General features: G+C 32.6%; 3 protein-coding genes across 3 annotated transcripts; 2 read left to right on the top strand and 1 right to left on the bottom strand.

Moving 5' to 3' along the window:
- Nucleotides 1-14,933: 14,933 nt before the first annotated feature.
- LOC134695673 (uncharacterized) lies at nt 14,934-18,765 on the top strand. Its single transcript, XM_063557019.1, has 2 exons — nt 14,934-15,122; nt 17,803-18,765. Exons 1-2 carry the CDS (start codon nt 15,006-15,008, stop codon nt 18,034-18,036), a joined length of 351 nt encoding a protein of 116 aa, XP_063413089.1. The 5' UTR covers nt 14,934-15,005; the 3' UTR covers nt 18,037-18,765.
- Nucleotides 18,766-26,468: 7,703 nt separating this feature from the next.
- LOC134696139 (heat shock 70 kDa protein 12A-like) lies at nt 26,469-35,391 on the bottom strand. The gene is made up of 5 exons (XM_063557775.1): nt 35,345-35,391; nt 33,058-33,437; nt 31,591-31,818; nt 30,187-30,346; nt 26,469-27,844 (listed from the first exon to the last, which is right to left on the bottom strand). Exons 2-5 carry the CDS (start codon nt 33,382-33,384, stop codon nt 26,784-26,786), a joined length of 1,776 nt encoding a protein of 591 aa, XP_063413845.1. The 5' UTR covers nt 33,385-33,437; nt 35,345-35,391; the 3' UTR covers nt 26,469-26,783.
- A 2,459-nt stretch (nt 35,392-37,850) lies between these two features.
- Nucleotides 37,851-70,985, top strand: LOC134695956 (uncharacterized). Its single transcript, XM_063557458.1, has 14 exons — nt 37,851-37,921; nt 40,340-40,413; nt 46,098-46,160; nt 50,703-50,981; nt 51,381-51,698; nt 52,277-52,639; nt 55,037-55,336; nt 57,101-57,400; nt 59,546-59,623; nt 61,103-61,255; nt 62,100-62,386; nt 66,234-66,452; nt 67,039-67,189; nt 68,566-70,985. Exons 2-14 carry the CDS (start codon nt 40,356-40,358, stop codon nt 69,606-69,608), a joined length of 3,612 nt encoding a protein of 1,203 aa, XP_063413528.1. The 5' UTR covers nt 37,851-37,921; nt 40,340-40,355; the 3' UTR covers nt 69,609-70,985.
- The last annotated feature ends 1,104 nt before the right edge of the window (nt 70,986-72,089 follow it).

Genomic DNA, 72,089 nt, shown 5'->3' with positions numbered 1-72,089 from the left:
TTTTTTGCTACATGTACTTATGTACAATCTGTTATGTTCTGCAGTAACTTGTTGTGTGTTTTATATTGCTTACATACACTCTCTAAGTATAGTTATGTTCTGAAGAAAACTGTAGTTGTGTGTTTTATTCTGCTTATGTACAATCTGTTGTTATGAAGTAATTTGTGGTTGTGTGTTTTATACTGCTTACTGCTTATGTAAAATCTGTTCTGTTCTAAAGCAACTTGTAGATGTGTGTTTTATACTGCTAATGTACAATCTGTTATGTTCTAAAGTAACTTGCAGTTTTGCGTTTTTAACTTCTTATGCACAATCTGTTATGTTCTAAAGTGTAGTTGTGTGTTTTTAGAAACTTATGTACAATTTGTTTTGTTTTAAGTAACTTGTAGCTGTGTGTTTTAAACTGCTTACATACAATTTGTTATGTTCTGAAGTAACTTGTAGTTGTGTGTTTTATACTGCTTATGGACAATCTGACATGTTGTGCAGTATCTTGTAGGTGTGTGTTTTATACGGCTTATGTACAATCTGTTATGTTCTGAAGTAACTTTTTTTTGTATGTTTTATACTACTGGTGTACAATCTGGTATTATTGCTATGTTCTATTAAAAGTAAATTGTTGTCGTGTGTTTATATACAATATCCTGTATTATAAAGTAACTTACCGTTGTGTGTTTTATACTTTTATGTACAATATTCAGTATTTTGAAGTAACCTGGAGTTAAACACTGTTTTACTGTGCTTTAGTTTAAGTAACATGTAGTTTTGTGTTTTTTATTGTACATGTACCATAAGACGACGGATCTTAAAATGATTTTGCTCTAATGTATTAAATTAAGGTAGTGTTTGACTATTTTACTTGCATCATGAAAATCAATGTCCGCATCATTCTGTAGGCATAATTTTAAGGCTTCTATATCTCCATCCTCAGAAGCTGTATGAAGTTTCTGTACGTAAAACATAGAAAGTACATTTAATAGATTGTATGTAATGAATTTAATCACTGTTAAATTAAGTAGTAATTATGTATTCTTCTGTATAGCAATGACTCCATATTTCAGTAGTATCCTTCCTTCATTAAACATTCACAACAGAGAGAATTTTTTTTAAATAGCATGTAATTGCTGGAATTTATGCATTTTATATTATCAAGATAAACACAATTTGTTAACCTTCGAAAAAACATTTTTTTTTATAGAATCATGGACTAGATTTGGTATATCCTTGATTTTTCTTTCTTGTAGTGTTTTCTGGACTGTGATATTTAGTCCTCTTAAAGATATGTAATACACTAAGTCCTTTAGTTGCTCCTATTTTTGTCCCTATTAAGACATGTAGTTGTGTTTTTCATTCTCTAAGTCCTTTAATTGTCCCTAAATCCTTTTTTTTAATATCAGATAGAAGAAATTTCTCTTTACTTACTAAAAGAGAAAAATATATAAATGTTTGTAGACTGAATAAATGTAGATATGGGTTATAATAATGTAATGAGACTGTAACCTAACAAGAAAAAAAAACTGTTGGATTACAATGGTGTGTTGTATCAGTTGGCTCTCTATGCCATAAAATGAGTGGTCGTATTTAACTCACACGAACTAAACAATGGCAAGGGGAGAGAACTCCAGTGTTGAATTTTATTTAGAAAAAAATGTCCAATAGTTTTTCAAATAACTCTATAGACCTAAGGGTTACATATTTGAGATTTTAAACAAGGATTCTGAAGGTATTACATAAATAATACAGTGTCAACTAATTTTTACAGAGTATACACTCATACTTGAATAAATGGGAAGTGTGTCTATGGGACATATATGATGCCCCCGCTTGCACATAACGCTATAAAGAGCCATAACTGAAGCACTGTAAAAAGTACAAACACAGAAATACTGAACTCCGAGGAAAATTCAAAAAAGGAAAGTTCCAAATCAAATAGAAAAATCAATAGTTCAAACACATCAAACGCATTGATAACAACTGTCATATTCCGGACTAGGAACAGGCTTTTCTTATGTAGAAAATGGTGGATTGAACCTTGTTTTAAACCTAGCTAAACCTCTCACTTGTATGACAGTCACATCAAATTCCATTACATTGTCAACGATGTGTGAACAAAACGAATAGACACAATAAGTAAAAATGTCAAAAATAGAGGTACAACAGTCAACATTGTGTTATCATCTTAATCACTATAAAAACAACAAATGTAAAAGGGACACTACCCAAATTTGAACTTGACCTGAGTTTTGAGGTAATAAGCATTGTTTATAATTTTCATAACATTTATGTGACGTAAACTTAAATTAGAGAACAGATATGAAATATTCAGCAATTTTTCTATTTTCAAAGGAGCATAACTCTAGAACAGTTGACGTGATGCCACTAAAATTCATTATTTATCTGTGTATGGTAGTAATAAGAATTGTTCATAAGTTTCATAACATTTGGTTGAGGCAAACTAAAGTTATAGAACAATAACTAATATTTCAACAATTTTTTCATTTGTAAAGGGGCATAACATTAGGACTGTTAAAGAGACACCACCAAAATTCAAACTTGATTTATATTTGTAGTAACGAAAATTGTGGATAAGTTTCATAACATTTGGCTGAGGCAAACTCAAGTCAGAGAACGGAAACAAAAATATCAGCATTTTTTCTATTTGTAAAGAGGCATAACTCTAGAACGGTAAACGTGCTGCAACCAAAATTCAAACTTGATTTGTGTTTTGTAGTAATTTACATTTTGGATAAGTTTCATAACATTTGGTTGAGGCAAACTAAAATTAGAGAACGGAAACAAAAAAAAAGCATTTTTCCCATTTGAAAAGGGCATAACTTTCAAACAGTGAAAGTGATGCCACAAAAATTTTAACTCGATCTGTGTTTTGTGTTAATAACATCGTGGTTAGGTTTCATAACATTTGGTTGAGGCAAACTCAAGTTAGAGATCGGAAACAAAAAAATCAACAATGCATTCATTTGTAAAGGGGCATAACTCTCGAACAGTGAAAGTGATTTCACCAAAATTTAAACTCGATCTGTGTTTTGTGTAAATAAGCATCGTGGACAAGTTTCATAACATTTGGTTGAGGCAAACTCAAGTTAGAGATCAGAAACAAAAAAAATCAGCACTGCATTCATTTGTAAAGGGGCATAACTCTAGGAAGATAAAAGTGATGCAACCAAAATTCAAACTCGATCTGTGTTTTGTGGTAATAAGCATTGTGATTTGGTTTCATAGCATTTGGTTGGACAAACTAAAGTTAGAGAACAAAAACTAATATTTCAACAATTTTTCCATTTGTAAAGGGACATAACTTTAGGACTGTAAAATTGACACCACCATAAATGTTTTGTGGTAATAAAAATTGTGGATAAGTTTCATAACATTTGGTTGAGGCAAACTCAAGTTAGAGAACGGAAACAAAAAATCAGCATTTTTTTCTATTTGTAAAGAGGCATAACTCTAGAACGGTAAAAGTGACGCCACCAAAATTCAAACTTGATCTGTGTTTTGTAATAATAAACATTTTGAATAAGTTTCATAACATTTGATTGAGGCAAACTAAAGTTAGAGAACGGAAACAAAAAAAAGCAATTTTTCCATTTGTAAAGGGGCGTAACTCTCGAACAGTGAAAGTGATGCCACCAAAATTTTAACTCGATCTGTGTTTTGTGTAAATAAGCATCGTGGTTAAGTTCATAACATTTGGTTGAGGCAACTTCAAGAAGAGATTGGAAACAAAAATATCCGCAATGCATTTATTTGTAAAGGGGCATAACTCTTGAACAATGAAAGTGATGCCACCAAAATTTAAACTTGATCTGTGTTTTGTGTAAATAAGCATCTTGGTTAAGTTCATAACATTTGGATGAGGCAAACTCAAGTTAGAGATCGGAAACAAAAAAATCAGCAACGCATTCATTTGTAAAGGGGCATAACTCTAGAACGGAAAAAGTAATGCCACCAAAATTCAAACTCGATCTGTGTTTTGTTGTAATAAGCATTGTGATGAAGCTTCAAACCATTTGGTTGAAGCAAACTAAAGTAAGAGATCGGAAACCAAAAAATTAGCATTTTTTTCATTTGTAAAAGGGTCAAACTCTCGAACAGTAAAAGTAATATCACCAAAAAAATTCGAACTCGATCTGGTTTTTGTGGTAATAAGCATTGTGGTTGGGTTTCATAACATTTGGTTGAGGCAAACTCAAGTTAGAGAACGGAAACAAAAAATCAGCATTTTTTCCATTTGTAAAGAGGCAATACTCTAGAACGGTTAAGGTGACGCCATAAAAATTCAAACTTGATCTGTGTTTTGTAGTAATAAACATTTTGGATAAGTTTCATAACATTTGGTTGAGGAAAACTAAAGTTAGAAAACAAAAACTATTATTTCAACAATTTTTCCATTTGAAAAGAGGCATAACTTTAGGACAGTGGAAAGAGACACCACAAAAATTCAAACTTGATTTATGTTTTGTGGTAATGAGCATTGTGGATAAGATTCATAACATTTGATTTGGTTGAGTTAAACTCAAGTTAGAGAACTGAAACAAAAAAATCAGCATGTTTTCATTTGTAAAGATGCATAACTCTAAAACGGTAAAAGTCACGCCACCAAAATTCAAACTTGGTCTGTGTTTTGTAGTAATAAACATTTTGGATAAGTTTTATAACATTTGGTTGAGGCAAACTAAAATAAGAGAACGGAAACAAAAAAAAAGCATTTTTTTCATTTGTAAAGGGGCGTAACTCTCGAACAATGAAAGTGATGCCACCAAAATTCAATTGAGCTGTGTTTTGTGTTTCTAAGCATCGTGGTTAAGTTTCATATTATTTGGTTGAGGCAAACTCAAGTTAGAGATCGGAAACAAAAAAATCAGCAATGCATTCATTTGTAAAGGGGCATGACTATAGTACGGAAAAAGTAATGCCACCAAAAGTCAAACTTAATCTGTATTTTGTCTTAATAAGCATTGTGCTTAAGTGTCATAACATTTGGTTGAGGCAAACTAAAGTAAGAGACCGAAAACAAAAGAAAAAAATATCATTTGGAAAGGGACTCTCGAACATTAAAAGTGATGCCACTTAAATTCAAACTCGATCTGTGCTTTGTGGTAATAAGCGTTATGATTAAGTTTCATAACATTTGGTTGAGGCAAACTCAAGTTAGAGAACGGAAACCATTTTTGGAACGTACGGACGGATAAGGTACGGGCGTACAAGAGTTAATCTTAATGCCCTCTCCTCTACGGCGTTGGAATAAACATATTCGATAAATTGCTTAAACAGCATTTTTGTTTGTTATCAGTTACTGAATACTGGTTCAAATGCTGTATGTGTCACCCATGTAATGAAAAGAAGTGTCAAATGATTAGAGTGCACCTTGCTTTGTCCCAGTTTTGTATTTTTTGTTTGTTTGATCTGTGATCTTGGAATAAGTAGTTTTGTAGTTGGGGAACAAACCAACACGTGACAATTAAGTAAAGCTTACCTCATTCCAATTTTCCATTTTAGCCTAAAGAGAAAAGAAAAGCTATATTCAATATATACTGTCGAGTTTTAATTGAGGTACCAGTATTATTGTGATTGCCTAAATAGCAATTCATTTATAGGGTCTACATCCGATCGTCGGTTGTAGATATATTCTGTTTTCTAAAATAACGCTACCAGAGACGGATTTAGGGGGGCAGGGGGCCCGCCCCCCACCTTTTCTGGGAAAAAAATTGGTAGCTTATATAGGGAATCACTGAAGCGTGACTGGAGCGGACTCCCTCTTAGGTCAGTCAGTGGGCCCCCACTTATGAAAATTTCTGGATCCGCCACTGGGGCCCGCCACTCTCTTTTGAAAAATCATGTGTACCAAATCTGAGTCTTTTATTTTGACTGCTACAAAGTCCTATACGGTAAACAACAAGGCTGCCTAGAAACAATTTTTCTTTAGCAGTTGCATAAATCAATAACACTTTTTATTCAGTATAACACGTGGTCCCACAATAAAATGCACAGGTGAATTTTATTAAATAGAAAATTATAAAATTCGTGTTTTCATGTTCATAGCTAAAAAAATGTAATTATAAGTATTGAATGCTTCTTTTAGTAACTTCATAGGGTTGTAAAAGCGTTGACCGTGCGCACATTTAAAAAAATGTACTTCGGTCAACGCTTTTACACCCCAATGAAGTTACAAAAAGAAGCATTCAATTCTTAAATTAACACGAAGTAGATCAAAGCTAAATATGCGTAAAAGTGGCATTAGAAACCAAATATATATGAAAAATCTAAACTTTACCGTGTAAATAATTATAAGGTTTTTTTTGTGGATTATGCATTGCCGCCAAAATGTTACAAATCAAAGGAAAGTATGCAAATCAAAGAAACTCAAGCTGGGGTATCGGGTAGGGTGGATCTGGTTCAGATCTACCACTGGTAGAAGAAATGAGCTTGGATGTAAGATAATTTGTGTCTAGGCCATCTGGTTGAATCTTTAAAATGGTAATTCAAAAGGTATTCAGTGATACTTGTGCGTGTTAAAAGAGGGATGAAAGATACCAGAAGGACAGTCAAACTCATAAATTGAAAATAAACTGACAACGCCATGGCTAAAAACGAAAAGGACAAACAGACAGAATAATACACATGACACAAAATAGAAAACTAAAGAATAAACAACATGAACCTCATAAAAACTAGAGGTGATCTCGGGTGCTCCGGAAGGGTAAGCAGATCCTGCTCCACATGTGGCACCCGTTGTGTTGCTTATGAGATAACAAATTCGGAAAATAGTATAATTCTGTAGGTCACATTTATGAAAGGGAAGGGGATTGTAGTTACGACGTAAGTAACATATCCAATATCATTTGTGAAACGTTTATTCCATAACGGTCAACCAACTCGTGATGGCGTCCGTAAAATTTACGAAGAGATGATTTCAACTTCAACATTTGGAACTCTTGATGTAATAGCTTCCTTGTGAGCAACAACCCTCTATCAAGGAAATCATGATAGGAAATGCAAGCATGGGAATATCGTATCAATTGGCAGTTTGGAGATATATACGCCGTATGCATGTGCTGCTGGAATGCTCCTTCTTAGAAATGGAAAGTTCGCAATTTGAAAGCTGAATTCATAACTTTGTCGTAAAGTTTTGTTTTCAATCGACCCTCATTGTCAATTTCTAGATGTAAGTTAAGATATGAGGCCGACTTAACTGTATCTGTTGTATCCTTTATCTCTAGTTCAATGGGATAGATGTGTTCGACATAGTCACCGAAATTCGTTCCCATTTGAATGCCGATAGTCTGTTGAAAAACACGTCTTCCGAACGTAACAATTATGTTGTCAATCAAGAAATCAAGCATCTTGATGATGTCTGTTTCAGAGAAATTTTTCGTTTGAAAAAGAGTGATCCTTTACAAAGTAGGATTTATCCCTTCCTAAGACAAAATAAAATAGATGTTAATAATTTAGAAAGGGGTTTCGTCGAGCACTTGGAAGACCCAGCAATATACCGTTGTTTGTAAGGACACTTATGCAGTTTAGGTATCCAATACAGTAATGGAAGATCCAGTTCATCATCTTTGGTTGAAATTCCAAAGGAACATAGAACAAACCTATGAATATCCAGGATTTCCTCTTTGGTAAGTGTCGTGAGGGTATATGTTGGTTTTCCAAGTGAATTGTCAATACCTAATTCGTATACCAAACAGTTAATGTAATGAGTTTTACACACAAAAACGTTGTTGTTTGCGGCTTTATCTGCGGGTACAAGTGTTTTGTAACATAAGGGTCTTTAAAGATTGAAGTAGGAATGGCATTGATAGACCCATTTAGTTTCTTAATTTTGATTTGTATCAACGACCCATTTAGTACTGCAACCAGAGTTCATTTTTTAAAACTTTAATGGTCCGGAAGAACACACACCTAAATTATATATCGATGGAAAGAGGAAAAAGTGTACAATAAGAAAAGTTGGGTCGTAAAATTTCAGAGTGGTCACATTTTTGTGAAATTGAGGTCAAAGGTCAGACCTAAAAATATCAATATTTCAACCACAAGGACAAAAAGAAGAAATATTCTGATATTTATTCAATAGAATGCTACAAAAACGATTCAATTATAAGCATATGCTTTAAACGATGTCAAAACGACAAATTTGACTTCTTATATGAAGAGATGCCATTACAAAATAGCGTTGATTTTAAACCTTCTGATTGTTTTCCATTTAAGACATAGCAAAAGAAGAAGCGGCCTTGACCTTTTCACATTCATAAACTTTCATATTGTGTATAGTGTTTCACTATAGTATATTACAGAATTATTTTCTAAACTTTAAAACACCAGTTTATCAAACTATTTCAATATTTTTTCTATCTTTGAAAAAAAATAAAAAAAATTCAAGCGCTGAAACAGTGTTTTTAATTTTGCATCGTAAAGGTTGTGTATTTTGTGAAAATTAGTACCTAGTTATAGACAAATCAGTTATAACACAAAATATACTATAGTCACTCGAGGTGAAGTCGAGGTTTAAAAAAATGAGTGTAAAACAAAGTCACTTTAGTGCATGAACATTTTTTTAGGGAAGGATGAAATATTATACAATGCAATGCCAATTTTCTAATGTTGTAATTCAAAATCAGTCATGATCCTTATAAAACTTTTAAAAGCGACACACAATAGCTCAAGTACTCATTAAATAGGGACATGAATCAATCTCTGAGTCATCATATGCGGATTCAGTACGCGTATTAGCATTACAAGACACTTCCCTTTTTCTATAAGAACAAGTTTGGCGCAGGACAGAGTTTGTTCAAAGCAAACGCAGTTTTTGAGTACAAATGCTATCTTGAGCGTAAATACCGTCATGATTCGGTCACACTCGTCATATGTAGTCGTATCTTTGCATAGGAAACACAAAAGCAATGTGAGTACAAAGTTTCGATCAATGTACGTGACACATATTCCCATATGCATATGCATGATATATCTGCACTGCCAATCCCAAATGTAATGGGGCGAATGTTGCTACAGAAACGATTGATTTTGTAATAGCCATACATTTACGAATTTTTGTTATCTTTGAGGACAGTTTACGGTTCAAAAGCGCATTTGTGTTATTTTTTCATAAATTAACAAAAAAATGAACTTTTGAGCCTAGGCTCCGTGTTGAAGACCGGACCGTGATCTATAATGGTTTATTTCTATAAATTGTGACTTGAATGGTGTGTTGTATCATTGGCACTCATACCACATCTTCCTATATCTATTAAGAAGCTATGCGGGCATCATTTCCATAGAAATGCCAAAACGAGGACATAGCTCATAAGAACACTGGTGGTAGGGTGAAGTAATTGTTCTTCTTTTAATGTATCCTTGATTTTTTCAGACACACCTTGATGTAATTCTGAAAGTCTTAACATAGACTTCAATTTTCCTGCACCAGATATGGCATCCCCTATATTGAATTTAGAGCTAAACTCTATATTTCATATCCCTAGCCCCCCCCCCCCTTGTGTCTGATTTGTAAGGTGTCACAACATCAAGTTAGTTCTGGAGTTTGGCAGTTTGGTAAGCATCAGAGACAATCTTGGGTAAAAGTTGTCGGTATATGTAGAGTATGTGCTACATGAGAAAGGCTTTTTCTTATGGAAGAACAAATCACATCACTAACAATCGTTATAAATGAACTGACAGCAAGTTCAAATTATATTTTTCAGTAACTATTTTACTTAATTGCACAGGTGTTGACTTCAATAAGTATTTGGTTTAATATGCATGGATAAATGATTACTCACATTAATAAGCACAACTTAAAAGACTGTCAACACGTTTAGAGGACTCAGTTTTGTGTAGTTTTCTGTTTTTTGTAAAGGTTTTTCTTTTACACAAAAAAACTGTTTTCATATCAAAACTACAAGGAAGAAACTGAGAGCGAGATCGTATAAAAGTGTCAGGTTGTGAGGATACATGTCGATCAGTTTGATCACTTATATGGATTTCTGTTGTTTCTAATTTAAAGTTCCCTATGGGTGACTGCGGAAACGAAATATGGTCACTTGGTATTTTCCCGACCGGCAGTAAAACAGAGTGGGGCGTCCGTTTTGCTGTACGGGATGTATCAAGTTCGCAGTCACGTCCGGTCAGAATGGGGACGTCAAATCCGATGCCTCGTGTAAAGGGAGTGCCACGTTCTTTGCACGTTAAAAACCCTTGCAACAAATCTTTGAGGGGTCCGTAGGTGGTCTGTTGTAATGGAAAATTTCTGTCCAAATCCTATATGCCATTATTTTCCAGTAGCAGTCTACATTTTCCCGACAATCTGACATCCCGAATGGCCTCTATTATGACAAAACCTACCTATTGTTTTTATTGTTAATTTGTTCTCGTCCTGAACATGCATGACATATTTGCCACTGGACGTTAATCAGCCAACAATCAATCAATCAATCTAATTTAAAGACGCACCAATTGTGCCTTCTGGTGCAAGTCTCTTACATCACTGATGATTCGCCAAACGAAAGCAGAATATCAAGAGAAGTTGGTTTTAGCATCACCTTGTCACACACCAAATCTCTGCGAAAATTATAGTACTTTTCCCCCACCCACTTGCACGCATATTAATTGCTCTGAGGTTAAACATCAACATACAATGTATTTTCACACAATATCAACTATTCATTATCCGGAAAAACCTCTTATCCGAAGGATTTGGTTATCTTAAAATGAAAAGTCAAAATTTTATTAACAAAAATATAACTTATTACAGAAAATACACGAAAGAACTACTTACTATATATTCAAATCACTCAAAAATAAATTAACTTCTCCTACAAAATCTACATAATCACAACGAAACTATCAAATTGATTGTGAAGGAAAAAATAAATGCTGAAGTTGATTGACGGATATGAAATTTTCGTAATTTAAAAAGGTACAAATGATGTTTTTATTTTTGAGTTTTTGACCAAATTGTTTGGAATTTGCCCAACAAAAGTTGCATGCAGTATCGCAATAATATGTTTTGTTCTCTCAAATGTCAAATACTGTTTTTGAATCATAAATTTTCTCGTTTACAAAGAAAAACGCGTTAAATTTCTATCTAAAAAACAGCCAACTTTAATTTTAAAAGTTTACTTGGAGATGGTATTATATTTATGTCTTCATCATTCCGATGATCCTTGATGATACGTGCATAGAAAATATTTACGAAAATAGAGGGAAATTTAACCAAAAAAATATATTTTTTAATTTTAAGGTAACTGCTCAAAACCGTAAATTGAGGGGTACCCCCATTAAAGAGATAAAATACAAAAATGTGACCATTGAAACTTTTTACGACCCGACGGAAATTAAAATATAGATATTATTCTATCATTTAAAACAATTTGCAGCCGTGTGTTATTCCGGACCATTAAACTCGTTAACTAAGCGTCTTTTTCGATGTCAGTTGCAGTACTAATTCGGAAAGTGTGTCTACGTCTTACTTCTCACGCTTAGCCCATTGCCTGGCATAATACTCGACTAAATCCATTAAAATTCTAAAGTTGTATGTCCAATTGATGGCTCACGATATTTTGGACCTTTCGATAACACATTTCGTAGGGAAGTGTTATCGACAATGCTGAGGTCACCAGTAATAACGTAATTAACCAGCCGGATTATATCACAAGTGCAATCAGGAGGTTTAGATTTAAATGATAAGGTAGATATATTTAGTTTGACATGTTTGATAGACCTTTTAAACGAATTAACATTTGTTAGCTAACCATTGAATAAGTACTGATAGCTATTACAAATCATTTACGGGGCGATAATTAAGAGCGATTTAAAAACCTGTAAGAATTCGTAGAATTGTTTATAAGTTAGTTCTAAATTCATAAATGTGTGAATCTTACAAGGTCTAGCAGTTTGTATTATGAAGTCAGGTTTTTCTATTTCTTTTTCAATGAATTGAATCAAATAACTTGGTAAAATAGTTATTTGAACATTTGTCTTCTTATATTTCAGAAAAAAAACATTCCACGTGTAACATGTTATCTTTCACTAGCGGCAGAGCCAAAACTTTCATTAGGAAGAAGGAACGGAGGAGTAGATTAAAAAAGCAGAAGGTCAAAAATCAGTTTTTACAAAAACGAACTAATAAAAGTAAATACACATTTGTTTTACATAAAAAGTTAGATGTATCTCTCATATCAGTGGCGAATCCAGCCATTTGAAAAAAGGAGGGGTTCCCAATCCAGGACAAAAAAGGGGGGTTCCAACTGTATATCCCCATTCAAATGCATTGATCGTCCCCAAAAGGGGGGGGGGGGAGTGTTCCAACCCCTGGAACACTCCCCCTGAATCCGCCACTACATATGCTCATTTTCATAAAAATCTACTATATTATTCTCTTCTCACAAAGGTCAATTAATGTAACAAACAAATGCATATTTTACGATATAGTTTACGATACTTATACTATCTGAATAATGAAAAACTGTTAATTAACAACAATACCGAACTTTAAGTAAATGCCCTTTTCAAATGGCAAAATCAAAAGCTCAAACACATATAAAACAAATACAAAACAGCTGTCATATGACATTAAATATATAAAAATATACAATTTTAACAGACCTAAGTAGAATTACCTTTGAAAAAATCCTCTTCGTTAAAAGTCATTTCTACGTATACATATGTATGTAATACAATACACTTTATTATGCAATGCAATATATGTTAATTGAAATAAATAATGTTAATTGAACCGAAAAAAATAAAAAATAATACAGTTTTGTACTAAAACATATTATAGTAACAATAATAACTGTAATGATTTTATGGTTCTGATCCTGCCTTAAATTAAATGTATTTGATTTTTATAGAATGAAGATAATAACATCTGCCTGAACTTTAAATAAAAATGTTTTTCTGTTACAAATTATGATGTATTGTTTTATGTGTGCATGTTAATATGCTGCCCATCAAGAGCACTTGATTGGAAAAATAAATATTCTTATTCTTATTAGCGTCACGAACCCTGGGCGGATCCAGCCATTTTAAAAAGAGGGGGGTGTCCAATTACATGTCCCCATTAAAATGCATTGATCGTCCAAAAAAAGGGGGGTTCGTACCCCCGGAACCCCCATCTGAATCCGCGCATGTGAACAATTGTTTTAATTAATTTTATTCTATGTTAGCATTTAGCCTACTTATAACACTAACCTTAAAGTTTGCAAAATAACGCAAAAAGTTTGAAAGTCATCTTATTCCTTATCTACATTTCAAGGGAATGATCTAACCAGCTTTCTGTATATCATTTTTGAGTTATCAAATACACTTATAATATAATATCAGAGACATTTATATTTGTATTACATGTCTCTGATAATATATTATTTAATAATTAGTGTTTAAAAGTCACCAATATGTGATAGTATTAATATTTCAAGTGTCGTTCGGTCATTCAAATTGTCATTTGGATAATAAAAAAAAAAGATGTAGTATGATTGCCAATGAGACAACTATCCACAAAAGACCAAAATGACGCAAACATTAACAATTATAGGTCACCGTACGGCCTCCAACATTGAGCAAAGCCCATACCGCATATAGTCAGCTATAAAAGTCCCCGATAAGACAATGTAAAACAATTCAAACGAGAAAACTAACGGCCTAATTTATGTAAAAAAATTAACGAAAAACAAATATGTAACACATTAACAAACGACAACCACTGAATTACAGGCTCCTGACTTGGGACAGGCACATACATAAATAATGTGGCGGGGTTAAACATGTTAGCGGGATCCAAACCCTCCTCCTAACCCGTGACAGTGGTATAACAGTACTACATAAGAACGAACTATAAAAATGATGGTTTCGTTCGTTCATTCGAGGTGCCGTTTACATGGCACTGTACCGTAAGTTGATTGAAATAGATATAGGAAGATGTGGTGTGAGTGCCAATGAGACAACTCTCCATTCAAGTAACAATTTAAAAAGTAAACCATTCATGATAGGTTAGCGTCATGAACCCCGACATTGAAGTTACAATGAACTACACGATACATAATTAAACAAATGAGGCAGTAAATATGGTTCAATATAGTGACAGTTCAATACGTTTGTTGATTGAAGCCATTATCTGGCTGAAGTTTGAATATCTTTTAAATTGTAAGTGGGCTCTTTTTTTCAACATTCAGCAGCATGTTCAGAGGAGAATATACAATGCTGCAATTCGTCTTATTTTACTAATATTTAACCTGCATTATTGCAGTTATGCCGTATACAATGGTGTGATAGTTATTTAATGTAAATTTAAATCAAGTTATAACCATTTGTTGAACATGTGCCTATATATATAGTTTTATACATTAACTGCAAAAGCATACCTTGTAAATATTGTACTAATATTTCTAATAATTTGAACTGAACGAGATTAATTTCTTCATTAATACTGAGACTACTATTATACTGGTCTGAAACTAATCATATTGCTGTCATAGTGGGTCTCATTGGGGTGTAAGCGTGACGCTGGATTGCCGATTTTTCGGAAGCGTGACGCGTGAAATTCAAATTATTGTGTCGTGAAAAAGGGAAATGATCGAGGTCTAGCGGGACCCGGGAAATGGCAAACATATGTTGCTTACCTGCATAGTGTAAGCGGGATACCATGATACGGGAATATGACAAAACAGTAAGCGGGATCCGGGATCAGAACCCCCAATGAGACTCCCGTCATAATTTTTTTTTTTTCCAACTTGACAGACTTTCCTGAATTTTTCCAAAAATAAATACAAATGCACCCGAGACATGTTATAAAAAAATATTATTCAATATATAGTATACTATAATATAAAATACAAATGATATAAAAAATGTCCAATTAAAGCCATTAAATACATTAAAATATCCACACGTAACGTCCTTGAACCCAATTTTCCCGCCATTTCCACAATCACGTGATGTAAACAGCATCAGTTCTCCTGAAATCACCACTGACACTGTCGCATGTGCTCAAAATGTCCACAGACAACAATAATAATTTGCAAAGTTTTAAACTGGAGGCAAAAGGGAGAGGGAGCATTCTGCAAGAAGCGAGAAGATTTATAAGCATGAGATCTCCGGAAAAAGAGATGGTAAACTTGATAAATGATTAATCCCACGCATGCTTGTAGTTGTACGGTTTGTTTATAAAATTTGACCTGAACTCTAAATTAAAATAATAAACAAAATATGTTTTCTGTGTCATTCATAAAAGAAAATAAAAGACATGGGTTTCTAAATAAATGAAAACTATCACCATGATCAGACCACTCTCCAAAAAAAAAGAAGTAGAAATGGTCATAGTTTGTTTAATTTGATCCATTTTGTGGATTTTGAGTAAAGATATTTTTTTATTTGGCCACCTCAGAATCCCTAACCAAGCCCAATTTCCTTTTACAGGGATAGAAATACCTCTAAACATGCTTAAGTAAAGACCTTTGATACTGTTGAGCATCAAACACTTAAAAGTCATTTTCTACTGTTCGGCATCAAACACAGTCATTTTCTACTGTCTGTCTTCAAACAGTCATTTTCTACATATCCTAATCTTGATGTGTCAGAGGTCTCAAATAATTAACCTTATCGCTATTTGTCCGGCATAACTGAATATCTCCACAGGTTCCCATAAAATTTTGATTTCATATAACAAAATATATGACGGCACAATGGAAAAGTGATTGTTGTATGCGTCAAAAGTTTGTGAAAGCGGCTGGGTCAGTCAGAATTAGCGATAAGGTGTATAATTGTAACCATGACTCTTTTACACCTATTATAAAGGATCAGTTATGTATAAATAAATATATTATATCATGTATATATGTGAAACAAAAACTGTGTTTTAAAATCATAATTTAAAGGTTTTATATAACAGTAAAACAAATTTGTGGTTATATATTGATAAATGTATAATGTATCATGTTGTTGGTAGTGTCCGAGGGCCGTGGTGTAGTGGTTAGTGCATCGGACTACTAAACACAAAGGTTCCTGGTTCGATTCCCATTTGGGATGAACATTTCAGGAACTTTATTTTCTGCTCTCCCTTGACACCATTTGCGAGTATGGTCTTAAGGAAACGATAAAAGTCCGTCGGAATGGCTGACCAGTGTTAAAAGAGAGCCATAACTCTTGCACGTTAAAGACAACCTTTTAGATTTCGAAAAAGAGAGTGCTAATGCCGCTACAAGGCAGCACTCGCACCCGCAAAGGGGAAAGGGATTAATATGGGGAAGAAGTCCCCTATTACAGTAGAAAATTCAATAAAAAAAAAATAAAAAAAAAAAAATCGGGAGAATTTCACATTGTACTAAATGAACTCAAAATCGTTCATTTTTTTGTTGCATTTTTGAATTTCCAGATTGGCACAGAAATTAACTTCCGTTTCCAGTCTTGTTTACATGAGACTTTGAATAAAAATGTATATTTATCAGTCTAAGAAAGGAACTAATACTAATTCATTTAAAAAACAGACCGCGTTTCTTTGTTTACATTGAATATGACGTCATAACTTAAATAACATCACAACTAAACTCCCTAACAACAGAACCAAAATCGTAAAAGTTACGGTATTTCCGTTTCTCTTTATAACATTATTGATTTAAAAAAAAACCATTGACTTCGTCCCCATTCACAGGTAATTCCTGCCTTATACTATAAGTTGCAAAACTTGATTCCCAATCCACTACAAATAAATATGTTTAAACTAAACTAGTGTCCAAAATCAGTTGGTTTACAGACAATAACTTTAGTATATGAAAATAAAAATCCATGAAATTGAAACACAAGGTTTATAACCTCAAAAGGAAGGTGGGGAGGTTATGACCCCAACAGTGTAGGAATTAGGGGCCTAAAAAGGGACCTAATTGGCTAATTAAGCATGTAAGTAGTTTCCAGACAATATCTTGTTCCTCATTGTTGAAGGCTGTATGGTGACCTATAGTTGTTATTGTTTGTGTCATTTGGTCTCTTGTGGAAAGTTGTCTCATTAGCAATCATACCCCATCTTCTTGTTTTATATTTATGCTCAAAAATCTTTTATTTTCAATTTATACCTGTTTTTCTGGCATGTAAACATGTGTGATACTTTATAAAACATGCCGATGTAGATAAAAACCCAATTTGAAAAAGAAAAGATAATAATAGCTCAAACCATTTAGGAATTGGGGGCAAACAAGGGTTTCTGGTAAAGGACAATGAAGACAATTTTAAGGCAGTGCAAGGGAAGTAATAATCAAATTATGTTTAAAGAGCAATGTGTTAAATGGGCAATTATGGTTAAAAATTTGAATTGAGATAATGACCATATCTTCAGGGAAAGAATTTTTGTAAAGGGGGGGGGGGGGGGGGGGGGGGGGGGGGGGGGGTTATATAAGAAATTGACTACAGTTATTCTGTGTCAATATTAAATTACAATCCATAAGAAATTGACTACAGTTATTCTGTGTCAATATTAAATTACAATCCAAATTCAAAACTGTATCAAGTTCTAATATTGTGTTTATTTTTGCCCCAACTGTTCAGGGTTGGACCTCTGCAGTCGTAACCAGCTGTTCCCAGCAAGCAATTTATTTTTGATAAATCAGTGTTTATCTTATTTACCTGTTGGTTGTAAAAAATATTATGTTGGCACAAATGAAATATGTTTTATTGCGCAAATAGAGATTTTTTTTTAAGGCAAATGAAATGCCAATTGGCACTAAAGCAAAGTGTAAATAAAAAACAACATGTACAAAAAAATGTATAAATTTTTATAATTTTTTTCTTCTGTTTTAACAGAAAATACAAGCAGCCAATGAATGTATCTGCAAGAGGAAACTAATGGGAATACTATGTCGGTCTTGTGGAGGTGTGTTTAGAGGGAGAGTCAGACAAATCTGTGTGTATCATCCTACCAGTAGATACTTAATGGACTATGAGGTCTGTCCATCCTGTAAAGCAACACAACTGACAGAATTTGAAGAGACGATTCCCAGTTCTGACATGGAGTGTGAAAAGGAGAGAAACGCTTAAATTCCATTTTAATGTTTTAAAATTGTGATAAAAAACACCCAGTGCCAAAGATATTGGAAGTGATTGCATACATTGTGTGCTGCTATATGCTGAAGAGATGTTTATGCTTTGACCAGGGGATGTCAACTGAGATATCAATTATTCCATGTATATATTTGTGGTTTTTTTTTTATGTTTTCTTAAAACTTGATCTTAAAATGCCACTTTTAACCCTTTTATGTTATAAGTAGCTTTCTCAAGTTATAAGCATTGTGAATATTCATGTACATGATAAATTGTTAAAGTTTTAAAAAAAAGTATTTTTAGAGGCATACAATACAGTTACAGGGGACGTTAAAGTCATAAGAAACAAGTGACCGGTGAAAAATAATGTTCTTATAATTCTTGAACTAATGCATACAAACAAAATAAACTTAGTCTTCTGTGCACGAATTTATTATTTTTTTCGTGTAAATTTCGTATAATCGTCAATTTTTTTTTCAATCGGTCAGTGTTGTTGTGAAAATATGGCAGGTAATTAAAGTTCGTGTTTTGAAGCCGGAGTTTAACGATGGTCACCTGTTTGTCAACAATCGACAAAAAATAAACAAAAAAGCATGGAAGAGAGCACGTGTTAAACATGTAAATTCAGATAATAATTTATTTTAAGGACATCCATGCATATTGTGACCACCGGATTTTTACGAGATGGGTCACACTGAGGTCACTTTGCATACGGAAAATATGTCGGGGGGGGGGGGGGGAAAGCTTGCTGGAAGGAAGCAATTTAAATAAAGTAAACTTCTAAATATGAATAAATTAAAGAATTTTCTTCAGAAAAAAATATCTGTACATAAGTTTTATAATGAAAACTATCCATTAAGTTATAAAAAACATATATGCATTATTTTTTTTTATTTGAGGTTTCTTATGACTAAGTTCGACATTTACTAGATTTCTGTTCAAAGGGAAATAACTCACTTTTCAAAAAGATTTTAAAAAGACATTGTATTTATAAATGAAAATGGTATTTTGGAATTGTTTCCCTTTCTTTGGTAAATTGTTTGAAGAATTAGTTAATTTATCTGTATAAACTAAATTTTCTGAATAACATATATTTAAATTTTTGTTGTATGAAGTGTTCAAACTCTTTTATATATAGATAATAATTTATTTTTGATAAAGCCATTAAAGGATATATTTCATTTAAGAAATAATTCATGGAAGCAATAGATTTGTTGGAAATACATGGCCTGGGCCTGAATGCTAGCAAGGGAAAAAAATTACTAACATCATGGTCCAGGTCATGTGTAAATTCACTGAAATAATCAGTTTCCACACTTTTTTTTGTCATTCTTGAAGACATTACCAGAGTTAAGTTTAAATTTTGGTGGTGTCACTTGTACTATTCTAGAGTTATGCCCTTTTGTAAATTAAAAAATTGCTGAAAAGAATTTTCGTTTTTGTTCTCTGACTTATGTTTGTCGCAACCAAATGATACGAAACTTATACAAAATGTTCATTACCACAAAACACAGATAGAGATTGAATTTTGGTAGCACCACTTTAACCATATAGACATTTACTTAAAATTTTGGTTTCTTGCACATTTAATTTCTATCCTTTGGACAGACATACTGAACTTTTTTGTTTCAAAAGTAAAAACATGCAGAATTTTGTCAATTGATTTGTAATTTTTGCTTTACAAATGTATGATCTTAATTTGTGTAACCATTCTTTGAAAATAATTCAGATGTTGTTGTGTCCTGTTAAATTGTTATACGATGATGACTGATGTTCCCATATTTTGACTATTTTATTGATTGTGACTGTTTATTTAACGCATCATGTAAATGTAACGGAATTTGATGAGACTGTTATTAAAGTGAGAGGGTTAGCGCTATAGAACCAGGTTTAATCCACCATTTTCTACATTTGAAAATGCCTGTACCAAGTCAGGAATATGACAGTTCTTGTCCATTCGTTTTTGATGCGTTTTGTTTTTTGATTTTGCCATGTGATTATGGACTTTCCAAATTGATTTTCCTCTGAGTTCAGTATTTTTGTGATTTTACTTTTCATTATTATTAAAATTTCATGATATTAGTAAGAAACAGCATTTTTTCTGCATATTTTGATAATTTAAAATATCTTGAAAACAAAAATTGGACTAAATAATCCCAATACAGTATCAATCCATTTGTAATTTTAAGAAGAGAGGTTTGAATTTTGTACTTGTTTGCAATCTAATGACTAAAATACCTCAAGAAATGCTTTCTCTATAAGTTTGAGGTTGCCAAAAATAATACATTGCGATGTTAGCAATGTCAATACCCCCCCCCCCCCCCCCCCCCCCCCCCCCCCCCCCCCCTGTTACTGTTTTTGTATGCCCTTAAGCATGTTTAGAGGACCTAATATTTAATGTTATTTTAGTTTATTTGGCAAACTCCCATGAAATCTGAACACATTATTAAAATGTAAGCTACACCCAGGGTAGCACTTTATTCAGAAAAAACAACAGTGTAGTGTACATGTAGTATTACTGTAAATTCAGAAGTTAATGCGAGGTTTTTATTATTGTGAAAAATGCAACTGAGTTGTAAACGCAATAATTTAAACTCGCATTTTGAAATATTTTATATGAATTTAATAGGAGGCTTCTCAAAATCGTAAAAATTTAAAAGCATTTAAGTCTGAAATGACAAAATCGAAATAATAAATGCACGCATTAATTTTCGGAATTTACAGTATGCTGATTACAACATTTTAAAGCATGAGCTATTTTATTGTACATTGTATGTAAATAGTTGTCAAATATGTCTTTGTAGAGTAGTCTTTGTATAGGATATTTTTGTCAACTTTTAACACAAGATATTCCTTTGTTAAAAGTTATTTATGAAATGTGGAAAATATGTTGATGAATCCATGTACAGAATAATTCTGGTCAAGAAAAATGCCATGTCTGTATAGGGTTTACCTAACTTTATATCCCTTTTTTAGTGCTAACCTGATATTTTTTATTGGATTTTTTGTTTCAGTTATTGTTAAGTTCTAAATTGATTTCTTATACAGTTTGTAAAATATTAATGAAAACAATTTATTTTCCTAATTTTTATCCATTTTGTTACTCTAAACAGACACATCTTTTTCTTGGCCTGATTATTATATTTGAGTTTGTAGTTCAGTTGGTGCTAAAATCTTAGAATAAGGCTTGTTTGATATTTTTTTGTACATGTAGATGTAATTTCAGCAATATAATTGTTAACAAGTGTTGGGAAATTTTATAAAAAGTACTTTATATAGATTACCAAAGCCTTGATTTTAAATGATAACATATCACTGCCAGGCTCGCATCTATGAATTGTGTACTTAAACATGACCTTCACTCCTGGAATTTATAAATTTAACATTTTATTTCAATATTTTATGGTCATAAACAGTTAACAGTCGATCATGACAGTGGCAGATCATAAGTGGGGGCCAATGGCCAGTAACTGTCTATTAAAGAGGAGGGCTGCTCTGGTCATGCTTCAGTGATTGCCTAAATAATCAACAAAACACATTTGACATCATTCTATGGCAAAAGTATAAAAGAAATCTGTATGTAAGGTGGTACCCAACACTTTAACTCAAATAGCTTGTTTAATCGTTTAAGAAGTATTTACTTTGACCCTTTGACAAAAATATAAAAATTTCAAAAAAATTGAACCAACCTTTTTATCAGAAAAAATACACTGGTTATATAGCAGTTTGACAAAAACTTATTTTGATCTTTGAAAAGCTTAATTATCCCATCACAACACAACGTAATTAAAATGTTTAGCTGAGTTATCTCCCTGTAGTGTTAGGTACCACCTTAATGTCAATTTCATTGCTTTATCAGGTCATGGAGACTAAAATGATAAATTAAATAGCAATAAAATATCATCTTCTTAAAGTGGGACTATCCATGACCAAAACTAGGACTCAGTATCTCCTTGAAAAAATCCTTAGTGAGAACCCTAAACTGTCTGACTAAATTATTCCTGATAGATGGACATGGGAGGTTAATGATAAATTAATCTTTGAATAAACTTTTCTACTTTAGAATTATGAAAAAGAGATGGAATTAGCAAGTATATTTTTTTTAGACTTTATCTCAGTTAAGTTCTTAAATATGAAACCTATTCCTTTGATATTAATGATGGATTTGAAAGGGAAAAAAGAAAAGTACTTATTATTTCCTTTTGCAGGACAAGGGGTTTACAGGAGACACCTTTTCAAAGAAGAAATTACATGTAGATATGAATTGCTTTCAATTTTATATTCTGTCACTTCAAAGTATTGAGGACCATTGATTGAGATTGGTAAAAGTTTGATACTTGTAATTCTTCTTTTTTTTTGTGAGTAAAAACCTATTTGGCCAAATTCTTAGATTGCAACCTTAAGCTTTTTACATTATATTACAATTGTATGCATTTATCTTCTTATGCAATTAAATGAGTTATGTTTTGTTGACTACAATAGTTATTTTACTCTGCCATGTCTATAGTTTTACAATCATGATATGATACAGAGGCAGATTTAGGGGGGGTGGGGCCCGGGCCCCCCCTTTTTGGGAAAAATTTTTGTTGCTTATATAGGGAATCACTGAAGCGTGACTGGAGCGGGCCCCCTCTTAGGTCAGTCAGTGGGCCGCCACTTATGAAAATTTCTAGATCCACGACTGTGATAAAAGATTAAAGGGAATGGGGACAATGTGTTTTAATTTCACGGTTTAAGAACAAGGCAATGGTTAATATTTGGAAAAGTTTTAAAACGGTGTCCAGATGGTTAGCTGAGCTTTCCCATGGTGATTAGGCGGACATTTATACATATAGTTGATGCAGAGAATGAAAAAAAAAACCTTTGATTATGGGGATCTGCTGGATAGTTGTTCCATTGACAATCCTACAAGATCTCTCCAATTTTCAATTCAAATTGTCTTCCCCCCTCATATCTAACATCTGTATTAGTTTAATTTTAGCTCTATGGTTCAGACACTCCTGGGAAGAAGTTTGTTGTTGTGTTCCAGGCCAGGAAAGTCCTTGAATATGTTAAATTTTGTAAACTTGAGCAGAAGTGGAAAAAATCATTTTAGGTGAAGAAGAGCTTACACTACAGTATATCTCTTAGATTTTCTCTACACCATTTGGAAATGCTGTTCCACTTTTAGTCAAATTTGTAGCAAGTTCAATAACCATAGTTGTTAAAAGATTCATGATGGCTCATTTTGTTTGAGCCTGTGACTCTTGTCGCAGAAAGCTTGACAAAGGGATAGTGTTCTTGCAGCGGTGGCATTAGCTCACTTATTACAAGCTTTATATTTTAGAAGGTGGAAAACCTGGATGCTTCATACTTTGTATATGGATGCCTCATGTTACAAAGTTTCAGTCAGTCAAATGTCCAATGTCCTTGACCTCATTTTCATGGTTCAGTGACTACTTGAAAAATAGTGAAGATTTTTTGTAATGTTAATTTCCCTTTATTATGATAATAATATTAGTAATAAGATAACTATATTTGGTACAGTATGTATGCAGCTTGCAAGGTCCTCATGCGCTTCAGACAGTTTCAATTGACCTTGACCTCACCAGTGACTACTTGAAAAATAGTGAAGATTTTTTGTAATGATAATTTCCCTTTATTATGATAATAATATTAGTAATAAGATAACTATATTTGGTACAGTATGTATGCAGCTTGCAAGGTCCTCCTGTGCTTCAGACAGTTTCAATTGACCTTGACCTCATTTCATAAATCGGTGAACAAAGTTAAGTTTTGGTGGTCAAGTCCACATCTTGCATACTATTAGCAATAGGTCTGGTATATTTGGTGTATGGAGGCACTGTAAGGTGTACATGTCCAATTGGCAGGTGAAATCTGACTTTAATCTCATTTTCATGGTGAAGTTTTTGTTTTTGGTCTGTTCTTCTCATACTGTATGCAATAGGTCTACTATATTTGGTGAATGGAATGATTGTAAGGTGTACATGGCTAGCTGGCAGTTTTTCTGACCTTGACCTCATTTTCATGGTTCAGTGGTAAAATTAATGTATTTGAATTTTGGGCTTTTTCTGATATTGAATGCAATAGGTCAACTATATTTGGTGTATGGAAATATTTTGTTATCTTTGTGTCAGTCGCGTAGGTTTTATTTGACGATGACCTCATTTTCACGGTTCATTGCTCAGTGTAAATTTTTTGTGTTTGGTCTGTTTTCCTAAACCATAAGCAATAGGTGAACTATATTTGTTGTATGGAAGAATTGTTAACTGTACATGCCTGCCTGGCATGGTTCATCTGACCCTGACCTCATTTTTATGGTTCAAAGCTCGATATTTAGTTTTCTTTGTTTGTGTTAAGTTTATGTGACAGTTGTAACAAAGTTTTATATTTAGGACTATCAACATAATATCAATGATTAGTAAAGAAGGCGAGACATTTCAGTGTGTGTACTCTTGTTATCAAGGAATATACATTTCCCTGTACTTCTCAGGGAACCCATGCTTTGGATTCATCCATGTTGCTATTTTCGGCACATCAAAGTGCTAGCAAGATAAATTGATATCTTGTTCTGAATCTGACTGTCAAGTGGCAAATATTTCATGATTTCTTGCGGAAACATCAGTCTAATAATGGAGTAGCATATGTTTTTGTGAGTGGAATTTATGATTCAAGCATGAATTTACTTGATGTTTGCGTTTGCAAATATTTGAAAGATATTTCGTACGAACACTACCATTGTATTTAAATCTAGATTGTGTGCTTTGTCTAGGAATATGCAGACATTATTAAGTGATTGTTTTGCCTGTGACCAATATTCCCCAAATTAAGGATGCGGATAGACCCATGACGAAAGGTCGTCTGTGTTTGGCCATGCCAAACATCAACAGTCAATTATCTCCTGCACAATTTGAATAAGCAAAAGAAGTGAAGACTTGTAAGCTACAAGGGATGTACAATATGCGCAAACATACTGATTTATCTCGTGCACACTTAATACAGAAAAATAAAGACTTCGGTTGAAGGAAAAACTTGCTAGCTTTGTGGAACGTATACATCCAGAAATGTCCGGTTTATTACTGCTTTGCAAAAACGCTAGTGGCAAATACTATACCAAATTATACCTTGTCCGTTCGTCCAAAAAATATTTCCGTCATACTTTTCTCAGATATATTCAGTCTGCAGCTTGACAATACTCATTTACATCACGATAGCACGTTTTGGATCGACACCTATTTCCTGTCTGATGATGTTATGTTGATTGAACAATCATTTTTTTGTAACACAATTCGCTTGTCCTACTCCGATCCGCTTGATTTTCTTATTAAACAAAAACGCCAGTGTCTATGAATGGTTAACGAGTAGGTAAGATTTGCCTGATAACGTGTGCAGTCACGTGCTGATTAAGTGTTGTTACTTTGAATCCGATCCATTACTAGTATCCAATATGGCCGCCAACGTGGCACTTAGTTTAACATAGGACCCTATGGAAAATACATACACATGTCTTCTTTGAGAGAACCACTGAATGGTCATTGGAATGAAACCAACCATAGCGTTAATGTTCCTTATGAGGTGCAGACCTTGAGTGTTGTTACTTTGTAGCCGCTCTATCACCCAAGATGGTTGCACGCGGGGGACTTAGTTTAAAATATGACCCCAAGGGAAATACATACAAATGTCTTCTCTTAGGGAACTACTAAATGGAATGAAACCAAACATGGAATCTATGTTCCTTGTCAGGTGCTGACCAAGTGTTGTTACTTTGTAGCTGATCCATCATCCAAGACGGTCGCCAGCGGGGGACTTAGTTTCATGTAGGATCCGAAGGAAAATACATACAGATGTCTTCTTTAAGAGAACAACTGAATGTAATGAAACCAAACATACAAGACTGTTCTTTATGAGATGCGGACCAAGTGTTCTTACTTTGTAGCGGATCCATCATCTATGCTGGCCGCTAGCCGGGCCTTAGTTTAACATAGGACACTATGGGAAATACTTACAAATGTCTTCTTTTAGAGAACCATTGATTGGAATGAAACCAAACATAGCATTAATGTTCCTTATGAGGTGCTGATGAAGTGTTGCTGATTTACTGATCAAGATGGCCACCGGGATTAATTATTAAATTGCATGGTCAATATTAACCAAATTAGGCCTCAAACATGATTTCAAAACCCCAATCAGACTGAGATGAGCGACACAGGCTCTTGAAAAATAACATTTCGAACCTCCATCCCCCAGAAAGAGGATAGTTTTTTTTCAGCTGTTGTCAGACTTTTGAAGTATACAACATATGTCAGCATTCCGACCGGACGTGGTTGTTTTATTCAACAACCCAACAATTGAAATTGAAACAAAAAAAAAAGAAATTGCAAAAATACAACATCTGACTTACAATTATCTTTTATTTTGATAAACATTATCAAATAACAGCTTTATCACAGTTAGTGTAAATTATAAAAAAATAATACTAAATTTGATATGTCATTATAAATAAATATTCTTATATTTAAAAGCAATAAATAAAGAAAGATTTCAATTTAATTTAAGATTGAACACCTTTAAGTGCCCGTATTGTAATTGAAAAAATAACATCTTCATTTCTTTGTTAAACAACCTTCACAGTAAATTAAAAGACACTACTATAGCTTTATTGCCAATTGTCAATATAAGTGAGTTGAAATTAGAAATAATATATGGCTTATAATATTTAAATAAAGGTGTTTGCTTTAATGTCTTTAATGTTTAAGTAAATCAAGGTGAACATCAGCCGACCTCCCAGTTTCATTATCTTTTCCTTCCACGATTAATTCTGTATCGCCAAACGTTAAAGAGACGATGACTTGTCGATCCATTCCTTTAGACGTATCTGGCATTTCTACTCTAATTTTTCCTATTTCTTCGCAACCTTTCTCAGTAGTATATTTCGGATTTTCATCGTCAGTTTGGTAAAGATTAAGAGACATTTCTGTCATATTTGGGCGAAGTGGAAAGACATCGTGGGTAACTGTCTCACCCAGCATGAATTCCGACCCAGCTTCACAAAGCGTATGGAAAATATCTTTACAGTAGGGAACTCCACCTTCCATCATTTTCTTTTCTTCAGGGTCAGTCTCTTTCAAGAAGTATCTGAGGTTTCGTAACCCAATTGTCTTACTAGCAACCCGACAAGAAACGATTCTCGGATGGTGTCCGTAAAGAACAGCTCCTTTTAGAACAACTAATCCGGATTCAGGTGGAATGACAATGTTTTTGTTTGGAAAAGCTTCTTTTACAAGTAATTGCATAATCGTTGATTCAGCAAATCCGCCAACCATGATGACATCTTGCACCTTATCAGCACCAGCAAGATCTAGAACTGTTCGACAATGTTTAATTATACTTTGAATGCACGGCGAAAAGAAATTAGCCATCACTTCTTTAGGAAATTTAAGCTTATCTTTCTTCATTTCTGTGCTGGTTTGTGCGAATAAACCGATGTTAGCCTCTGAAGCTGTCTTCTTCATATTTTTCGTGTAGCGGTCTCGGAGGTCCATTGGTATACTTAACGTAAAACGACCCTGTCCATCGGTACCAAGTTTACGTTTGACCATTTCGATGCTTCTTTCAAGGTCAAGATAGTCGGAGGTAGACTCGGCTTTAAATTCACCAAGTATTTTCGGAGTGAATATTTTCTCTAGGAATTTGTATATCTCTTCATTCACATACAATCCTCCCCATGCCCCACCACTTGCCTTTGTTACTTCTTTTAAAGTTCTGTCTGGCATTACTTCTCTGACGGTGACGTCTACCGTTCCTCCTGCAAAAGATATCAATTCACAAGTTACGTTTGAAAAGTGCTACATACTTAATTAAGTACTAGAACACACCCATGTTACCGCGGGTCAGTGACTGAATCTTTCTGTTTGAACCCGTCGAACTGGAACTGTGATTAGTATTCGTTTTGTTATCTTAGAAAGTCTTACTGATTTATAAAATACTACAATAGGTAACAATTAACAATTTGACAATGGTTGATAGAATTTAGTAGTGTCAACCCTGTGATTATGACCCGTGTACATAGCATAGTCCTAAATACACCGTTTGGTGGTGCCCCTGTCAGATGCGAAACGTACAGATAAGGTATTAGGTAACAGGTGAATATACTATTGGTATCGGACTCGAGACGGAACTTCTTAATTATTGGCAATATTAATTACTTAGTACTCGGAAAACAAAAGGGCCTGGAGTGGTGTAATATTTAATCTACACATTTGTACTATGTTAGTTATATATAAAGTTGAATTCTTTGAATTGTCGTTTTTACGTGATGACGGCTGACAAATTGGACCTCGCAATTTTAGTATATACGGTCTACATTGTTCTGTTTTATGTGGCTATTAAAACCAGTCTTTGTTATACTTAAATGTTATCACATTTTGTTGACAGTAATGGATCGCAGTCTCATTTATATTCACAAATATACTTATATATGATAATATAACGGTAACATGGACTAAACGTTAAACTATTTGTGAGAATATCTCGGATTTTATAAAATAATCTATGCAACTGAAGCACGCTACTTTGCAAATAAATATAGAACATTTATTTTTTCTATATTTCTAGATAAAAATGTTTTAAAATTTGTAAAATAAAGATATAGAGTTATCTATATTACTACATGAATATAGTTGACATCGAGTGTCGCGTTTTTCTTCTTTTTACATAAAATCCACGAATATAGTTTTGTACCACAAAGGGGCAATGCCCAACGTAGTTTATTATGTGTTCATTCCTAGATCTTCTTTGGTTTATTTGGGGTTAAAATCGGAAAAAGCCAGTTCGGATCGACAGTCCTTCACGACGTTCAAAAATCAAAATACATGGTTAGATTAAGCATATATAAAAGAACCCCATGTATACAATTTTTGTTGAAATCAACCGAAGATTAATTTTGGACCCCAATTTGAACCAACCTGAAAACTGTGCCTATTATCAAAAATCTAAATACATGTTTAGATTCAGCATATCAAAAACACCCCAAGGAATCAATTTTTGTTGAAATCAAAAACAGTTTAATTTTGGACCACGATTTGGACCAATTTGAAAACTGGGCCCATAATAAAAAATCTAAGTACATTTTTAGATTCAGCAAATCAAAAAACCCCAAGGATTCAATTTTTGTTGAAATCAAACAAAGTTTAATTTTGAACCACGATTTGGACCAACTTGAAAACTGGGCCAATAATCAAAAACCTAAGTTCATGTTTAGATTCAGCATATCAAACAAAGAACCCCAAGGATTCATTTTTTGTTTAAATCAAACATAATTTAATTTTGGACCCTTTGGACCTTAATGTAGACCAATTTGAAAACGGGACCTCAACATACACAGTTAGATTCGGCATATCAAAGAACCCCAAATTAAGTCTTTGAGCCCCTTATTCCTTAACTGTTGGGATCAAAACTCCAAAAATCAATCCCAATTTTCTTTTATGGTTAAAACCTTGTGTTGAAATCGCATAGATTTCTATTTACTTATCATCAAAGTTATGGTGCGAAAACCAATAAGAATGCTTATTTGGGCCCCTTATTGGCCCCTAATTCCTAAACTGTTGGGACCTCAACTCCCACAATCTATCCCAACCTTCCTTTCGGGGTAATAAACCTTGCGTTTGAATTTCATTGATTTTTATTTACTAATATACTAAAGTTATCGTGCGAAAAACAAGAAAATGCTCATTTAAGCCTTTTTTTGCCCCTAATTCACAAACTGTTGAAACCAAAACTCCCAAAATGAATCCCAACCTTTCTTTTGTGGTCATAAACCTTATGTTTAAATTTCATAGATTACTCTTTACTTTTACTAAAGTTATAGTGCGAAAACCAAAAGTATTCGGACGACGGCGACGTCGACGTCGACAGACGACGACGCCAACGTGATACCAATATACGATAAAAAAAAATCTATTTTTGCGGTTGTATAAAAACCAGGTTTTAGATTTTGAGTATATACTTCCTTTCTGATACAAATTCTATTATAGATTCTTTATTGATGTACAAATTAAACTTCGTTTTACCACTTTTTGAGTTTTTAGCCTCTGAATGAAACAAAATTCAGGGGACGTTGGATCTACATCTTTTTTTTAATTGTGTTACCTCCTAAGTCGAGCACCATGTATCTGGTCCCTGGGTCATATGGTGAAAGACTAGGACCTTCATCTTGGTCTCTTTGAACATTAACATTCATATGTTTAATGAACACTGAAGCAGCTTCTGGTTCTAAAGCTAAAATTAGCTGTTCGGTTGGTATTCCGGCCTGAAATGACATAGCATGCACCGTACAGTCATTCGAAATGAGTATTAGATAAAATGACTTCTAAATTATGTTGTGACAAATTTTCTAATAAACTTATATTGTCCTTAAAACAGGAAATTAAAATGTAATAAATATATAAATATACATTTATATGAGCACTTAAAATTTCAATAACTATGTAATGATCACTGTCCAAAGTTTAAAGGCATTGGTCAATAAATTGAAGACGTTACCGATATATATTTGAAAATTTAAAATTTACAAAACAAGCAGTATAATAAATATTCTATACATGATTAAAGATTCCAAGAAACCGGCTGATTGGATTTAAAACTTCAATTCTTATATTTGGAGCTGCTAGTATGTTTGAATATTTTTATACTAAACATGTCTAAAACTATTGATAGCAACTTGTTCATTATTGACATTGAAACAGAGATAAAGGATACAGCACATACAGTTAAGTTTGTCTCATATCATGACTTACATATACATTTACAAGTTATGAAACCAAGAGTTTCAAATGGTGAAGTTGTGATCACCTAAAGAACGTATTGCGATAAAGCGACAAGGACCTGTAACTCTGTAATTGTGTTTGCGGGAAAATATGAATGCCTACTCATATCCAATCTTTTAGGGAAATCGAATTTTTACAGAAGAGTGTCCACCATGCACTTGCACTGCACTATTATTATAATAGTAGAATAGAATGATATACAAATGGATGAAAATTATATTCACATGTAACTGTTATATTAATATAATACATAACAACAAACCAGTGTATAACGACTCTATAATAATTTGTATCATTACAATATAAACGTTATTACGGTGAGGTTGAACTTTCTTTGCCGACCGTGCGAGGGCTGTATAGCCAGTCAAGGTCGTTAAACACTTCCATTTGTTGAACTTCCTTTTATTTAAAATAAATCATCATCTACGCACGAACTTGTCTCAGAAAAACATACATATCTGTTCATTAACCTGAGTTTCAGGTATAATAGAGATGTGATTTTTTTTCTGTGACAAGTCCTTTTAACCATTCACAAGAATTTACAGTCATCCGATGTTCAGTACTTCAGTACTTTCATTCTATGTTTTGTTTTGTGTACTAATATGGTTGTCTGTAAAATATATTTTTTAGACCTTACGTTGTCACTTAATTTTTGATTTACGAATTTGTATGTCCCTCTCTTTATTCTCATATCGTACATGGCTATTGTATACTCTAGTTTACTTACGCTTTTAGCTGCCTCTCTCATAAATTGTTTGGCAGTGAAATCCCATATTGCTGGTACAGTCAATACCCAACAAATTTCCTTTTCCATGACTGCTGTTTCTAAAAGCCCTTTATTCCGTAGTTCATCCAGTACTTGCCCTTTGATGTACAATATCGAGTGCTTGAATACTTCCAGTGCTGGGAGCTCAAGTCCCTGGTCGGTTCTTAACGATATGGTGCGATTAATTTTCTTCAAAATATTAAAAATATATTGTTTTTATAAAAATGTTTCAATAATTTTTGTCAGGAAAAAAACCCAGTCTAACATAGCTCTTGAAAACTTTGTATACGATAGAACTGATTTATAGTTAGCTTAAATTTCTGAATCCGGGTCTCAAACACAATAGGTGCTTTCCGAAAGTATTCAATATGTTTAAATTCTTGAATTTTTATAACGAAAGGCTCAGTTGATAATTTAAGAAATTCCTCAGTATTATGAAATTGATGTTCAAAATCCTTCAGAAAAAGATGACTTTATGTAAATTTGATTATTCTTGTTTTGTCCCTTTTGATCGTGACTTTTTCAAGTATCTTACTATTCAACCAATCTTCACTTTAAAATTTTATGTTTAAACAAATCTGATAAGTTTAATCCAGATAATTCAAACTTATGAAAACTTGCTGTATTTCGATTGGATGAGAGAAATGGTACAAAAGTTAATGTTCTATCTTCTATAAGAAAGATAGTGTTGTCTCCTTGCTGGTATTAATGTCATGCGGGATTTACATGTGTAGTGGTATCTGTTATGTAGCTTCGTAGTACAGAAGCTGACACTATATGGTTGCACTTTCAGAATAGACTGATTTGTTAAGATAATTTTACAAAGGACATACGCAGTGGTGCAAATAATGGCTCTCACGAACTTCTTGGCCAGTGACTCCTTTCAAAAATAAAAATCTGAGTAAAATTGATACTTGTCAACGTATATTTGTTCCACCTAACAGAAGTTCTACTGGAAACTTTGTTATAAACAATGTCATAATACCTGAACCTGATGGAACAAATATTCTATACTATTTATTCCGTTAGGAACATCTACTGTAATATTTATTCCTGTGGAAATAATATTCCAGAATAATTGTTCCATTTGGAATTCATATTATGAAGGAACTTCTGTTCCGTGACAATGTCAGTATAACCCATTGTCAACTTTAATCGCAATTATTTTTTATGAAATTAGTAGGCTAGCAGGGAGCTAAAATTTGCCTTACTACAAAAGTGGATAACCTGAATGATTATAGATTGATTTAATCCTTATCGTAGTAACCATATAATATCGAAGCTAAATAGCTATAGAAGGGTTGTGACTCCTGAATAAATAGAAGGTTGGTGATACAATTTGCTTTGCTACCTTAGGTTGGATCTGGTTATATAATCTGTAAGATAATATAGCCAACGTGTACATGCATATTGATATTAGTATTATACCTCATGATAGAGTTTCATCTTGAAATGTTTGAAGTAATACCATCCAATATGGTTATCGTCTTGAGCAAGTTCACTGTATTTATCCTCGGCATCATAACCAAAACTGTGAAATGTTTTATCTGGATTCAACAGGAGGACGGTCGGGGTCTTCTCCGAAACTAAAGCTGGACCTCCACCAGAAGAACCCCAGTGTTTAGTCCATATTCTCAACGGCTCTGACAGATAGCTATCTCGCATAGAAAACCCAAATCCTGTGTATGTTGTACCGAAATCAATGGCCGCTACCATCAACTTACTAGGAACTGGCTTGTCAAGGATGGTTGCCATATTCACTAGTCATCCAAAACGTGAGTTTCCTTTACTTCACTGCCCCGGTCATTCTGAAACATTAAAAAACTATATAGATTCAGTCTTGAGATTTTAAGGTGTTTGTGGAAGTTTCGTTTTTTAGGGGTTTTGCCAATAGTGATTTAATTTTTCTTCGACTTATTAGTTGCGAAAGTTGCATTGATATCTTTCCCCTCTTTTTAGTTCAGCATTTATTTAGCCATATGTTTAAACCATCATGTTGAATTTGATACAATGGTACTGAAGTTTATAGGGTCAGCCAGAAGTCAGCCCACTCAGACAACAGATCTGTTTGACCAGAAGTGTTTACTGTAAAGACTTTGGCTCAGAGTTTTCTTGACATTAACACTCTCAATGAGATGATAATATAAACTAAGGTGAGATGTGAATATCTCACTTCAAAGCACTATGAGAGTATGAAGCAAATTGTGTTTCAATATGGTATTTTGCTTATTAATTTTAAAATTTATGTTAGCATTATACTTCATCACTGCAACAACTGTGTTACTATATTTCTCCATTCGAAACAGTTAAATTCAACTTTTTAAAAGAGTTGGAAATATTGAATTTATGGAAAATGGCCTTGTTGGTGCTTTCACATGATCAATTCTTACCAGATTTATATAAAACTTAAACTACAGGTTAATATTAGCATTTTCGTAGACAAGTTCTAAAATAGTGGACAATTAACTGTTAATCTAATGTCATTTGGACTATATAAAGAGAGATAACTCAATATTATGTTTGAACACTAACTGGTTTCCTGTTGAAGTTATCCTCTTCCTGTTAATGGTGAATTGTGTAACATGTGCTAATAATTATTAAAGTATTAAAACTTATTGATGTCCTTCTGAGTGCATTAACATTAACTTTTTTGAAAAGAGTTATGGTCCTTAGATATTAAATTTATGGAAAATGGCCTTATTGGTTCACTCACATGATCAATTCTTGCCAGATTTAAAAAAAACCTAAACTACAGGTTAATATCAGTAATGCTTAGGACAAGTTCTTTAATGGTTAATGTTTAAAAGAGTTATGCCTTTGGAAATATTAAATGAGTGCAACTCAGAGGACATTGAAACGAAATATAACTGTTACTTAAAGGCAATTTATAAATACAAATTTTAACATTTCAATTCATAGACAAGTTGCAACCCATACGAATACTACACGTTGCCGTAAATTATACTCTAAGACATTCATGCATTTTCAATATTTCATTAACAAACACTAGCTGTAACTATAGTATACTATGACACATCCGGCAATCGGACTGTTTTATTTTATTGCTGAAAGTTTTACGCCTTTTAAAGGCAGCAGAGCTGTGAATGGTCATGATTTTACTGAAAACGGCTTTTCCAATACAAACTGGAAAAGTCCATTTTTAAGAACAACTATTCAAAGTCTATAGCAATGCTCATGCACTCATTTAAATTTGATCATATATTATTATTGGTGTCTTTTTATTCCCATTTTCACCTCTCCATTCAAGCATATTAAACTATTAAAATCTTCTTGCGCAACAACATCTGTGTTAGAAATACGCGTTAAGTTTAACTTTCTGTATTTTTATGCACATTTCACAAAACACAGGTTACAATCTCTGAATAACTAAATAGATTTAACATGAAATAAAACCCTTCATTTTTCTTTATATAAATATATCGGATTGATTGGATTCCAACTGAACAATATCAAATTATACACACTCACTGAAAGACTGAGAAGAAACCATATTGAAATTAATCTTTTGTGTCAATTGACTTGGAATTCACGAATAGCATGTCATTTGGAACTTATTATGATGTTTTTTTCTTTTTCATCATATATTGGCTTTTGATGGCAAAATATCTTTTTATTCAGCATGTTCAGGTTATTATGACTATTTTGATCATGTGAATGGTAAAATTAACTATAATTGTAAATGACTGATACTTACAACTTCGTCATCGTTATATTTTCCTTCCTTATCGTGAACTAGGGGAGATAACCAAAACAGTTTTTACTGATTAAATATCAGTTTATAAATAATAAACATTTATAAATAGGTCTTTAGAGATTGTAACCGAATTTGGTATAGTTTTATTCATTGTGGAGTCACTTGTCTGCCCATTCATGTCCAATTTATTGGCGTAATGTTTTCTGGTCTGTGCGTCCGTTCGTTGTTCCGTTCGTTCGTCTGTACCGCTTTAGGTTATAGTTTTTGGTAAAAGATTTTGGTTAATGTAGTTTAATTGTTGATGAAGTTAAAATCCGATCAACTTGAAACTTCCTATACATGTTCCATATGATATGATCTTCCTAATTTTGATTACAAATATTAGAGTTTTATTACCCCAATATCACAGTCCACACCATTGAACATAGAAAATGATATATAGAATTTTCATTCCGTTGTATATTTTTCTACCCCTCGTCCCTTAAAAACGAACGAAAGAACGAGAGAAAGAAAGGCCGAACGAACGAACGAAAAACAGAACTAAAAAATATAAATTGCAATATGAGATAATTTCATTTTATCATTGTATGAACAAAATTTCATTTATTTATTTTGTTCAGTACAATGGACTACTAATTATATCTGATTAGATTATTATCATATTTAATATTCATTTATAGTTGTGATTGTCTGATAATATAACTATATATACGTTTTATTACATTACGCGAACCTTTGCCTATTCTAGAGGTTCATTTCGTCCAGTAAATATATTTTAAAATACATGTAAAAATAATATTCAATATATGAATTGTCCCCTAAGTCGTACAAACAAAGAGTTGTAATATATTTCTTTGCAAAACTATATATAAATACGGATTTTCAACCATAGTAAACGTTTATATTTTGTAGCGATGACATAATAAGTTCAAACGGAGGGTTACTTGTCATTTTGAGTGAATTTTGTAACAGTACTCGTGTTCGCGTCTGGTATGTAATTTGAATGACAGTACTTGTGTTCTTTCAATGGAGTAATTTGTGTACAGTTACTTGTGGTTTATTAAGGGAGGTATTTGCGTAACAGTACTTGTGTTTTGTCTGGTGAGTAATTTCTATGGTATTACTTGTGTTCTGTCTGGTGAGTAATTTGTATGGTATTACTTGTGTTCTGTTTGGTGAGTAATTTCTATGGTATTACTTTTGTTCTGTCTAATATGTAATTTGTCTGACGGTACTCCTGTTCTAAGAATGGAAATAGTTTGTGTGACAGTTATCGTATTCTTTTATAGTGGTTAATATATGTGATATAAATTCTCGTGTTCTATCTCGTGAATAATTTGTGTGACATTGGTTAATTCTTTCTGGTGGTTAATTTGTGTGATATTACTTGTGTTCTGTCTATAGTATGTAATTTGTGTGACGGTGTTTACTGAATGTTCTGTTGAGTATGTAATTTGTGTGACGGTGTTTACTGGATGTTCTGTTGAGTATGTAATTTGTGTGACGGTGTTTACTGAATGTTCTGTTGAGTATGTAATTTGTGTGACGGTGTTTACTGAATGTTCTGTTGAGTATGTAATTTGTGTGACGGTGTTTACTGAATGTTCTGTTGAGTATGTAATTTGTGTGACGGTGTTTACTGGATGTTCTGTTGAGTATGTAATTTGTGTGACGGTGTTTACTGAATGTTCTGTTGAGTATGTAATTTGTGTGACGGTGTTTACTGAATGTTCTGTTGAGTATGTAATTTGTGTGACGGTGTTTACTGAATGTTCTGTTGAGTATGTAATTTGTGTGACGGTGTTTACTGAATGTTCTGTTGAGTATGTAATTTGTGTGACGGTCATCGTGCTATGTTTAGTGAATAATTGTGTGACATTGGTCGTGTTCTATCTAAAATTAGTGATTTGTGTGACAAAATCAGTTTGATTTGAGATGCACTGCCACATATCGTAGTACCGTGGATTTTACAATGATATGTTTACCCTTACTTCTCCACTTGAGATCACCTCCAGTTTTTTAGTGGGGTTTTTGTTGCTTAGTCTTTATGTTGTGTCCTGTGTACTTTTATTTGTCTGATTGTCTTTTTCATTTTTAGCCATGGGCGTTGTCAGTTTGTTTTCGATCTATAAGTTTGACTGTACTTCTGGTACCGTTCGCCCCTCTTCTTTCACTTTAGAAGGAAAATCATAGCACGTCGTATGCAAAACACATTATGTCTTATTTTTCAAATACTTTAAAGAGCTAAGTAGCAATCTATTAAAAATATAAATATTTTGACAGATAATCTCCCGATGATTATAAACGGTGTGACAAACCTTTCATTCAGATTACACGAAGGATTTATTATTTTTCAGCTATAACATTCAAAACATTACATTAACTCCAGTTTAGATTTTTTTTTAAAAACGACAAAACTTTTCAACTATATATTGTATTTATGCTATATTAAATGCCGAATTTAAATTATTAAACTGAAGTTATCTCCCATATCACATGTATCATAACAAGGAAGTATTATACGTATTTTGAGACACTAAAACTGTGCTATTTTTCATTATTTAACAGGAAAAATGAGTAAGTACAGGTCAGAGATACAATTTTCTTATTATAAAATGAAACAAATTATACATAGTTACATATTTGCATGGATTTGTCAGTTTAATCCACTATGAAATTTGTGTGTTCTATATTGACCTAGTATATAATTAGTGTTACATTTATAATAAATGAATATTAACTGTATTTGAATTGTAGGACATGACCTATGTTCACTGCCTTAAAATTCATGGCATGTTTCAAACCGAAAGTTACTGTTCAATACATGCCTATGAGGATCATAGATCACCAAATTTAAATGATTTCGACTATTTGGGTCGACTTTACTTAATGCATTAAATCTGCGCACTCGCTGCTCCCAAGATTGCTAATAATAAACAATTTATTCATTTTAGTATGAACATACATCAACATTTTCAATGCAAAACTTTATTTTGTATATTTAGAATGTTCTCAAAGTATATGAATAAAGATTTGTGATAATTTTAAATTCAAAAATATTTCTTCTTTTTTCGTAAAATGATGGACATCTTAATTGGGTATTATTTTTTTTTAACGTTTCCTCAGTCCATAGAAATAATAATTATAATAATAATAATAATAAGAATATTTATTGTTCCAATCAAGAACCCTTGGTCAATGTTGGTGGGCAGCATGAGACAATACATCATGATTTGTAACAGAAAACATTTTTTATAACATTGAAATGAAACATTGAAAGATAAAAATCTTCATTCTATATAAATCACATAGATCTACGTTTAATTCCAGGCAGGACCTGAACAATAAAATCATTACAATTATATATCATTGATATTACATATACATGATATATTTATTTACATTTCGTCTAACATCTAGGCATTGAACGATACAGTTCCCTAAATTTTTAAGTACAGACAAATTTGCATTAGTAGTTAACCGAACAATTTTTGCCTCATTTGAGAGATATGAAAAAATGACAAATACTGCTTATCTAAAAATATCTCCCTTTCATCTTTGTAAACTGGACAACTAGGAATAAAATGTTGTTCATCTTCAACCAGAATGAAAGTTAATTTGTTACAAAGCCTTTGGTCTCTTTCTACATATAAAGTTTAAGACTTGTCTCTCTTATTTGAGATCATGGGCAATGGTTCTGATTTACATATGGCACTTCTCAATTGAAAATTGTTTAAGATAGATACATTTCTTTTGAAAAAAACCAAGTTTTAATCAGGGCCATAACTTGGTCTCCAATACTGAGTAGGCAGGGGTCTTGGGGCCGCCGAATTAGTAGTTGACCAAGGGAAGCGAAGCCCCCGGCAAAAATTGTAATATAAAGGTTCGAAATATGTCTTTGTAACCTCCATTTTTGTATCTCAGTTATTGATCGTTTTTGTTTCATATTTACTGTATGAAGAAATGCATTAGGCAATCAAAGCCGGCTGATAGACAATTGCCTCGGATTTTATTCCACCAAAACATGAATCAACTTACAGCAGGGTACAGGTTTAAAAGTAGAAAAGTGGAAACATTATGAGTGGTTAACGCTGCAATAAAAACAACACGCATTTAAAAAAAACATCTTAATAAATACGGTATTAACAAAAAAATGTAAGCTAGTCATTGTCCGTGAACGCTAGTTCAACCTTTTTTGTTCCACTTAAATCCCCATCGTTTAAGAACAGCTTATACGTTAACTTGTCCTACATTGTCCGTACAATGGACATGAAACATGGCTAAACCACACAATATGTCCTCGTTCATTGTTGATCTACATCATGTCTTTAAACACCGAAGATGAAAATAAGATCTATCACAGCCAGCATGAACCGACCGACAATGTCAATAATACTTAATTTCTACTTCTCCTAAAGAAAAAACAAAATCTGTGACTGTCAAACTTTTTTTCGCGGGAAATGAATAATTGCAAATCCAAATGCCGGATTACTGGCGATAGTAATCAGACTGAGATTTCGATACATACATTTGTTATAGCACACAAGCTGAACGTCAACATTAATTACTATTCTGAGTATGCATTACTTAATTGTTGAATGATACCAAAAACGCAAACATGATTTCTCTCCTGCATGTCTAACTTTTTTTATGGTCCTTTTTTCCTTTTTCCTTTTTGTTACAAAACATTCAGACGGTAGTTGCGGCCCTGTTTTTACTTCAGTTTCAAATAAGTATTCTACTCTTTGCATGCATCTGTTCTTTTCATGTTCCCAAACTTTAAAAAACTATTACACATTTTTGCCTTAATGACTTTGATAAAATAGTTAAGCCTGTATTGTTTATGGATGAATACCAGCATTCAATATTATTATCGGGTCGATGCCGTTTTAATTGACTTCTAGCATTTTGGTTTAAAAAGTATGTATTTTTTGCTCTGTTTTAATGTAAATGCACAAAGAATTATATTGATACAGAGGTTTGTTTTTTACATAGAAATGTAGAAACATCGATGTCAGATGAGAACCCAAAGGCAACACCAACCAGAGGTGTATCACAAATATCTGATGGTAAGTATACTTTTAAGACATAAAACACAACAAAATGTTGGAGTTTCTATTACTTTGTTTAAATAATATTAGAGGTCGTTCATTTACAAACGTATCAAACGTATCGTATACGTTGACGTATCCGCATCTGCAGATATATCCAAAAATATTATGTGATCCCGACCTTATTAATAAGACCATGCTTCATTTAAAAAAAACTATTAGGAATCTCTTCGAAATAATCAAACATACACTTTCAATATTTGTGATAGTGGTGTTTTAAAAAAAAAAAATAAGGGTTTCTATATCAACTACTTTTACATGCCCTTAAAAAGGAGTCAATGTAGGGCAGGTACACGAATATCGTACACAATCCTTTGATAATCTAGTTAAAAAAATATTTCAAGATCTTATATGAATAAACAGAAAAAAATATCAAATGTACTACTAATATACATGTAACGAAATTTGAGTATTGTTCATTTGCGATTTTATCATAAAAGGTAATAAAAAGTACTGAGTATCACTCTATTTGTCAATTAACAATTTGGTTATACGTGAGAACAAGTTCATACACAAACAAGCAACTGATTTTACCGTATTCATTCCTATCATGCATGTAAACTGTTCCAACTATCCGGAATATCTTTAAAAGTCGGGTTACATATTTCACAAATTCTCGATATTTCTTAATTGTTTTGTAAATTTCTGCATTATAAATTATTCAATCGCCAAGTTGCATTATTGAAAGTACATAGAATCAAAGCTCGGGTTCATATTCTGTTTTTTTGGTATATCTGCAGATGCGGATACGTCAACGTATATGATACGGTTGATACGTCTTTAAATGACCGACCTCTTTTAGTAGATACATTGTACGCAACAAAGATTTTGATATTTTCCTTTTCTTTAAAAAAAATCTTTCAGTATTATATAAAAGACACGCTGTTACAAACACATCATTTTTGCATTTTAATTATCACAAGGTATTCTTTAAAAGAAATTGGAAGTTCTATTCATTACTTTTTACATTTAAATATGTATTAAATTACTTTATTTATGTTTAATCAATGTATTTAGTTACGGTTGTTGGTTTGGTTGATTAATGTTTATAATATACATTTTCATTTTCATTTTCTAAATGTCCCTGTGGCACATGCTTATTCACGGTTGTCATTCTGTTTAACGTGAAAGAATATATAACGGTAGTCAAGTATTGCGAGACGATCGTACCGGATCGTAAAAGAATTTTAACGTTAATTCTGGTTCAGAATTTGTGAAAAAATCGCTTAATTTTCAAAACGCGGATCAAATCCGAACAAAAATTTATGTCTGTCGAAATGGTTCAACTTTCTCAACATTATTGTGCAATAAGATTAAGAAAATATTGAGTACTTTATGAAAAAGCACAAAAGGGTTAATGCATGTCTATGTAGTTGATTAAAAAAAATCACGCTATTTGTACCTATAATGGTCATATTTCAATATATCATGATATATTTGAAGTTTAATCTTTGGTGTATCGTACTTTACAATGAGAGTAATGCTCTTCCCTTAAAGTGTTAATCTGTTAATAAAAACCTTGAATTTTGTTGAATTTTCATCAAACTTGATCGTGAAAGATCAGGCAACATTTAGATCATGAAAGATAATGCGTGACCACACTTAATACTAGTAAACAGAAATCAATATTTTTTTCTTCCATTTGGTATACCTGCAACTGGTTGAAGCCTGTAACTATTTTGATAAGAATAAACGTTAAAGCTTTTTTTTTTATTCAACACTTTACCTTGAAAGTTAAAAACTAATTAAAAACGTCTCTAAATCAGTGTGAAAATTTCATATCTGCGAATCGGTTTAGTACATTTCAGGCAGACTGCCACTATTTAGCCAAATTGAATGATACTGGTAAGCAACGTTTAAACCAAATTGTTAACCATCAACCAAAAACTTATAGCAAAAACAGCATCTTTTTGCACAATTTGAGATTAAACGATAGCTATCATTTTGTGCAACAGTACTTTCTTAAGGTTTATATATCTTTATATACAACGGGGCAGATGTTGATTGATTTCCAGTGATTTAACTATATACTACTGACTAAAGTATACCAGAGCGCAAATGCTGGACTGTCTCGTCTGCATTACTTATGATTATATATTTGTTGAACGTTTGTAATATTAAGGGATTTACTAGAAGTGTCAAATACACTGAAGATTGTGAATGGTTCATAAAAAGAGGCCAAGGTCAGATGAACCATGCCAGACATCCCGTACACCAAATATAGGTGTTCTGATCCTTACAGTACCTTAGAAACTGACAAATGTAAAATTTATGTTTGGAACATAAGATCGAAAGTATAGTAACCTGACCGACAGCTAGACATAGACATCTTACTATCATTCAATATATCAAATACAATTGACGTCATATATGAAACATGCAGACAGACATGTAACCATACACCAATACCATGGCGCTTTAGCATACAGGTACAATGTATATAGACAAAATTACAGACAACATACAACGAACATTGCCAAATGATGCATGATAATGACGTCAATGTCATTTGAAACCTTACAGAAGTAGAAAATGTACACCTTACAATGATAACAAAAGACAGTTATCCTAAAGCTTTACAAATCCGCGATACGGATTTGACCACAAAACTAAATCTGTATCCATAAAATGAGACAAAGTCGAGGTCAGGTGAAATTGAAGAATAATTTGAACGTCTTCGTAGCATCAGATATTTCACGATCCTTTTCACGATCTTCAAAAAGCGGTACGTGATCCTTTACGATCCGAAAAATCTATTTCTTTTTTTTTACCAAGTTTCAGATTATGTTTATAAAAAATAACTATGGGAACGATTTGATTCATTCAAGTAGAATGTCCTTATTCGGATATAAGTAGTTTACTTTATTCGAATTTGGGGGAAAATCATGTTTGTTTCCATTCTTTTGTGTCATTGAAATGTCGAGAAGCAATCTGCCTTTTGTTGTGTTGTGAAAACTATGAACTTTTAAAATTTGATTTTCTCACATACTGATCATAATGTTGAACCATTTTGACAGACAGTTTTATTTTTTTGTAAATTTGTCTGAGTAATTTATTAAATTACATTATTCAACTACCTTTCATATGTCTTCTCGATTAAATTTCATTCACGGTCCGTTTCCAGAGCTTTCACGATCGTCTCGCAATACTTAACCACCGTTAGATATTCTTTCACGATCATTTCAACTCGTCACTTGTATACCAGTCCCATTTAATTCCATTATAATGACGACGATGTGTAAATAAATAGGTAAAAGTGTGATAAAAATAGGGGTACAGTAGTCAACATTGTGTTATAACGTTGATTACTATAAAAAAAATTAAAATATGTAACAAATAAACACAAATAGGCAAACATACAAAGCATATTAGTAAAAATGAAAGACAGGGCTACACAAATTTTTGTGATTTTACTTTTCACAATAGCACAATAACACATGTCGATATGTATAAGTACAGAGACACATCATATGTAACAAAGAAACATAACAAGGCATATATACAAAGCCCATTAGCATAAATGAAAAACAAAACTAATTTACAGGTACATATTAATGTATATGTTAAGTCGTTGTTTTAATGTCATTTCAATGGAAAATTATGCATTCATCTATCTTAAGGTAACATACCAAAGTAACTCGTATATCAAACTGTAATCGTCTCATCCGCTAATTGAGACAAATCAAGATGCGCGAAACAGTGCTATAATCTATGGCCATCGGACACACGAAACAAGGTATTGAACACTTTTTTTTCGTAAAACATTAGTCCTTGCATGGAATGAATTGTCATCTTTTCCACATCGCTTCGATGGTCTCGTCGTGTGGACTTTCCCCATTCGAGAAGAACCAAGTCTTTAAAAAAAATGCATTATTTCTCCCCTTAACAACAATAGTAAGAAATGAGAAAAATACGGATAGGCTCGGAGTCAGAATATTATCTTGTGGAGGACTGTTAACTTGTGAAGTAACCTGTCTGGCTCGGCGTTTCGGTCTAATATAAATCAGCGTTCATCAGTGATTCATATCATATTACAATATTCTCGTCCTGATTATTTGAATTTGATATTTTACGTCAAACAGCCTTTTATGTCTATCACCATCTTGATGCTTTCCCGACAGATTATGCTTACTCGTTTTTAAATTTTGGGTTTTTGTATGACAAAAAAAAAAGAAAACTATCCACCAAAGATCAAACGACTTTTTGAAACCGACAGTTATTGGTCCCGAAATGTCTTACACAATGGACAAAAGAAGCTAAAATGAAGAGAAAGAGCTTAAAATATATATATATATATATAAAATGAAGACAGTACATTTTTATTTCTTAAAAACAAGTGTATACACATTGATAAAAAGAAGGCAGTGGTTATTAGTCCGAATAGAAAAAAATAGAAAAAATGTCTATTCGTCCGGCCATCAGAAAGAATATATGTTATCTGGTATTATGCTTTTAATCCGGCCAAGCATGAACAACAATAATGAATATGTGTTTGGTTAAGTGGTTATTGTAGCGTCCAATGGAGAATTTAGTGGCAAATGATTTTCTAAAATGCAAACACTGAGAATGAAAGTCTAAAGATAATAATTACATAAAATATTGTGCACATGATCAGAGTGAAATCGACAATTGCAATTGATTCATATATATAATTGAAGAAAACAGACAGACAAAGGCTATTATACTATACTACTGTTGCGTTTATTCATCACCACCGAACCGGAATCTTTGCTGGTGAACAATTTGTCCCCAAACATTATACCAGTTCGGTAGCCTAACAGCATGAAAACTAGTAGGTAGAATACTACTGGTTTTTTTTATCAACACCGGTCCGGAATCTCTGCTGGTGGACAATGTGTCCCTGAGGACAATCTGTCCCGAGCCTGCTACCAGTCCGGTAGCCTAACAATATGAAAACTAGTATTAGATATTCTACTGTTGCCTTTATCATAAAACTTGCACACATTCATAAATTTTTGTTTAACTTATGTTTATGTGCTGTGTCCTATCTTTATCTGGTAATTTATTTTAATAGTTTTCGATATAGCATGTGTCCTAACATTATCTGAATGACAAACATTTTGACGATAATATATCTGACGTTCAAGATTTATTGAAATACAATGCAGGTCAAATAATTTCTGTACTAAACTACATGTAACAATTATCCATTATGCGCATAAAATAGATTTTTGACAACGAAGTATTACAATAACCACAAGTCTTGAGACCATATTTTATGAAAGGAGGAGGCATAATAAGACCGCCTTTTTGGTCTGTAGTATTTGAAAAAAAACATATATATATAAATCTACCAAACAACACATAAGTCTGACAGCCATGCAAACACCAAAAGGTGACACAATAACTTCATTTTGAGATCTTATCATTAGTATTTAGACATGAACAACTGCTTTACCCCAAACATGTTTTGGGACAAAATGTACTGAATGTTAATGAGTGCAATATATCTTTTTGGATAAAGCTGGTGTTCATATATATTTTGACCACTATGCGAGAGGAATCATTTCAGGTCAAATGTTGTGTACCTTATTTTCGATACAATTGAGGTAATTCATTGTTTTTTCAAATCACTAAAATGACCTCTTTTATTTAATTTGTTAATTTTGTTTAAATTACAGAATCGGGTTATTTCAGTATCCCTCCTTCTCCAGGTATGCTTCAAGTTTCTGTAATATTCAAAGGTACGTATCAATTCAATTTACATATAGGTTTTACTTTTGAGTCATTGTTAACTGTACAATTTGCAGCAATCGCAATACAACGATATCGTTCGGTTCACACATCCAAATTCCCTACAATAACGTGGCACTATTTTACCACGCTTTTTTATTTTAATTTTAAATTTGTAATCAAGAAAGGGTACAAATTGTAATCAAGGCACGAAGGATAAAGTGAACGTTTCTGTCTATCTTATGATAGCATTTTCAATATTCCGAAATGAATATTGCATGATGTAACATGAGTGCAAATTGTCAAATATATTCAAAGGCAAACGGGTTTCGGTTAATCAAACTAATTAATGGTTTGACCAAAAGCTACATTTAGTTTTTAGCAATTGAAAGATGGTTGATTTTGTCCAATTCTCAACATTTCTCACATTAACAATGTTCAGTGCTCACCTGTTTTATGGCTTTTGTCGAAAAGCACAGATGGAAAATAATTTTGAAATATAATTCCATTGTATATCCTTTTGAACTATAAAATCCACATTCAACTGAACTGTATATCAATGAAATAATTATTTCCTGGTTTGATAACCTTGTTGTTCCCTCATTTCACACGTCAGTTGTTGGAAGTAAGGAATGCATGATGGGAGTGTCTGTAGAAAAAAAAAACTATTTTGATATACTAGAATACGTAAGATACAAATGTTTTATTATGCCTCTTTCCGGCAAATACTGAAGGCAGTTACTGATACGTCTGGCCAATGTGAAGCTTATGTTCTTGTTTTTTTTCTTCATCTGAACATCACTGGTTAGTCTTGTGTGGACGTAACGCACGTATGGTGTATTCTATGTTTCACCTGGTACCTTTTGTTGGCTATTATTCGTTTGTTTTTCTGTACTTTATTTCCTCCCATTTATTTATTGTAGTTCTGTCATGTAATGTTGTCATTTTAATGTTATAGTTAACATTGCCATTAAAGCGTGAGGTTTGGCATGCAACAAACCAGGTGCAACCCACCATTTTGTCTTAAAATGCCCTGTACAAAGTGAGGAAAATGGCCATTGTTATATCATAGTTCGTTTTTGTGTGTGTTACATTTTAATGTTGTGTTTTTGTTGTGTCGAAGTTCTCTTATATTGGATACGTTTCCCTCAGTTGTAGTTTGTAACCCGGATTTTTTTTTCTATCGAGTTATGAATTTCGAATAGCGGTATACTACTGTTGCTTTTATTAAATACATACAGAATGTGTCGACGTTAAATTTGTTAGCGGTATCCCAACCCCCTAAACTGGGACAGTGGTAAAAACACAACATAAAAAAGAACTTTAAAATCCAGTTAAAAAATGCTGAACTCATCAGATGGATAAAAATACAAGTGGACGTAGATGGGTACTTGTACATTTCAACAACAAAAAGACTCTAGGTACAAATCTGCGAGTACTCAAAGTTTTCTGACATCTAGTTCACAGCCTCTATCAACTAAGAAAAAAAAACATGCAGTTAAGACTAAATTAACGATCCGTACATATCCAACATCCAATGGATTTCGTGTAAAGACGTCATAAACAGAGAAAAACATGACCTTGTGCAATGCCAATATACAGGTATCTCAGATTGTAGATACCAGGATAAAGTTTTGTATTTACACCGACGCGCGTTTTGTCTACGAAAGACTCATCATTGACGCTCGAATACAAAAAGTTAAAAAGGCCAAATATAGTACAAATTGAAAAGCATTGAGAACAAAATTCTAAAACTTTTGAAAGGTAATTTATTCCTGAGGTAGAAAAGCCTTATTATTATTAAAAAAAATCAAAAGTTTTGTAAACAGTAAACTTAATATGACCATATCATTGATGATTCATGTCACCACAGAAGTATTTAGTATTTCAAAAAATCAAAACACATTTAAGTAATTTCTATTTGGGACACCTGGGAAATGCGCATATGATGTTGCATGATTAAATATGTTTTGCAGGTACAACAAAATCTCCCAAATTTTTTTTTAAAGCCGAAGACTGGATATTTCAGTGTATTTTAAATATAAGTTGCTTAAAAAAAAAAAAAAAAAAAAAAGACACAAAGTACAGACCTGAGAGTACTTGTACTGGTAAAAAATAACTAATAAAAACGATTTTTTTTTATATATCAAATAGAACACATCCAACATCTAATGAATAAAATGTATAGTTGTCATAAAGTTTGGAACAGTAAGAGAAAAAATAAGACATTATTCAGTGTCAGAATATAAGTGTCGACAGATTGTTATGATGCAAATGATATTTGCGAATAACAAATAATTATACTTTACAGTTTAATTTCAATTACCTATAACAAAACACTATTAATACCAATGAATACAATATTATTCGAAGATCTAACAGTGTTGTTTTTAAAATTAGTTACCGTTTAGAATAAGTTTATGGTAGGATTGGTAAGTTTACTCTGGACGTTTCTAAGGATAAGTTATTCCGTTAACTTTTTAAAAAGTTTCTACGGGTATTGCCAAACTTGCAATTAATTTTTTGTATACATTGAATAATTTAAAAAATGATTTTTATGGTAACGTTAAACCTGACTTAATAGTTGACCAGACTTGCATAGACTGTTCTTATTGAAACCAATCACGTAACTACAGACAAGAACATAGCAAACAAGTTGTGATATATAATACCGTAAGGCGATGCCAAACGAATATCCCCTTCCAAAAAGTATATTAACAACAGGGAAAGAAAAAATCGTCCCTTTTGTCGAATATATATATTTGTAAAGTTTATCGTAAAACGGAGATATCTAAATATAAGAACGATCAGTTATTGTTGTTAAATTTGGTTTATTTGAATAACGTTTCTTTGCATAAATTTCGGCAGTTTATTTCTAGAACAACCCAGTGCGGTATGGGCTTAGTTCATATTTGAAGGCCGTACGGTGACATATAGTTTTATTGCTGTTAATTGCTGTGTTATTTGGTCTCTTATGGAGAGTTGTCTATGTGCCTGTCTCAAGTCAGGAGCCTGTAATTCAGTGGTTGTCGTTTGTTTATGTGTTACATATTTGTTTTTCATTCATTTTTTTACATAAATAAGGCCGTTAGTTTTCTCGTTTGAATTGTTTTACATTGTCTTATCGGGGCCTTTTAAAGCTGACTATGCGGTATTGGATTTGCACATTGTTGAAGGCCGTACGGTGACATATAGTTGTTAATGTTTGTGTCATTTTGGTCTTTTGTAGATAGTTGTCTCATTGGCAATCATACCACATCTTCTTCTTTTTTTTTTTTATATCATTGGCAATCATACCACATTTTTTGTTTATAAGTATCATCAAGATATAAACGGTAAGTGTTGTTGAATATATCAATTAAATAGAACAGATAATCTTTTAAAAGGCAATGTCAATCTTGTATTTCAGAATGTGTAATCGAAAATTAAACTGCATGTATTGTTATCGTAATTACCTCTTTACTATATTTTCGTCTTTGCACAGAGTGTTTATTTTTAACAATTTCCATAAAGTTTAAAAACATAATTTGAATGAATTATCATTGATATGGTTATATTTATAAATTTACTGTTCACAAAATTTAGAATTTTTGAAATACTAAGGCTTTTCTACCTCAGGCATAGATAACCTCAGCTGTATTTGGCAAAACTTTATGGAATTTTGGTCCTCAATGGTCTTCAACTCCGTCCTTTTTTGGCCTTTTTAACTTTTTGGAATTCGAGCGTCACTGATGAGTCTTTTCTAGACGAAACGCTCGTCTGGCGTATATACAAAATTGAGTCCTGGTATTTATCATAAGTTTATTTACTACCACTGGGTCGATGCCACTGCTGGTGGAGATTTATTTCCCCGAGGGAATCACCAGACCAGTAGTCAGCACTTGTGCTGACATGAATTATCATTGATATGGTTATTTTTATAAATTTACTGTTCACAAAATTTAGAATTTGTGAAATACTAAGGCTTGTCTACCTCAGGAATAGATAACCTTAGCTGTATTTGGCAAAACTTTAAGGAATTGTAGTCCTCAATGCTCTCCAACTTCGTACTTTATTTGGCCTTTTTAACTTTTTTTTGGATACGAGGGTCACTGATGAGTATTGTGTAGACGAAACGCGCGTCTGGTGTATATACAAAATTTATTCCTGGTATCTATGATGAGTTTATTGAAACCACTAAACAACAGTTCCTTCACCTTAAACTGAATGTACTGAACATATTCTAACATCTGTGTTGCCATGATCAACCATTGCATGGTCATAATTATAGATTAGATGGTTATAAAACTTTGAATACATGAAATACATCTGGTTTTCTACCTCCGGGATATATAACCTTAGCCGTATTTCTCAAAACATTAGGAAATTTTAGTTCTTAATACTTTTTTTAGCTTGGTGCTTTATTTGGCCTTTTTAACATTTGTTTATTTATGCATCACTGATGAGTCTTTTATAGACTAAACGTGCGATTGGTGCCAATATATAATTTCAATCCTGGTATCAATGATGATTTATTGTAAAACATAGTCTCTTTTTACATTGTATCGTTGCAGGTGTATGTAAACCAAAAATTCATCAAAACTTTGGCTTCATCAAAGAACAAATAAATCCAGAAATTGTTATTGAAGAAGTCCAATCGGATTCACAGGAAATATTTTCTTCCCAGAAGTTGTCTGAATTGAGAGCTATAACAAAGAATCATAAAAAGACTGACCATCTTGTGAAACATCTACTAAGGAAAGGGGAAGGTCCTTGTAAATGTTTTCTTAAATGCTTGCAGAATGACAATATACAAGCTAACTTCATTCTAGAACAACTAAAATTTTTGCCAGGTAGGTTTACTCAAGAGATAATTCAAACAGCAGTGTAAATTTTAACATCGAGTTTTCACAATTCCTGTCAGTATAGCAAAGTTAACGACGAGTTTATTGTAGTGAATTAAATTTTGGTTCAGAATTTCGATCAAATTGTTGGATAGCGTCATGCTTCTAAGATGCACTGTCTCCCTTATTGTGCTATACCAAATACTTTAAACAAGCTTATTTTTGCGAAATTTTTATTGTGAGTAGAAATTAAAGAGAATCGGAAATAGACCTACAAAGGGTAAAACGCGAAAAAAAAAATTTCCGAGAAAATGAGTTGGTTTATATTTTTACATAATTCGTGACTGCTAATTATGATTGTATGGTGCTTTGTTCTGAGCTTAACATCTTGTTTTTCCATTTTGGCAGATAAATCTGTTCCCATAACTACTGCATACAACATTGACTTAAAGGATTTCCAGGAAAATTTTGATTGTATCGTAGAAGAATTAGAAACAACTGATGTTATAGATCCGCTTCTTGAATACTACATCATTTCTTTAGATGACCACGACGATCTATTTTACACCAAAAAAACAAGAAAAGAGAGAAATTCTCAGTTGATACATACTCTAATTGGGAAGAAATCAGACAGCTGGATTCCAGGATTTGTATTTGTATTAGATCATACTAACCACAGCGGACTACTATCAGTTATTCAGCATAAAGGAAAACGGATACTTCCGAGTAAGTACGAACAACAAAAAATCATTCATCCTTTCAAAACTGTGCGAAGTTCTTTTCAAGTATAAGGAAACTGTAAATAAATGTTCCCACCTTTGCTGTGTTTTCGAGATGGACTTGCTTAATTGTCAAATCCAAAACAAGTAGTCTCAAGTAGTCTCATACAATTGGTTACTTTCTGATGTTGTCTGTTCTATGGTCTGGTTGTTGTCTCTTTGACACATTCCCCCTTTCCATTCTCAATTTTATTGAAAAAAAGGCGACCAATTTTAATAATTTCTTCTGTCACAACAACTTCTCAAGACATGAATATATAGAATCTTGAAGGTAATAATTTATCATAAATGTCACACCCTTTACTCTCCAATATGTGCTCCTTTTATAATTTTGTTTCTGTGTGTGTATTTTGAAAGATGAAATAAATAAATATGGTGTCCATTACATGTTGTTAATTTATCATATTGATATTAAAAAATGATCAAAAACAGTGATTTTAATAAAAACAAATCAAGTGTAATGTTTTTACACATTATATAAGGGTCATTGATATATTTTCATCTACTTTAAAATTATTGTTTCAGTTTTCACAGAAGGACTTCTATTCAATTCCGCAGCATATGAAATGAGTATCAAAGTTAATGGTTTAAATGCTAGTTCCATAGAGTTGCAGCTTGCTCAAAATGCCGAAATTGACAATATATGCCGACGGGTTGCTAACTTAACAATAAGCAACATAAGGCGAGGATCAGTCTTGCTGATGGTGCACCCAATATCTCCAGATACATGGAGAAAATCATCTGATTCAGAAAAGATGAAGCTTTTAGAGGAATTCGTACATCAGCTTTTAGAAAGTACGGAAGTGAGGAAGCTTATACAAAAAGAGATAAATGTGACGATAGATGTGAATGAAATTAAAAACGTATTTGGCGACCCTCTTTGGAGAGGTAGGTGTAAATGGAAAATTATTTGCAATATATATTTAAAGGAAAATAGTTTATTTGATTTTCAACTTTGAATTCGTTTTTGCCCTCTATCTATTTTGATCTGAGCGTCACTGATGAGTCTAATAGAGTCGACATTCGAGACTGGCTTATCAAATTAAAGACATCGTATCATTTGGTCTCTTGTAGCAATCATACCACATCTTCTTTTTTATATTCTAACTTTGCTCGTTGCCTTAAAACTTGCATACACATTATTCTTCTGTAATTTGGGGTTTATTATTTCTACCTCGTTCCATAGTTAAACAATGAGTATCAACATAAACAATCACATCATGGCTAAGCACTTTTGCGAAGTCAATTGTCATAGTTTTCAAATAACCTAGAATTATAGAAATGTTTTAAATCAGAAAGAAATGGCCAAGTATATGTTTTCCTTTAGTAGGTATTGACTACGGGGTTGAGGTATACATTGTAAACCTTTAAAAAACGCGAACCTAATAGAGCACATGGCAACTGGTGAAAAAACATTGAAACTATGGATTCATACACAATCATGTATTCGAATTATTGTTGTCTCAATTTCTTGACCGTTATCTATTTTAAAATAATCATAGTGTATTATAAATATAGTAATACAAAAATGTCTAATTGCAAAGGGCATCGTTCTCCGCTGTATATTTAGTGTGTAACTGCAGGACATGGACAGTCACTTGTCTCAGTAAAAAAAAATCTATATATTTCTATATATGCCTTAATATAACACCAGGTACTTAATTTGCATATTAGAAAAATGTCAGGCGGTGACCAAATTCCGTTCAGTGCCGCTTTCTCGGCATTCAACCCCACTGAAACTTTAAATTGATTTATCTTTACAATGGCGTATAACACGCCTACATTTGTTGTCGGAATCATCCGTAGCAATCCTGTCAACGTATGTCAATCGTAATTATTTCCTGTACCGACAAAAAATTGGAAATAAAAGTCTATCAGTAAATGATTAATTATAAAAACTGTTTCAGAATAAAACTATTAATTTTTGTCTGAATAGAACTTATCACTCAGTTAGTAAAAGTTGTACAAGATACCGTCAAAAAGATCCCATGTTTTTCCCATGTGTCATTCATTCTCTCTTTTGACAATCATTCGTCGGTTTACGAAATAATTACGATTGACATACTTGGGTAGGATTGCTTCGAAAAACAAAAGTAGGCGTATTATACACCGTTGTGAAGATAAATCAATTAAGATTGACTATTTAATCAGTTTTAGGGGGTTTGACAGCCAAGAAATCGGCTTGTAACGGAATTTCGCCACCGGCTGAAATTTTTCTAAAACGTGTAAAAAAGGGGGGAATATTCTAAGACGCGTGCCTGTAAACATAGGGACAATTTTAGCTTGACATAAATATTTATTGTAAACTTCATAAATACTTTTTGAGAATATTTTTATTATTATAAAGTTAGGTGAATGAACGACGTATCGCCTATGACCCAGGCCTCCCCTTTTTTCGTGAATTAAAAGCAGATGTTCCTGTAAGTTTCAGTGTAATGCTAGCTCAATCACCTCTAAGATTTTTTGGTCTTCAACTTTAGGAAACAAGGTGCTCGTTTTATTTGAATTAAAACAAACTCAAACGTAGAAATGGTAGATCCATGTTTATTTCAGTAATTTTAAAATTCAGTTACTTGTGTTTGGGAAGAAATAACATGAACACATGTATTATGAGCTTTTAATGGTACTTAATTTTCTGTTTAAATAATGTATAATTGTTGATTAAAAAACAATATCAACAGGTTTAATCACTACGATTTACTACTTTACATACGGAAAATATGTCCAGGGAATTGATTCCTGGAAGGAAGCAATTAAAATAAAGTAAACTTCTTCTAAATATGAATTAATTAAAGAATTTAAAAAAAAAAAGTATATGTTCATAAGTTTTATAATGAAAACTATCAATTGAGTGATAAAAAAACATATGCATTATTTTTTTTTGATTTTTAGGTTTCTTATGATTGTAACTTTAAAAGTGTGAAGACATGTCTTGATTCTTAACGATTTCAAAATTTTATTACAGAAAACTTCAATAAAAAAATATCCATTATGTAATACGAGTTAACGGAAACGATCATTTTCATTTGATATCTTTTTCTACCCCCCCCCCCCCCCCCACATGTAAAATGAAATGTTAGTTTTTGCTATGAAAATCTCCCATCACTTTCCCTTTCTTTTTGATAAGAGGAACTGTATTCTAATTGCTGGAATATTCCACGTGTATTTTCTAACTTATTTTTATGTACTCTAAAACTGGTTGAAGTAATGCTACGTTTAGATAATTAAATTTTAATTGACAAAACAGTCGCTAATGCTAATAGTTAACATGTTTTGATTCATTAGTTAGAAAATCGACAACAATGTCACCGGCCAAGCAGCAACTTGAGGACAATTGGACATTTTTAACAGAAGAACTTGAAATAAGAAAAGTGATGGAATACTTAGTTGGAGAAACAGTTATGTCTGACAGGGAAACACAAACAATAATGCAAACGTCTGGAAGGAAAGACAGGACACACAGTTTTCTCCGTTATTTTAAAGAAAACCTAGCTGATTCGAACATGAAAGATTTGATTGATGCTCTTGTGAAAACAGGTCAAACCAAAATTGCTAAGAAACTGAAAACTGAGTCAGTTTGCATAGGTATGTACACTATTTAATAGGAACACTGATGTTAAAATATGACTGAAAAGCATAGTATTTCATAACGTGATTTATCAATAATTCTTTTCTACGGATTAGTTCGTAACTATCATATTTTTACAGTCCAGGTTCAAAATAAGAACTACTTTTAAAAATACAGATGCAGTAACTTGCAGTAAAAATGTTTATCGTGAAGTGTTTTGATTGTAGTTTAGTTTCATTAGTTTCATTTTATGTATATCTTTTTTTAAATTTCAAGCATTTGAAATCTTTTTTTTTCACTACTGTTTTTCTGTGTACTCTTATGATGGTGACACTACACTGTCTAAATAGAACAAAGTCTTGTAACCATTGACTAAAAAGAAATTTAACAGATTTAAAAAAAAAATTGTGCTGTAAGTTCGAAATAAATGAAGAAAAGGGTTATTTTAAGCCTAAATGATAACACTGTGTTTAACAATGATTTAAGGAAAAGCAAATGTTTATCCAACTTTCTTTGACACCCCAATACTGAGTACCCTACATATAAGCAAAGCTTATTAAGAATTAAATACTCCTTTTTATAAAATTATTTTGGGTGAAAAATCGTTGACCAAAGTACATTTGGTTTAAGAGCGGAAGCGATTCCTTCTTAAAATATGCGCAAGTTCAACGCTTTAACAAACCTATAAAATTCATTAAAGTAACATTCAATTCATATATTTACTTTTTTTGCTATGGTTATGAAAACATGATTCCCATCATGTTTTGCTTTTTTAACTCGTGTAATGAATATTACATTTAATTTTGAAATGATAGTTAATTTAAATTTTAAAAAAATAACCCGAGATTGTTGTTGAAACATTATGTAATGAAATTATAAAATAGTTCTTGAATAACTGGTCAATATCGTGATATATGGACTGCCCACAGGACAGTGGTATTGAATAAGATAGTGATAATGACTGAGTAGAAGGCAAGGTCATTATTACTGTCGCAGTCAATACTACTGTCTTACGAACAGTCCATATATTAATGACCAGTTATTCAAAAACTATTATGTTTATATCATTGAGGAACCATGTTTCAGAAAATTCTCATAGATGCAAAATGTCCAAAGCAAACTCGGAGAGTTGTACGATTTTTATGGCAAAGAGTTAAAACCAGTCGTAGTAATAATGCCATTCATTTTAGTGCAATTTTTCAGTATATGAATACTAAATCAAGTTCCCTATAATGTAATAATTTACCAAAACATCAAGTAAACAATTCAACAACTTAAATATAATGTTGAAGACAGAAAAATGTTTTATTGAAGGGACATCTCTCAGATAATCAACGCCCCAGCGGTCATTATCAGATGGAAACCAAGCCTTAACGGTCATTAACAGACGGAAACCATGCCCCATCGGTCAATATCATGTCAAAATCCGTTAACGACCGGTTTTCTGGTCCGTTTCGTTCTGTTTTTGACCGATGGAATTTATTACTGAAGAGTAATGAATGGCATGTGGTCCCTTTTCATCAAATAAGATTAGTTTATTCTCAACCGATATGAAATAATATTCATTAATAAAGGGTATTTGATTCAGATTACTTTGGAACCAATCAATAAAATAAACCAGTTGAAGTTAATAGTGGTTTTGACGTAGAATTGATATTAAGATTTATTAAATACATTTTGTGCTAATCGACTATATAAGGGTGTTGTCATTTTGATATATTTATGCTACTGACTATCTGTTGTATCAATAATTCAAATATCCAAATTATATTTAAATACAGATTGTCTGAGAGAAACGTGTAATGCAGAACAGAACTATAATACAATTTTGGATGAAATGGTCAGTTCAATGATGCTACAAACCGTTGCGAAATTTGACGATGAGAAGATTCCTCACCACATCAAGAATATTTTAACACCCCAATGCGGCAAATCAAGAAGGGATCGAGCTCATCTGTTTATGCAATACGTTTTGGTGAATGACGACGTTCTACGATCATTTGAGGATGTTTTCGAAGCGACTAATTCTATTGATTTGGATAACCACAAATGCACTACCCACAAACCAGGCACTTCGAAAAGTAAGAAATATCAAAGCTATCATACATTCGTACTCATGAACTTCTTGATATTGTTAAGAATCAAATGGGCAGCACAAAGATTAGAATATACTTGGACTCAATTTGAAACAAATTCTAGCAATTAAAAATTAGGAAAATAAGATTTTAATTTGATTCAATAAAACTTCTATATTCTTCGTTGCATATATATCTTGAAGTGAATAACTGAATATATATAACCACTGTGATCAAATAACGAGCTGAAATGCAGATTAATTTATGTAAATTGTGCTTTTTGTCGAGCCTGCAACTTTTGTTGTAGAAAGCTCGACATAGGGATAGTGATCCGGCGGCGGCGGCGGCGGTGTAAGCTCACTTCTTGAAAGCTTTATATTTTAGAAGGTAGAAGACCTGGATGCTTCATACTTTGTATATAGATGCCTCATGTTACGAACTTTCCATCAGTCACATGTCCAATGTCCTTGACCTCATTTTCATGGTTCAGTGACTACTTGAAAAAAAAGTTAGGATTTTTTGTAATGTTAAATTCTCTCTTACTATTAGGAATTGGATAACTATATTTGTTATGTGCGTACCTTGCAAGGTCCTTATGCACGTCAGACAGTTTTTACTTGACCTCGACCTCATTTCATGGATCAGTGAACAAGGTTTAGTTTTGGTGGTCAAGGCCATATCTCAGATACTATAAGCAATAGGTCTAGTATATTCGGTGCATTGAAGGACTGTAAGGTGTACATGTCCCACTGGCAGGTGTCATCTGACCTTGACCTTATTTTCATGGTTGAGTGGTTATAGTTAAGTTTTGTGTTTTGGTCTGTTTTTCTTATACTATATGCAAAAGGTGTACTATATATTGTGTATGGAATGATTTTTAGGTGTACATGTATAGCTGACAGGTGTCATCTGACCTTGACCTCATTTTATGGTCCAGTGGGCAAGTTAAGTTTTTGAGTTTTTGTCTATTTTTCTAATACTTTATGCATTAGGTCAACTATATTTGGTTTATGGAAATATTTTATGACCTATTTATCTGTTACGCAGGGTTTATTTGACCTTGACCTGATTTTCACGGTCCATTGCTAAGTGTTAAGTGTTTGTGTTTTGGTCTGTTTTTCTTAATTTATTAGCAATAAGTCAACTTTATTTGTGTATTGAAGAATTGTTAGCTGTACATTTCTGCCTGACATGGTTCATCTGACCTTGTCCTCATTTTCATGGTTCATTGATCAATGTTTCGTTTTCTTGGTTAATGTTGAGTTTATGTGACAGTTGTAATAAAGCTTTATATTTAAGTCTATCAACATAATAACAATGATTAGTAAAGAAGGCGAAACATTTCAGCGTGTGCACTCTTGTGTTCCATCAGTAAAATAATTATAAATGATAGAAACAATTTTGAAGGACATTAAGAAAAAAGTACTTATAAAGCCAGTGACGTTGATTTTTAAGACACATAATTCATTGTGCATAAGCAATTTAAATAGTACATGGCTATTATTGTGCGTCAGAAATGCTTCTACTGGATTTATCAATGATTCATCATCAACAACGTTGAAAGTCAACAATTGAAAGCATTGATCATTGATGGTAAATGTCGGGTTGTTTCTATAAACTCTTTTAATATCGTGGATTAAAATAAACATCTTCTTGTTATCCAATATTAAATACACGATCTCCACGCAGTCTTTTTTTTAGCGATGCAGTTCTTAGAAGCTTAAAGCTGTTAATATTTAAAAAAATAATTGACATGAAAGAGAACCTGCATCTTTATATAAGTTCCGAATAGAAAAAAATTTATTCTGGCATCATTCCCATTGGAACAAATATCACAGTATTGGTTATAAATGGAGAATAAGGTATTGATAAGTTAAAACAGAAAGAGATAATACAGATTTATTTAGAACATAGCTTTCTGGGATAAAAATATACGTTGAATCGTTTTAGAGCTAAATGACAAAAAGAGACAGAATCAATATATTAATATATACGAGGTCATGTTCGTAAGTTAGAAAACTATTTTCAGATCGGTTTAAAAGTATTTTTTGGCCAGATATAACATCTTCTCTAATTAGAATATTGATATACATTTGTTAACATTGGAAATATAATAAAATGTATTTCCTATTGACATGTTTTTATTGACAGGTGCATCGTACTTCCAATCGAATTTGGTTGAAACTAATAGAATTCATTGTTCGTTTACAGTCCGAATGGAAGCGAATGGTAAGATACTAATGGTTTGAATATTTTTGATAGCTATGTTAAAACATTATTCGGTCTATTTAGTGTAGTGCATGCCTTGTTTATTTTACCTACACTGGCCATCTGTTCCGTAGAGGCAATTTGAGACAAGCCGTTCAAAAATGATTAATCGCTGGATTCAATTAACACAAGAGTTAGTTTTTGAATGCATAATATCAAATAGCTATTAAAGCTACCAGGATTATTAGTTACACAGTGTGTAATTGTCCTAATACGAGAATTTATCGGGTCAATAAAATTCATATCGGGTGAGGCGAAGCCAAACCCGATATGAATTTTATTGACCCGATAAATTCCGTATTAGGACAATTGAACACTGTGTAACGAATTTATCCTGATTTTGTTATATTACATATTATTATATTTAAATTCAAAATAAGGACAACATCAACCAAATATATTTTAGATATTTAATCTAAAACTGTGACAAATTAAATTATTAGGACTACGAAGCAACTCATTTTATTTTATTAGGTCAATGGTATAAGGGAGATAATCCAAATTGACGTAATAAATAAGGGAGATAATTCCTATTGACGTAAGAAAAAATTGTACTGAAATTTATTAGGACAATATCAGCCAATCAAATTGCGAGAAATTACTCTAAATCAGGATAATATAATTTATTACGTCAGACGCGCGTTTCGTCTACATAAGTCTCATCAGTGACGCTCATATTAAAACAGTTAAATGTTACAATGTTGTAGAGCATTGAGGACCTAAAATTCCAAAAAAGTTGTGACAAATACGGCTAAGGTAATCTACTCCTGGGATAAGAAAAGCCTTAGTTTTTTGAAATATCAAAGTTTTGTAAACAGAAAAGTTATAAAAATTACCATATTTTTTTTTTAATTTTGGGGCCCTTTGTAGTTTGTTGTTTGATGTGAGCCAAGGCTCCGTGTTGAAGGCCGTACATTGACCTATAATGGTTTACTTTTTTAAATTGTTATTTGGATGGAGAGTTGTCTTATTGGCACTCACACCACATCTTCCTATATCTATATAATTGATATTCATGTCAACACCAAAATGCTGACTACTGGGCTGGTGATACTTTCGGGGACGAAACGTCCACCAGCAGTGGCATCAACCGAGTGGTATAAAATAGTTATCAAAGGTACCAGGATCATAATGTATTACGCCAGATTTTCGTAGAAATTAAATTATTAGGCGCTTTTGTTGAGTTTTAAGAAAGCTCTTGGAATTGGAACTAAAGCTTGCCATATGGAATTCTTACTAGCTATATAATCAGGTTAAATCCACCATTTTTAACGGGAAATTCCTGGATCAATTGCAAATCAGGAATATCACAGTTGCTTATCACTATTTACGTTGATTCATAGCTTTTGATTTTTTCACTTTTATGGACTTCATCTTTTTAAATATGCTTTATTTAGATTTCAGTAGTTTTGTTATACTTTTTTTTTTATCTATATGTAGGATCACTAAGTATATCATCATCATTTACTGAAAAAGAAGATGTAAAAGTGGTTGTAGAGGAAGACGTTGTAAAGGAAGTTGTAGTAGAACAATCTACAGAGAAGCCGCTTGAACATGGACTTCCGAGTGAACCTTACATAAAAGATCTAAAAGGTATTTCCTATAGTATATCCAGACATCGAAAATAAAAGAATGCTATGCGACTGTCATACACGTGAGAGATTTAGCTTGCTCTAAAACTAGGTCTAATCTACCATTTTCAATACGAGAATTCCGTACCTAGTCAGGAATTCGACAGTTGATTTTCTATTCGTTGAATTGTTTGAATTTTTTATTCTGCGTTTTGTTAGAACTCTTTCCATTTTGAACTTTTCTTCGGGTTAAGTATTTTAGTTATTTTGCTTTTAAAAATCGTCAATAACACTTTGTTTAAACATTTGATGTATTTAGATTTATTTTGAAAAATATAACTAATTTCCGTAGGAGATTTATAACAACGATCACATCGCTACCTAAAACAAAAGTGAATAAGATATATTATTGTATAGCAATATAATATTTACCACAGAAAGTTACCACAAGTAAGCGTGCACTAAATTCCAATATTGCACTAGTGCAATAAATCTTAAAAATTCATGACGTCATCAATGACAAAATCTTAGTTTAAACCGATTTTTACTTTCAAATATTATATTGCTATACAATAAAAGGGTTATTGCATGAATATTGGGAAATATTGTTCCTCGTAGAACATATATTGCACTCGCAAGCTCGTGCAATATAAAATTCTACTCGGGACAATATTCCCTAATATTCATGCAATAACCCTATATTTTTTCGATAAAAACCTGGTTTCAAACTATATATACCATCGAGCTTGTTATGATTGTAGAACATCATAAAATTAATACATAATAGGTTGTTGCTAAAATCTGATTAAATTTGGATGCATTGTGTATTCACAATGCAGAATACTAATATACTTTGTATATTGTAGACAATTCTCCTGTGGTTGCTGCTATTGACTTTGGTACGACATATTCTGGATTTGCATTTTCTCATAAACGACAAAATGCAAAAATCATTACAAAACAGTGGCAGTCTACAAGTGGGACTGGTTTAGAATCTTTCAAGACACCAACAAGTATCCTGTTAGACCCAGAAAATAAATTTTGTGCCTTTGGATATGAAGCAGAAGAAAAATACGATAACTTGAGCAGTACTGGTGATCATAAAAGATGGCACTTTTTCAAACATTTCAAAATGAAACTGCACTCTTCAGAGGTGATGTGTTAATCAATAGTTTATAAAAGTGAACATGATATAATGTTATTCGAGAAAATCAATGTCTTCGAAAATAATGATACACCTTAAAATCTGCCTATTCACTTATTACAGTTGACATATTACGCATAGTATCTCAGAAACGGATCTTTTCACTAACTGGAACGTTGATCGCTGAAACATATGCATAAAAATGAGGGCATGGTCAGATAAAGTCAGACCGAAAAGTACATCTTCCAATCATTCAATATACACCTAATAATGATACTGTCATTAAATCTGCTAATGTAACTTTGAACTATTTGAAACATGTTTGCTCTTCAACTTGTTTTTGAGTTGGCTTTTCAAATGTTTTCTTTGGAATGTTACCAATGAGTCTAATGCAGGCAAAACGCGTGTGTGATTTAGCAAGGTATAAACCTAGTTACTTTGATGAGCTTTGAAAATGACTTGGTCAATGCAACTGTCGATGGACGTTGATCTCCGAGTGTTTTATCCGTCGTGTAGTTTTAACTACATAAAATATCAACTACGGATGGGCAAAAATTTGTCTTATTCGGAAAAACTTAGTTTTTTTTTAGCTGACCTGGCCCGAAGAGCCAAGTGAGTTTTTCTCATCACTTTGCGTCCGTCGTCCGTCGTCGTCGTCCGTCGTCGTCGTCCGTCTTCATCGTCGTCGTCGTCGTCCGTCGTCGTCATCGTCGTCGTCCGTCCTCATTTATTTTTACAAAAATCTTCTCCTCTGAAACTACTCTGCCAATTTAAACCAAACTTGGCCACAATCATTATTGGGGTATCTAGTTTAAAAAAATGTGTCCGCAATCGGAACAACTCGGCCTTTCTGGTTGCACGAAGAAATAACCTCGTATGCATTAGGCGGAGGAATCATTGTCCGGAAAATTTTCAGATTCGATTCAAAATTATATTTTTTCGACTGGACTGGTACATTTTTTTTACCACTACTGATTTAACTTGCTCCTGTCCGGAAAATTTTCCGATCCGATTGAATTTTATATTTTTCGACTGGAATGGTACAATTTTTTTACCATTACTTATTTACTTTGCTCCTTCTTTCGCGACAAAATATTTGGCAGAGTTAAAGTTCTTGATTACTGTGATATGTAACCAAATTATAGCGCCACCTGGAGGATAGAGCTTCTTTGTGTCGCGGATCACTACAATTCCGGCCAACAATTTAAGAAGAATTTCTCCGTAGTGCATACGAGGCTATTGTACTGCGTAGCGAGAATGGCCGAGTAGTTACGATTGAATGTGTCCGGTGACCCAACCAACCAACCAAGATGGCCGCTATGGCTAAAAGTATAACTTAGGGTAAAATGTAGATTTTGGCTTATATCTCTGACACAAAAGCATTTAGAGCAAATCTGACATAGGAATTGTTTATCAGGTCAAGATCTATTCGCCCTGATGAATTGGAGAACCTGTTGTTGGGATGCTGCCCCTTAATTGGTAATTATATGGAAATTTTGTCATTTTTGGTTATAATTTGAATATTATTATAGATAGAGGTAAACTGTGAACAGTAATAATGTTCAGTAAATAGATAAGGGAAGATGTGGCGTGAGTGCCAATAAGACAGCTATCCATCCAAATAACAGTTTTAAAAAAGTAAAGAAAGATCTACAAATAAGTTAACATGATCAAAATGGTCAATTGACCCCTTATGGAGTAATTTCCCTGTATAGTAAATTTTCAACAATTTTTGGTAATTTTTTGTAATCTTTTACAAAAATATTCTCCTCTGAAACTACTAAGTCAAATTTAACCAAACTTGTCCACAATCATCATTAGGGTATGTAGTTTACAAAATGTGTCCGTTGACCCGGCCAGCCAACCAAGATGGCTGCCATGGCTAAAAATAGAACATAGGGGGGGAATATAGATTTGGCTTATGATTCTAAAACCAAAGCATTTAAAGCAAATCTGACATGTGTTGAAATTGTTTATCAAGTGATCATCTATCTGCCTTAAAATTTTCAGATGAATGGGACAATCCGTTGTTGGGTTGTTACCCCTTTTTTGATAATTTTAAGGAAATTTTGCCGTTTTTGGTTTTTATCTTGAATATCACATAGATAGAGATAAACTGTAAACAGCAATAATGTTCAGCAAAGTAAGATCTTCAAATAAGTCAACATGACAAAAATTTTCAATTGACCCCTTAAGGAGTAATTGCCCTTTATAGTATTTTTTTTTTATACAATTTTCCTAATTTTTTGTAAATTTTTGTAAATGTTTACAAAATGTTTTCCACTGTAATTACTGGGCCAAGTTCAATATAGAGAAAATTGTAACAACAAGAATGTTCATTAAAGTTAGATCTACAAACACATCATCATCACTAAAACACAATTTTGTCATGAATTTATCTGTGTCCATTGTTTAATATGCACGTAGACCAAGGTGAGCGACACATGCTCTTGAGAGCCTCTAGGTCTACTCTCAACCGCTATGACATTTCTATATGAGAAACATAACTAATCAAGAAACCATTGACCATGAAACCATAGTGACTAAGCAACCATTAAATGAATCAATAGCCCAGTAGTCGGCACTTCAGTGTTGACATCCAAATTCAATGATACGGTCGTATTTTGTTTACAAAAAGTGTTCGATAACATCGTACATGGATTTGATTTGGCTTTTTAATTTTTTTGATTCGAGAGTCATTGATGTGTCCTTGATAGAAGACACGGTCGTCCTGCATAGCAAAATATAAATCTTGTAACGTTGTTGAGTTTTTGTCGAGCCTTCGACTTTCGTCGAAAAAGCGAGACTAAGCGATCCTACATTCCGTCGTCGTCGGTGTCGTCGTCGGCGGCGTCCACAAATATTCACTCTGTGGTTAAAGTTTTTTTTATATTTTAATAACTTTCTTAAACTATACTGGATTACTTCCAAACGTGGTCAGAAGCTTGTGTATGATCACAAGATAGTATCCAGAAGTTCATTTTGTAAAAATAAAATTCCATTTTTTCCGTATTTTACCTATAAATGCACTTAGTTTTTCTGCGGAGAACATTACATTCACTCTGTGGTTAAAGTTTTTAAAATTTTAATATCCTTCTTAAACTATCCTGGGTTTGTACCAAAACTGTACAGAACTTTGTTTATGATCAAAAGATAATATACAGATATAAATTTTGTAAAAAAATAAATCCGTTTTTTCCGTATTTTACTTTTAAATGGACTTAGATTTTCTGCCAAGAAACAATACATTCACTCTGTGGTTAAATTAAATTTTTTTTTTTTCTTATACTACTTTTAATTTGTACCAAACTTAGATAGAACCTTGTTTATGATCAAAAGCTAGTATTTAGAAGGAAATTTTGTTAATATTATGTACCTGTGTATCTGTATTTTACTTATAAATGGACTTAGTTTTTCTTTCAGTTAACATTATATACAGTCTGCAGTAAAGTTTTTTTTAACATTTATTAGATTCATATACTATCCTGGATTTTTATCAAACTTGAACAGAAACTTCTTACAATCAAAAGATAGTATCAAGAAGATTTTTTTTCCCTCATTTTTGTTGAGCCTGTGATTTTCAGCAAAAGTAGGCGAAACACTGGGTTCCGCTAAACCCTTACAAATTTTTACTAATAAAAAAGAATAGCAACTCAAATAATGTTCGTATGGTGTTTGTTTTGCAATTCGTGTTTGATGTTGATAATACATAATTAAGTTGCTGCTGTTTTTGATACGCAATTTACCTTTATATAATAATGTTTTTAAGAAAATGGTATGGGTACAATATTCAAATTACATTAAGATATCAATGATGTTGAAACTATATTAACTCTTTACATTCCGATTATTATAGACTTTGAAAAGAGAGACAATTATTGAAGATGTACTTGGGAACACGATGGCTGCTCTCGACATATTTACTCATTCCATACGCTATCTGAAACAACAAGCAGAAAATTTGATGCGTGATCAAGGAATTGATGTCGGTAAAGAAAACATATCATGGATCATTACTATTCCTGCTATCTGGACTGATGCAGCTAAACAGTTTATGAGGGAGGCTGCAGAGAAGGTACAATTTGATGGGATTTATCCTAAAATGTTCCCATTTATAACTTGTTCTATGAAGAAATGAATAGGTTTTCTTATTTGTCGTTTCAATCTTAATATCATGTTTAAAATCAATTTATTTATGCAAGATCATTTAAAAATTTCATTTCCAAATACCATGTTACGATAAAATAAGAAATAGTAATTAGGGAATGCGTCAAAGAGACAACTACCCGACTAAATCAGAGACAAGCAGAAGGCCATCAATGGGTCTTCAACACAACTGGAAAATTCAACACCAGGAAGCGGGCTTCAGCTGGCAACTAAACAAAAATGTGAGCTAGTTCAGTGAAAATATGATAATAGATAATAATAAAGATGTTAATCAGGACTTTCGAATGAATGTATGAGGTTATTGAATTTTTTGTAAATAGTTCGAAACATATTAATAAGCTGTCTTTTTTTATTTTAACAATAAACGCGTATCAGATCATAAGTTGAAGCTAACGTGTGTATTAATTTTCATAGACAAAACGGTGCATAAAGAAATCATCAATTATCGAGCATAATATTTCAGTTTCATATCTTTATGATATTTGTTCCACCAGGCTTCGATTCCTGCTGATAAACTGACACTTGCATTAGAACCAGAGGTCGCCAGTATTTACATTGGAGCACAAAATTTGGAAAAGAGCAAAGGAGGCTCCGAATTAGTGAAAAGTGCTCCTGGTTCAAGATTTATGGTTGTTGATATAGGAGGTATACATTAAAATGTCAAGTATTTACATAAAGTTAGAATGATAAACAAGAAAGTTGCACCGTTCGATTCAACACAAAGAGTTCTCAACTCAGCCCAAAAATAAAGTTATGTGAAATATTCATTTGCATTGATATTCAAATTGATATAACAAATATATACAAAAAAGCTCCCATAATATGTGTGTTTGAAGTGTAAATTTAATTATAAACGATTTATTGGGGAAAGGGAAATTGTTTTTTGTTGTACTTGTTGTCAATGTCACATGCTACCGATGATATATCAAAATCATACTTTAAGCTATATCCGGAATGTAAAGGTAAACTGTGACAAAGATATGCTTTCAACAGTCACAAAATTCAGTATGCGTTCATATATCTGTTATAAGATACAGTTTACCTTAACAAAATACCTTCACATAAACGTCTTTGAAAGCAGTAACAACTGCGTTTGTATCGGTCCCACACTTCTTTAAAGTCATAAGAAACCTCAAATTAAAAAAAAAAATATGCGTATGTTATAACTTAATTGATAGTTTTCATTATACAACTCATGTACATATACTTTTTTTCTGAGGAAAGTTCTTAAATTTGTCCACATTGAGAAGAAGTTTACTTATTTTTAATTGCTTGCTTCCAGGAAGCAATTCGCCGACATATTTTCCGTATGCATAGAGACCTGAGCGTAACCCTTCTCGTAAAAATCCGGTGATTGCAATACGCATGGATCTGTCATTAAAATAAACAATTACTAGTATTTGATTGTACATGGTAAACACGTGCTCAATACCAATGCTTTTTGTTATTTGTTTATTATAAGGTGACAATCGGTAAACTTCGGCTTCAAAACACGGCATTTAATGAGCAGCCATATTTGTTAAAACATTACAGACAGAGAGAAAAAATATTGACGATTATACGATATATTTGCGTAAAAAAGGATAAAATCGTGCACAGAGGACTAAGTTTATGATATATACATGCATTGGTTCAAGAATTGGATAAACATTATTTTTTCACCACTCACTGGTTTCATATGACTTTAAATGTTGAAGGGTCGCTCATGCCAGAGTATAAACGATTCCCCCTAACACATAAGGTTTTGTTCTTTCAACATTTATATCAGTAAGTTAAAGTATGTCAGAAAAAAGGCACCAAAAGTACTTGCACTTCTCAATTTCATTTTGCAATAATGCGTTCTTAATTGACTTTTTACCATAGTCAAAAGTAATATGACACAGTCAAAAAGTTTAATTTAACTAAAGGAGAACAATTATCTAGAGGTTTTAGTCACCCTTTACAAATGCACTATATACAGTTATCACATAATATAAAAAGTTCTTGTTTTGTTATTAATTGAGTGATATCATATTTTACAGGTGGTACGGTGGATATAACAGTAATGGAGACGGTTTCTGAACAGCGATTTAAACAAATTAGTTTATCTTCTGGCGGCCCACATGGCGGTAAAAAAGTCAATGAAAACATCATTGAATATCTTACATCTTTAGTAGGAGAAAACGTCATGGATGAATTTCGCCTGAAAAGTACATACGATTATCACCAATTATCTAAGGATATAGAACTCTCTAAAAGAAACTGGAAAAATGGAGGTTTCTTAAAATTGAATTTGCCTATGACATTAGTTGAAAGTTTTGCAAGTAAAAATAAAACAAATCTGTCGGAACACTTAAAATCTAAGCATGACAAGGAAGCTATACTGAGGAGTCAAAATAAATTAAGAATTGCCAGTAAAAAAGTCGAAAGTTTTATGATATCCGTTATTTCAGAAATAATTGTTCATGTAGAGGCGACTCTGAAGAACGTAGATAGCATTTCGTATATGGTCATAGTTGGAGGCTTTGCTGAAAATACTTTACTTAAAAAAGAGTTCAATAAGACATTTTCAGGAAATACAATCATAGTTCCAAATGAAGCTGGACTTGCTGTACTGAAAGGGGCTGTTCTATATGGACATGATCCGTCGTGTGTTGTTACGAGAAAGTGTGATAGAACATACGGAACGTTAGTGTATAGAGCATTTTTCGACGACGATTCACCAGCAAAATGGATGAGACATGGAGGTTCGTTTCTATGCAAAGACGCTTTCAATAAACTTGTCGAAATTGGGGAAAGCATAACATTAAACGAGAAAAGATCAACAGTGATGCAACCATTACGAGCAGACATGTCAAAGATGTCTGTAAAACTATACGGATCAACCGAACCAAATCCACGCTATGTGACAGACAAGTCTTGTACCTATTTAGGCAAGATCTTAGTTGACATACCAGAACGGTATCGAAGCTGTGATGAGGATGTTATTGTATCGATGACGTTTGGTCAAACAGAAATTGTTGTTGAAGGAAAGTCACAGCATAGTGAACATGCAGTCACTACAAAACTTGATTGTTTTGTTTGACTTTTCGGACATGAAGTATATCACGTTGAATAATAACATTACCCTCCCACCCTTTCTGATCTCACTCAAACATTTTATTCATAAACTTTTTCTACACCATAGTTTTGAAAAAAATGCTTAAAATGCTTTAACTGTCATTTAACTACTTCTTATTTGAAACGTTCATTTTTCGTTATACTGTGTGCTCTTTTTTCACTTCTTCTCTGTTCTAATGTCTTTTTTTAAATTTAATATTCCTGGGTTTTTTTTATAGGTCTAAGCCAAATCAAACTTGACCACCAACAATCCCGTTATTTCCATTGAAAGACTACATCCAATCTTCATGAAAAAACCCAACTTCCATTCTTCCTTTACTAAACTGCCTTCGGTTCCAAAAAAGGTTTATTATAGATAAATTGCAATGTTTCATTGTTAATAGTGTTTTTACAATACATTTCAGATCATTTAACACTAAACATTAAATCAAAACGTCTAACTGCAAAGCCTTGGTTAAATATACGATATATCTGATTATAATATAGAAGGGACCTAGAATCTTTCAAATATGACCTCTACTGGCATTAAGAATGGCATCCAATTAGTTAATAAAATAATCGGAAATTGCATTTGACATGTTTCTGAACAATTAATTTTAAATCACTGTGTAAATACATATTCTTTTCCTATCTAAAAGGGTGGTATTTATATTGTTAGTGGGTATTTGTGAAATTGTGCAATACTTGTAAGATTTGTGTACCAAAAGAACAATCTTTAAAGATAAAAATCATGAATTTAAGTCTTTCTTAAACATTTCAATCATTCTGGTCCGAGACCACAATTGTCGTCCCTTGATTTTCGTTGTTCACGAATATAGTCCCTAGTGTTAACAGTGGGTTACTTGCCAATAATTTCTATACCCCTTCCAAATTTATTTCTCCATGTTTAATGCCTCAAATTGTAAGTAGGGGGTTGAAACTACACTGTAAAAAAATTTGGGTCCAGAATTTTACAGGAAAGTAGTGATTTGGTCCAGCTGAAAAAGGTTAAAAATTAGCACTTCGGAAGCTGTCAAAAGATTTCAAGACACTCTAAACACAAAATTGTCCATATTTTGAGTTAGAGGCGATGAAGTTTTCTATATTTTTGATATGATTTGTCCCAAAAGTAGTACAACACACTGTAAAAATTTCATTGAGAAAGCGCAGGTGGGATTTTTTTACATTTCATTTATGTTCTAAAAGAAATGCACTACGAATTAATTGTGTTCTCGGACCTAAGACTGTCTAATATATATAGAAATGTTTTGTACAGTTTATTTTGTGATGCAATTATTTACTAGCTATAGAATTGTATAATAATGTAACTTATACATTATTCATAGATGGAATAATTTCTTATGACCAGAATTATATGTCAATGTGATAATTTTATGTGAAAATATATATCTTTTTTTTTATTGATAAACCAGTTTCTGGGTACACCGTTCGACTTCTTAAATGTGTTCTCTACTTGTGCTGCATAATTTCAAATACATCACGTATAGATACAAACTATTTTGAAGTACCTAGCAATCGTTGTTGGTGTGATCGTACTTTTCATTTGAAGAGCATACACTTTGACTGTCTAATTGGGAGAAACAAACTTGTTATCTAGATGATCAATTACTTGTGCTAAGAATAGGACTTTATAACATTGCAAGATCGCTACTCTTCGGGAAATGCAAGATTCAATATTGTAGAATGGAGTCTCTCTGTGTGATATAGCTCAACTTAGTTTTGAGCTTACATCTTTTAATCTTCACATTGAATCGGTTTTATTTTATTTGGCTTTTCATTTTGTTCTAAGTGTGCTGTATGGGAAGCATCGGTTGATTATGCAATTTGTTAACACTACTTTTGAATCTATGGGGTAATGTCTTTGAATCAAAACTGATTGTATTTAACATGACCTATGTACAGACTATTTTCATTTATAACACAACAGAAATAGGTAAAAAATGGTAATCAAACTAGACACACAACATTGTCTGAATATCAAAAGAGAGGCTAAAGATATGAAAGGGATATTCAAACTCATAAGTCGAAATAAACAAGCAACCGTCATGGCTAAAAATGAAAGACAAACAACACTAACACAACATAAAAAACTATTCACTGAGCTATAGACGAACACTTAAGACAAATTTGGGATGATTTCTTTTAGATTCGAGGCTGGAATATTTACATCTTAAATTAAACAAAACAAAGTTTCAATACAATGATTTACAAAGTATAATGTGATATAAGATTCAGAATCAACAAGTAACATCGGAATGGAAACAATTTCGAAGGAAAGGTAAATTATACCTTGTAGTATAGAGGCTATTTTGGATGAGCTTATTGATGTGTAGACTTGTCTACAGAAGGAATGAAAACGTCAAGGTAAAAAAAAGGAAAGGAAGAATCTTGGAATATTTCATTTGATATTTCATATTTTAGCCACTGCAAAAAGTGAAATACGCGT

This window comes from Mytilus trossulus, chromosome 14 (genome assembly GCF_036588685.1).
Source record: "Mytilus trossulus isolate FHL-02 chromosome 14, PNRI_Mtr1.1.1.hap1, whole genome shotgun sequence".
Classification (NCBI taxonomy): domain Eukaryota; kingdom Metazoa; phylum Mollusca; class Bivalvia; order Mytilida; family Mytilidae; genus Mytilus; species Mytilus trossulus.
This window is presented reverse-complemented; position numbering and strand designations above follow the sequence as displayed.

Coding starts and splice junctions, on each gene's coding strand:
- LOC134695673 (XM_063557019.1), top strand. CDS start 15,006: ATGTCCACAGACAACAATAATAATTTGCAAAGTTTTAAACTGGAGGCA. Junction 15,123..17,802: donor GATCTCCGGAAAAAGAGATG/GTAAACTTGATA, acceptor CTGTTTTAACAG/AAAATACAAGCAGCCAATGA.
- LOC134696139 (XM_063557775.1), bottom strand. CDS start 33,384: ATGGCAACCATCCTTGACAAGCCAGTTCCTAGTAAGTTGATGGTAGCG. Junction 31,819..33,057: donor AGATGAAACTCTATCATGAG/GTATAATACTAA, acceptor AATATTTTGAAG/AAAATTAATCGCACCATATC. Junction 27,845..30,186: donor CATGGTGCTCGACTTAGGAG/GTAACACAATTA, acceptor TATCTTTTGCAG/GAGGAACGGTAGACGTCACC.
- LOC134695956 (XM_063557458.1), top strand. CDS start 40,356: ATGTCAGATGAGAACCCAAAGGCAACACCAACCAGAGGTGTATCACAA. Junction 50,982..51,380: donor ACAACTAAAATTTTTGCCAG/GTAGGTTTACTC, acceptor CCATTTTGGCAG/ATAAATCTGTTCCCATAACT. Junction 52,640..55,036: donor TGGCGACCCTCTTTGGAGAG/GTAGGTGTAAAT, acceptor TTGATTCATTAG/TTAGAAAATCGACAACAATG.